The sequence below is a fragment of the Telopea speciosissima genome, chromosome 10 (assembly GCF_018873765.1).
Source record: "Telopea speciosissima isolate NSW1024214 ecotype Mountain lineage chromosome 10, Tspe_v1, whole genome shotgun sequence".
In the NCBI taxonomy this organism is placed as follows: domain Eukaryota; kingdom Viridiplantae; phylum Streptophyta; class Magnoliopsida; order Proteales; family Proteaceae; genus Telopea; species Telopea speciosissima.
The window spans coordinates 35,858,168-35,930,256 of record NC_057925.1 but is presented as its reverse complement, the minus strand read 5'-3'; the positions used below and the strand labels follow the sequence as shown (position 1 = coordinate 35,930,256).

The following is a 72,089-nucleotide window of genomic DNA, read 5'->3' as shown; positions in this document are numbered from 1 at the left end:
CGAGTTGCACTGGGAGCCTGCTGTACTAGACTACACCAAGAGTATGTATGAATACTCCCTTGTTAAACCCCGTCTTGGCATTCGGCCTGAAAGACGGTCGGCACCCGAACTTTTCGATGGGTTTACCCTGAATAACGGCCGAGACCCATGGGTTTGACCGACACCTAAACCCCTATCGGTAAGGGTCATAGTATTGGGTGTACAGTTATCCTAACCGATATACATCTATTGCATGAGTGGAGCACGTATATGCATAAACCAGAGATCGAGTCTATAGTATCAAAAGACGGTCGACTGGCTATCCTCTCGCCCCCCCCTCTAGCCTATACGTGCATATGCCAAGTACGGAGTGTGAATACCGAAGACGATCTGTTGGTCACAATCCGTTTCCCACCTAATGTAGCAGATATCTCTAATGCAACAGTAAGTAGGGCGATCTAGGGTCTAGCACCGGCCGACACCTGGACCCCGTTTCCAAAACCTAGTTCTACATGCCATGATACTCATTCATATGGTAATTCCTAGCCCAACACTGATCGCACCCGGATCCCATTTCCATTTTCAATCGCATACGCACAACATATTTTGTAAATGATAATATCGCAAAATAAAAATACAAATTCACAACCAAGCATAAGAATAATAATATTATACATAAGTGTATGAATGACATACAAAGCATTATGTTATAAACATTTTATAAACCAGGTCGATCACCTAACTCACTCACCTTAGTTCTCAGACAACTGATTCGATTCCAAGTTCTGGATCCCACATTCTAGCACACTCCCGTGTAGGTTTAGGTGACCTAGAATAGGGGTATAATGTGTAATTAGGTTGGTACTTAAGACCATAGAAAATGGGCCCCACAAATATGTTTCATTGAGCTGAAACAAGGCCACCGACAGGAAGGGTTGGGTCCGTCCGCAGGAAGGTACCCAGGGGACTCCTGTCGGCCCTTTTACTGGTCACAGGCAGAAGCCCATTGACAGGAACATGCCCAGGAGACATCTGTTAGTCTTGCTGTCATCACCAATCCAAGATTGGTTTTGAATCCCATGGGTTGTGACTCAAACAGGCATACTCCAGGGTCCTTAAGGGCTTCTTAGTCATGAGGATCACCCCATTTAAAGGGTTAGGGCACTAACCCCTTGGTGGATTCATAAACCTGGTTTTCATAGGTTGGGTCATTGATGTCTTGGAAGGGGGTTCGATGTGGAGAGAAACTAAAGCTAAGTGAACTCACCTAAGGCTCCCAATGTGCCTTAACACATACCCCATGAATGTCTCTCCCAACTAAATAGAAAAACTCTCTAAAATCACTAGTTCTTAATCTAGGGTTCACCCATAAAAGTTGAGATTCCAAATAGGGAAGGAATGGAGATTATAGGGGATCATTTAGTTCCCATTTGTTGTCATCAGTACTTTCCATTAATGGCTTCATTCTTAGGTTGGTGAAGCCATTAATGGTAGGAGGCTTATGACCTAAGTCCAACATTTAGTATATGGATGGAGAGATAGGTGTAAGGTTGAGAGAGAGAGGATGCTCACCAAGAGGTTGTGTTAGTAGCTCGAGCTCCACCTCTCTTCTTCTTCCTCTTCGATCTCCTCTTCTCCTCTTCTTCTTCTCCTTCTCTTCTTCCCTCCATGATTTCTCTTCTCCCTTTTCTTTTCTTAGCTTTTACAAAATGAGAGGGAAAGATGAGGGTGTTAGGTTAATAAGCTACTTTAGGCCTTAGGGTCTATTTGGTTAGGCTCTAAAACCTTAGGTCTTATTAGTTAGGGCATATTTGGATTAGCTTAAGACCCTAAGGTGTGTTTTAGTCTGGGGCTTCTTTGGTTTACATGCCTATACTATTCACATCATTTTACCTTAACCTTGCTATTAACCCATCTAGGTTTATTTGTCATTCACCACTTTAGGTGAAAAAACCTTAATACCCTTGCCTAGTTTAGTATCAAATAGGGATAGGTTTTGATTAGGGTTAAGTGGGATCCATAGTCAACTAATGTAACTTTAATTGTGTTTAAGATTACTATTCATACCTAACACTTATAGTAAGTAATGGATGGTCACCTCACGCATATGGACTCCGTCCCAGGGATTTACATTAATCAAATGTGATAATTATAATGCATAGTTGAGTTGGACAATCATGGTTAGTGGCTTACCACTAGTCATCCCAAAGTGGTGGAGGATATAGGTACAGACCTCGGTCCGCCTGCGGAGGGTATGCTAAGATTTTATCGACAAACTTCCTCCTATCTCTGTCGATAAATCTTTTCTCGACAACTTTCCCCATATCACGGTCGACAATCTTATGTGATGGCTTAAGTATCATAGCTTACAAGTCTCTAGCGTACTCCGCCTCCGATTTTACACACAAAGTTCAAATCTGACTGGGTTTTAAACCGAGTTTTGGGCACTGTTTAACAGCAACGGTCGATCGGTAGCTTTGACTGGATGACCAAAAAGTGAAATATTAAGATGTTTTAATATGGAATGTTAAGGATTTTCCAAGTAAGAAATGAGCATCCACAGAAACTTATTGATTGTGGCACATCCCTATGTAGGAACTTGCATTGATCAAGTATTATTGGAGGTTGTTAATTATCCAAGGAAATAGAGGTGAGTGAGACTTACTTAACTAATGGATAACATACTATGATGTAGTATATGTATGAATTGAATGTAATGGTACTCTACCATTGATATGTGCTTGTAATGAGCTTGATTGTTATATGAATTGTATTATGATTGAATGTTCTAATGCAATGTAGTGAATTAATGGAATGGTGAAACACTATTAACATGACATTTAGATTGGTAATTGTATGAAATGATTATGTCTACATGTGAATGGATTTATTCTATTGTGATGTTATGAAAGGCCACATGAGATGACATAAGACTGAAAAGCATGAGTGAAAATAAAAGGAATGAATGGTGATGAATGAACATGGAAATGATGACATGAAAATGAAAAAAGAACTGCAACCCATTTTGATAGGGGTAAATATGTTGGATGAAGCTATTGAATAATCTTCACTTTAATTATTAGATATTTTGTTGGACCAATCAAATGCCAAGCAGAAACACTTAAGATGCCCTATATGGGATAGGATGCTTTGCCTTCAGGCAGAATGTTTTGTATTTTATATGCTTGAGATGTATGAATATGTCAGGCAAATTTGGAGTCAGACTAAGATTGTTAGATCTTTGGTAAAACCCTCATTTATGTTAATGATAAGAATAATGAGTTTCGACAATCTAGCTTTGATGATGGATGAACAATGTGTGGGTGAACCCCCTGTGGGTTTGCTCGGCTGGTTTAGAATGATGTGCTTCGTTCACGAGGTCCCAGGTTCGAGTTCTCTCGAATGAAGCGTTTCACGGGATAGGGGTAGGCTTTATGTAACCAGGTCTTTCCTAGGGCCTGAACCGTAAACCCGAGCAAGTTCAAGGGTTTCCTCTTTAGCAAAAATAAATGTGTGGATGAGTATTTAAATGTTTAAACACTTAAAATTTATAGAAAATAGATAACTAGAATGGTTATATATGTTGCAATCACTGGGCTTTTAGATTATACCTTGTTGTTTATTCTTTTGAAATAGATGATAGCCGTGCAGATAAGGGCAAAGGAGTTGTCAGGACTGATGAGACCTAGATGTCTTTTATTTGCAATTTTTACTGGACATCTATAAATATTATGTTATGATGTATCTCATATGAATGTGGATGTAACTAAACAATCTAAGGTTTTATTTTAAATGTCATTAGTTCCAAACCATGTTTTGTAGTATTTGTAACCTTGGTAATGATAGAATGGAATGGACATATTAACCCTGTTTCTTTAAAAGTCTTATGATGTATTAATATGATTAATAAACTAGATGAACTGTGTTGTTTGGGTAATAGGACCCATTCATTTTCATATAATGACACAACCCAACTTTTGTACCGATATGGATGATAGTTGTGGTTTTGTCCTATGCAGTCCCAGCCAAGTCTGGTGATTAAGGATCCGGCCAGGTCTAGTGGATTGCGGTCGTTACAGCTTTGGCACGATCATATTTATAACAACCTTGTTTTATCCTCGTATAATTCTTTGCATACATACATAGTAGCTAGCATTCAAATTCAAGCAGCATTATCTTTAAGTAATAAGTATCTAGGATTAGTTAGTGATACTAATTAAACTTGGGAATGGTCTACATAAAATAGAGACAAGCCATTGGCCAGGGGTTTGGGTGCCTAAGACCTTCCCAATACATAAATTGGGACTTACCCTGAACTGTGGGGTGTAGAACCTTGCCTTATCCAATATTTTGTCAAACATAGCTCTCATCCCAAATGGGGGGAGACATCAATGAGTTCTAGACCCTAATTTAGGTGGCAATTCCAAGTCAACATCCCAAACATCAAACTACCATTACACCTCCATCATCATTAGAGAGATGATTAGAGAACCATAGGGGACTAAGAGGCCTTCAATGATGCTTCGCACCAAGGTAGCACAATGCATGGGGGGGTCAAAATTCTCTCGACATCTTCCCCAAATTCTCTTTTATAGCAAAGTAAAGTTTAGAATATTGAATTTAAATAAGATGTACAACATGACCATGGGAGGACTTAAAACCTAACCCTAAATGCATGAAAAAATAAAGAAAATTCTAATGAGGCTAATTAGACCCTAAGACAGTAGGAATAACTTAATTTTATGACCTAACACAAAAAAAATATGTAAGGAAATTTGTGCATGATAAGATATAATAAAATTACTAAAAGGCTCATGTTAGGGCTAAAACAAGCCTAGAAAGACCTAGAAAAATTCTTAAAAATAAGAAAAATATTTTAAGATAAAATCAATGTGAGAACACAATAAAAGACATTAAAAACATGATTTAAAAGTCAAGGCTAAACCCCGTAGAAATGTTAAGAGCACATATTACATTAGTGAGAATCATAAAACAGTGAGAAACATCATATAAGAAAGACATGGATAGATGATGTATATAATACATAAACATGCAACATATAAATCTTGAAAATGAGCGTGAAAACAAGAATATGTGAAAAAAGTATGAACCTCTTATCATATATGCATGGCAACATTTTGAAACATCCAAAGATGTGAACCCATGAATTATCACCACATAACATATATAAATAAGTTAATGTGTATGAGAATCATGAATCAATTAAACAAAACACACAAAAATAACATACTATTCTAACTTGTAAGATTATGTATCAAAGAAGAAGGGAAACCATCCATAAGTAAAACTGCATTACATTTTTTGAAAAAATGCCAAAACTTCTAAGTTGGTTTTGATGATAACAAACATATGAAGTTATGAAAGAAATACAGGGGGTGAAACGACCCCAAAACACCATACCTGGTTGGGACTGCACAAGGTAAAACTATATCCATATATATATAATCTTACTATCCCTACTTGGACCGTAGGGGTAATAAGACCAAATCTTATATGGCTAGTTGAGATGAGGTATCCTACACGGTCCAAGTATGGGTAGTAAGACTTTTACAGAACTTTGCTACCCAAAAAATAGAAAACTTTTGGCAATATGAGCTAGTACTTATGCATGGAATGCAGCAGCTTCTTCTATCACTTTATAGTCATTTTGAGTCGCAAAATGTCCATATTTATCAAGACGCTTAAATGAGGTAAATGCAAATCTTATATGACTAGTAGAGACGGGGTACCTTATACGGTCCAAGTAGGGGTAGAAATATTTTTTCGGAACCTTGTTACCTATAAAGTAAAAAATTTTCGACAATATGAGCTGGTTCATATGCATGGAATGTCGTAGCTTCTTCTATCACTTTACAACCATGTCGGGTCGTAAAATGTCCATATTCATCAGGACGCTTAAATGATGTATGCACAAATCTTATATGGCTAGTCGAGATGAGGTATCCTACATGGTCCAAATAGGGGTAGTAAGACTTTTTCGAAACCTTTTACCCATAAAATAGAAATTTTTTGGCAATATGAGTTAGTTCATATGCATAGAATGTCGCAGCTTCTTCTATCACTGTGCAGGCATGTCGGGTTGTGAAATTTTCATATTCATCAAGAAACTTAGATGATGTAAGTACATATCTTATATGGCTAGTCAAGATGGGGTACCCTATACGGTCCAAGTAGGGGTAGTAAGACTTTTTCGGAACTTTGTTACCCACAAAATAAAAAAAATTTGGTAATATGAGCTGGTACTTATACATGGAATGCCGTAGCTTCTTCTATCACTTTAAAGCCAAGTTGGATCTCAAAATGTCCACATTCATTAGAACGCTTAGATGATGTAAGTAAAAATCTTATATGGCTACTCGAGATGGGGAACCCTACATGGTCCAAGTAGGTGTAGTAAGATTTTTTTAGAACTTTTCTACCCACAAGAAAATAAATTTGGTAATATGAGCTGATTTTTATGCATGGAATACCACAACTTCTTCTATCACTTTACAGTCATGTCGGGTCGCGAGATATTCATATTCATCTTAAAGCTTAGATGATGTAAGTACAAATCTTATATGGCTAGTCGAGATGGGGTACCCTACATGATCCAAGTAGGAGTAGTAAGATTTTTTCGGAACATTGTTACCCACAAAATAGAAAATTTTCGGTAATATGATTTTGTTCTTATGTATGGAATGTTGTAGTTTCTTCTAACATTATATAGTCATGTCAGGTCGCGAAATGTCCATATTCATCAGGAAGCTTAGATGATGTACGTACAAATCTTATATAGCTAGTTGAGCTGGGGTACCGTACACGGTCCAAGAAGGGGTAGAAAGACTTTTTCAGAACTTTATTACCCACAAAATAGAAATATTTTGGCAATATCTGCTGATTCTTATGCATGGAATGCTGCACGCACCTTCTTCTACCACTTTACAACCATGTCGGATCGTAAAATGTCCATATTCATGAGGACGCTTAGATGATGTAAGTACAAATCATATATGGCTAGTCGAGATGGGGTACCCTATACGGTCTAAATAGGGGTAGTAAGGCTTTTTTGGAACCTAATTACCCACAAAATAGAAAATTTTTGGCAATATGAGCACGTTTTTATGCATGGAATGCCATAGCTTCTTTCATAACTTTACAGCCATGTTGGGTCACGAAATGTCCGTATTCATCAAGACGCTTCGATGATTTAAGTACAAATCTTATATGGCTAGTCAAGATGAGTTACCCTACATGGTTCAAGTAGGGGTAGTAAAACTTTTTTGAAATCTTGTACCTAAAAAAATAGAAATTTTACAGCAATATGAGCTAGTTCTTATGCATGGAATGTTACAAATTCTTCTATCAGTTTACAGCCATGTCGGGTTGCGAGATGTTCATATTCATTAGGAAGGTTAGATGATTTAAGTACAAATCTTATATAGTCACTCAAGATGGGGTACTCTACACGGTCCAAGTCTAGGTAGTAAGAATTTTTCGGAATCTTGTTACCCACAAAATATGAAAATTTTGGCAATATGAGCTGGTTCTTATGCATAGAATGCCACAACTTCTTCTATCACTTTACAGCTATGTCGGGTCATGAAATGTCCATATTCATATGGAGGCTTAGATGATGTAAGTACAAATCCCATATGGCTAGTCAAGATGGGGTATCCTACACTGTCTATCTGGAGATAGTAAGACTTTTTCGGAACCTTGTTACGCCAAAATTAGAAATTTTTTAGCAATATGAGCTGGTTCTTATTCATGGTACGCCGTAACTTCTTCTATTAGTTTACAGCCATGTCGGGTTGTGAAATGTTCATATTCATCAGGACTGTTAGATGATTAAAGTATAATCTTATATGGCCAGTTGAGATGGGGTACTCTACATGGTCCAAGTAGAAGAGTAAGACTTTTTTGGAACCTAGTTACCTACAAAATAAATTTTTTTTGGCAATATGTGTTGACTCTTATGCATGGAATGCCGCAATTTCTTCTATCACTTTACATCCATATTGGGTTACTAAAGTGATAGAAGAAGTTGTGGCATTCCATGCATAAGTACCAGTTCATATTGCCAAAAAATTTCTATTTTGTGGGTAACAAGGTTCTGAGAAAGTGTTACTACCCCTACTTAGAGCGTGTAGGGTATCCCATCTCAACTAGCCATATAAGATTTGTACTTAAATCATCTAAGCATCCTGATGAATATAGACATTTTGCAACCTGATATGACTGTAAAGTGATAGAAGAAGCTATGACATTCCATGCAAAAGAATCATCGCATGTTACTGAAAAATTTTTATTTTATGGGTAACAAGGTTCTGAAGAAAAAAAAAAAAGAAGGTTCTGAAGAAGTCTTTCTACCCCTACTTGGACCGTGTAGGGTACCCCATCTCGACTAGCCATACAAGATTTGTACTTATAGAATCTAAGCGTCCTGATGAATATAGACATTTCGCGATTAGACAGGGCTGTAAAGTAATAGATGAAGTTGCGGCATTCCATGCATAAGAACCAGTTCATATAGCCAAAAAAATTCTATTTTATGGGTAACAAGATTCCGAATAAGTGTTACTACCCCTACTTGGAGTGTGTGAGGTACCCCATCTTGACTAGTCATATTAGATTTGTACTTAAATCATCTTAGCGTCCTAATAAATATAGACATTTTGTGACCCGACATGACTGTAAAGTGATAGAAGAAGCTACAACATTTCATGCATAAGAACCAGCTCATATTGCTGAAAATTTTATATTGTGTTGGTAACAAGTATCCGAAAAAGTCTTACTATCCCTATTTGGACCTTGTTGGGTACCTAATCTTGACTAGCCATATAAGATTTATACTTAAATTATCTTAGCGTCCTGATGAATATGAATATTTTACGATCCGACATGACTGTAAAGTGATAGAAGTAGTTGCCGCATTCCATGCATAAGAACCAGCTCATATTACCAAAAAATTTCTATTTTGTGGGTAACAAGGTTCCGAAAAAAGCTTACTACCCTTACTTGGACCGTGTATAGTACCCTATCTCGAATAGCCATATAAGATTGGTACTTACATCATCTAAGCCGCCTAATGAACCATGTCTAGTTGCTAAATGTCCGTATTCATCAGGACGCTTAGACGATGTAAGTACAAATCTTGTATGACTAGTCGAGATGGGGTACCATACATGGTCCAAGTAGGGGTAGAAAGATTTTTTCAAACCTTGTTACGCATAAGATAAATTTTTTGACAATATGCGCTAGTTCTTAAGCATCGATTATCATAGCTTTTTCTATCACATTACAGCCATGTCGGGTAGCAGAACGTCCATATTCATCAGGAAGCTTAGATGATGTAAATGCAAAACTTAAATGGCTAGTCGAGATGGGGTACCATACACGGTCCAAGTAGGGGTAGTAAGACTTTTTCGAAACCTAGTTATCCACAAAATAATAAAATTTCGGTAATATGAGCTGGTTCTTATGCATGGAATGCCGCAGCTCCTTCTATAACTTTGTAGCCATGTTGGGTTGTGAAATGTCCATATTCATCAGGACGCTTAGATTATGTAAGTACAAATCTTATATGGCTAGTTGAGATGAGGTACCCTACACGATACAAATATGGGTAGTAAGACTTTTTCGGAACCTAGTAACCCACAAAATAGAAATTTTTTGATAATATAAGCTGGTTCTTATGCATGAAATGCTGTAGCTTCTTCTATAACTTTACAGCCATATCGGGTTATGAAATGTCCATATTCATCAGGATGCTTCGATGATTTAAGTACAAATCATATATGGCTAGTCGAGATGGGGTATCCTACATAGTCTAAGTAGGGGCAATAAGACTTTTTCAGAACCTTGTTACTCAAAAAATAAAATTTTTTCGACAATATGAGCTGGATCTTAAGTATGAAATGCCGCAACTTCTTCTATCAGTTTACAGCCATGTCGGGTTACGAAATGTCCATATTCATTAGGAAGGTTAGATGATTTAAGTATAAATCTTAAATGGCCAGTCGAGATGGGGTACTTTACACAGTCCAAGTAGGGGTAGTAAGAATTTTCAAAACCTTGTTATCCAAAAAATAGGAATTTTTTGGTAATATGAACTGGTTCTTATGCATGAAATGTCGTAACTTCTTCTATCAGTTTATAGTCATGTCGGATTACAAAATGTCCATATTCATTAGGAAGGTTAGATGATTTAAGTACAAATCTTATATGGCCAGTCGAGATGGGGTACTTTACACGGTCGCAGTAGGGGTAATAAGACTTTTTTAAAACCTTGTTACCCAAAAATAAGAACTTTTTTGGTAATATGAGCTGGTTTTTATGCATGAAATGCCGCAACTTCTTCTATCAGTTTACAGCCATGTCGGATTACGAAATGTTCATGTTCATTAGGAAGGTTAGATGATTTAAGTACAAATCTTATATGGCCAGTCGAGAGACTCTACATGGTCCAAGTGGGTGTAGTAAGACTTTTTCAGAACCTAGTTACCCACAAAATAAAAAATTTTCGATAATATGAGATGGTTCTTATGCATAGAAAACAACAACTTCTTCTATCACTTTACAGCCATGTCGGGTTACGAAATGTCCATATTCATCAGGAAGCTTGTTGAAATGAGAGGTGAAGGGGGGGTTTTTATAGGAAAAAATCTCGTCTGGCGACGCCATGGTGAAATTTGCGACGCCACTTGGTAAAAAAATCACATTTTGGGTCCCCCATGGCGCTGCCACTCGGGACACGGCACCACTGCTCCAAACCGTAGGGTGGATTCCTGACAGGGTACGGTGTTGTCGTGAGGCGTCGCAGCCAAGCGCGGCACTGTCGTGCAGCACTGCAGCTGGGTGCAGCGTTGCCGTGTAGTGCCTTGGCTACGCGTGGCACTGTTAGGCCATGGCTTCTTGCGGGGGAGCCGTGTGGGGTCGAGGTCTTTTGCGTGAGGCCGCACCGAGGATACAAGGGGGCCGTGGGTGCCTTCGAGGTGGAACAGGGGGTGTCTGGGTTACTCTGAAGAAGAAAGGGTTTAGAGGGCATTGCCAGTCTTTCGCGTTCGGTTGTCGTCATTGCTGGGGGGTGAAAAAATTCAGCGTCTATAGTTTTCCCCTCTTTGGCCAAGACCTGTGCCAACAGCCGAAGGGCAAAGACAAAAGACCGCTTGGTTTTGCCACTTTGCTCAAAGGTGAACTGATAAAATCTATTTCAGTAAACCATTTGGCAAAACTTTTTTGAACTTGGAACGATAAAACCTATTTCGGCAAAGCGTCTGGAGAAATCTTTTTTTTTGAATGATAAACCTATCTCAGCAAACCGTCCGATGAAAACCTTTTGCTTTGAATGATAAAACCTATCTCGGTAACCGTCCGATGAAAATCTTTTACTTTGAATGATAAAACCTATCTCGACAAACCGTCCGATAGCAATGGGTGCTTAATCAGTCATTCTAGAGGATCGGGTGTCAATGAGAGGTTGAGGACCAAATGGCAATGGGTGATCCAAGGATCGGATGACAACGGGTGATTAACAAATCAAATGGCAACGGACAATCCAGGGATTGGATGACAACAGGTGGTCAATAGATTGAATGGTAACGGGCGATCCAAGGATCGGATGGCAATGGGTGATCAACAGATAAAATGGCAACGGGTGATCAATAGATCAAATGGCAACGGGTGATCAATAGATCAAATGGCAACGGGCGATCTAAGGATCAAATGACAATGGGTGATCAATAGATCGAATGGTAACGGGCGATCCAAGGATCGGATGACAACAAGTGATCAACAGATCAAATTTCAATGGGCGATCCAAGGATTGGATGGCAACGGGTGATCAACAGATCAAATGGCAACGAGCGATCCAAGGATCGGATGACAATGGGTTATCAACAGATCAAATGGCAATGGGCGATCCAAGAATCGGATAACAACGGGTAATGGTTTTGAGCGACGCTCTACTGAATTCTGATTTTTAGCGATGCTCGGTAGCATCGCTTAATGAGGTTTTGACTTTTAGCAACGCTCGACAGGGATCTTTGGTTTTGAGTAACGCTCAACAAAGTTTTGAGTAACGTTCAATAGAGTTTTGGTTTTGAGCGATGCTTTGTGAAAATCTATTTTTGAGCATCGTTTGATTGGAAAGGCATTGTAACTGAATTTCTCTCGGAAAGGTATAATGAGATGGCAATCGCGACCGAGTTTTGAAAATATATAATGAGATGACACCATGATCGATTTTTAAAAATGTACGATGAGATGGCATCGTGACCAAATTTTGAAATTGTACGATGAGACGACATCGTGACTGAACTTTAAAATTGTACGATGAGATGGCATCGTGATCGAATTTTGAAAACATATGATGAGATGGCACCATGACCAATGTAATTGTACGATGAGATGGCATCGTGACCGAAATTTGAAAACATATGATGAGATGGCACCATTGACCAATCTTGAAGTTGTATGATGAGATGGCATCTTGACCGAAAAATTCTAAAAATGTACGATGAGATGGCATCGTGACCAAATTTTAGAAGACGTACGATGAGATGGCATCGTGACCAAATTTTAGAAAATGTACGATGAGATGGATTGGGACCAAATTTTGAAATTGTGCGATGAGATGGCATCGTGATCATTTTATGCGATGAGATGGCATCATAACCATTTTTTTTGCAGTACTGGCTTGCGGGGCCACCGATTTCATGCAATGGTGCCATGCGGGGTCGTGGGTCTGCGCGGTGGTGCCGTGCGGGGCCACAGTCGAACCGTGGCACTACCGTGCTGCGTCGCCAGGCGCGTGCCCACAGCTCCGCGGTACCACCGACGTGAAATTTCTATAAAAAGGAGGGGGGTCCTCCTCATTTCTCACTTCCCTCTCCTCCTCTCCTTAGGTTTTCCACTTAGAGCTCTGCCCTCTCTCTTCTCTCTCTTCTTTAGTCTTTCCTCATTTTTCTCGTGTTTAGCCATTTTCCATGTCTTCATCAAAATGGGGTAGGCCATTGTCGTCTTCCTCTGAGGTGACTTGCGACCTAAAAGCAGAGTGGTATCCTGACAGCATCCTGGTAGACACGGTCCTCCACAAATGTTGTACTATTTGGGGCCAGGCCCTCAAAAAGGTAAGTGGTAGTTGCCTTCTCTTCATTTTCATGTAGCACATGTCCTATTTAGTACTTGATTTCTGCCCATTATTATGTAGGAGCTTTATTCTCCCAGCTATAAGAAATATTGATGTACTAATGATGTGTTATCATGGTACCGACAACTCCATCTTGCTATGAGGGAGAGAGTGGAGCAGACAGGTCTTGGACGTACTACCCAGGTAGTCTCCCCAAAGCTTGATACACCAGTAGTTCATGCTCTCGCGGACCATTGGTGGCCGTCGACTCATACCTTTCCTTTGCCTGTTGGGGAGGTAACCATTACTCCCTTAGATTTCTTTATGATCACTGGGATCCCTTTCTCTAGGAGACCTATCTCGTTGACTCCCTCAATCCAAATGAAATCTATCGGGGAAATTAGTGACCTCCTAGGTTTCAAGGTGACTTCCAGCGTCATTCTCTTGACCATTCTAAAGAAAGAGTGGGACAACCGAGTAATTGATGATAACTCCCCTGAAGAGTTACTAGATCAAGCTGCTTGGAGTTTTCTCCTTTATCTTGTCTCCATTGTCCTCTTCTGTGAAGGACAGGGTCGTACAAATACTTTCCTTGCCTGTTTCTTTGAAAATTTTGAAGAGACAGAGTCCTTCGAATGGGGTGGGTCTGCTTACGCCCACTTCTTGAAGATGTTAGATCGCATTGCTTTCGGCGCGCCTGGCCGTATTGACTGTGCCTATGTTCTTTGGGTATGCTTCGCTCCCTTGGTTTTCCTTTGGTCTTCAATCATTCTTTGGTTCTTGATATCGCTTTCTTCTCTTATTGACAGGTATGGTGTTATGGAGTCCTGGGGATTCATGCCCCTTGTCTCCCTAATGAAGCAGCTCCCTACATCCCCAGAGCGACTCGTTGGGGGAAGGCAGGGTGTTCCTTTATTGATGAGCTACAAGTGCGCCTCCAGCTCAATGACTTGACAGTCAATTGGGTAACATAAAAGAAACTTCTTTAGGCATTCCTGTGTTTTTTGAATTGGTCTCCCTTTGCATGGGCTTTACTGAGTTGATTTCGTTGGCAGGTCCACTGGCAATACTATGATGAGGAGCAGATTGATGATCCTGATGACTAGGAGGAGTATTAGTATGCCTCTGGGCTTGTTTAGAGGAGGATAGCCTTCGAGGGTTCGACCGGGGTTGAGCTTTATCTCGGGAAGAGGGTAACCCTTCAATGGCATTCTGCTCAGATAGTGCCTCGACCTCCTTCTTCTCATATGCATTCTCCTCTCTTGTCCCCTGATATTGAGGAATTGAGGGTCGGGATTCCAGTATTGGAGATGACCGTGGCTGATCAGAACTATCAAGACTTCCTCTATCGGGAGACAGTCTGTGTTCACTTGACCCAGGAGGGTCCCATAGTGCTTTCTTGAACCTTGTCTCCCTTCGTGGCATTTTTTCTCCTTTTCTTGAAATTGACAATCTTATCTCTTCTTCTTCTTCTTTTTTTTTTTTCTGCAGTATCCAGGTCATCGTCTGATCCCTAGCGAGTATGGATTGCCCCCTTCGCATGGTTGCAGCGTGAATTCTCCCCCCTCCCATGCTACTGGTGCTGGTCTGCCTATCGCGTAAATGGGTGATCTCATTCCAGGATACCAGGGATGGATCATACCTTCTAGATTTGACACCAATCTCTAGACTGTCCTCCCCGCTTGCTGGGCTTCTGATCATGATCTGGGACTCTCGATTCCTTTTGTTGGAGTATGTTACCTCTTCCTTTTCTTTCCTTTTTTATGATTGATTTCCTGGTCTTGGCGCTGACCCTTGTTTCATGTTTGGTATCATCATAATAGATTAGTGTTGAACGATATGCGGATATGTGTCGGATGCAGGCGAGCATGGATGCCGAACTCCTGGAGCGGACATATGACATCTAGAGGTTGGTGAGTACTTTCTCTTCTGTGTCCTTTGTCGTCTCCTTTCCCTTCTTTGGAATCTTACTCTCTTGAAGTAATCTTGTTCCTTTACCATTTTAGAGGGGTCAGCTCAATGAGATGAGGGAATTCTGGGACTTCTTTGGGAATCGTTGTTAGCAATACTCGGAGGAGAACAGGCACCTCCGGAGGCAGTTAGCATCTGCAGGACTCTTTCGATCTCCATCCGTGACACAGGACGATGATGATGATGATGACGATAGTGATGACGATGACGATGACGATGAGGATGATGATGATGACAACGGTTATGACGATGAGTTTATTCCGGAGGTTAAGAGAGAGGCTTCATCCTCCGGTGGCCAGAATTAGCCTTCTCCCCCTCCCCAAGTTGTTACACATACTTTTTCTTTTATCATTTTTAGAATGTTGTATGGATTTTAGATGTTTTTTTTTTCTTTATTTTATCTTATGAACAAAACATGTTAATTATTTTGAGACATTTACTTTTTCCTTTGCAAGGCACAATCCCAAACGTTTTTCATTTAATCCTTGATTGTTACATGCATGGGAATGGTAAAGCAACGGAAAAAAGAGAGATGGAATTGATACATAGTTCAATAAGATTACCCCACAAATACATATTTCATCCACAATTCGTCCAGTAGATTCACGATCTTCGGCGTTAGCTCTTTTGGTGGTCGAACCTTCACTGTCTATGCTTTCGGAGTCAAATGATACTGCATGGGTACAAGATGAGGTAAATAGAAAGTGGTATGGGTCAAACCCATCAACCGCACATAATCACAACCCTGGGTCTTGAAGATTGGGGCCTTTTTATTCCACCAATGGTAATCCCACTGAATCTTCTAGTCCGTTCTTTCTTCCAAATATTTCCTCCAATCCTTGATCGTATGAAACTCTAACGTTTCTCTTCGGATTCGGAAATGCTTTAGTTGTAGCTTGGTGTTGGGTATTGGTTGGACCAATTGTAGCCTTTCCAATAACCATATTTGCAAAATTATTGGTACTCCTGCACAATAATCTGTGCCATACTTTTGGGAAGCACTCATGTCATCCAAACCCTTGAAAGTCTTAGCTGGCACAGTAGGAGCGATGTCACATCCTTCTAGAAGCTGTTGAACAATGTCGGCCCTTATAAGGAGAATACCTTTTCTCTGGGTGTACAGCAAGTATCTCCTAATCCTGCAGAATAAATATGCTTTCCTTCTGTTCTTCTGTTGAACTTCTCTGACGCTTTCCTGCTTGGAAAAGATTCTTGCTATTTTCATAATGTCAACTCTGCCATATTCCATGACCTTCTCAACTTCCTTCTTGGTCCATCTGAAGAAATCTTGTAAAACTTCTTCATAGTTATTGTGTAGAGGGGGACGAAAAAGTCTTCCTGGCAGTGGTGAGAGCATGCAAGCTCAAAACTCTTCAATTGTGGGGGTTGTCTTCACATCTGCAAATCTGAAAACATGCAGTTCTGGATCGCAACATTGGTATACTTGCCAAAATGTGTCATTATGGACCTCCACATACATAATCCTCTTAAGGGGGTAAATGTACATCTTCCAAAGTGGTTGGATCGTCCGAACTCATATCGATGGTCCATTTACGTAAAGTCTCGTTGAGAGTTTCCCTCTTTGGGGGGGGGTACATCATGCCTATACTCAACCGAAGAACTTTTTAATAAACTAGAAAAGATCTCTCTTTCGTTCTTTTTTTATATTTTTTGGACTCAAGGAATAGTCAGCTCCTATCAGTAACATATGAGAAGATGTCGGATGGTAGATTTTTGTTGGGTGGAAAATTTTTTTTGGATGGGTGGTGGAAATTGTTGGGTGGTGGATTTAGGAATATGTCCCTGGTGAAGGATTGTTGTGACCACCCTTGAGCATGCTAAGTTGCCTACATATCCTTTGAAAAGGAATCAAGTCAAACGTAGTTCATGTAGACCTGACGGCTACACGAAATATTTTTGAGTTGGTCCATGTTGACAAGGCCCTTGACATCTTCTCCATCAAGATCCATGAGTCGAACAACTTGCCAAGTTAGGATTTTCTTTACTTGATAAGGTCCCCTCCATTCGGCCTGAACTTGCCCCTTGGGTCGTGGACAGGTGCTCTTTGCTCTCGAAGAACCAAATCTCTTTCTTCAATGTTCCGCAAGTGAACTCCTTTGTTAAAGGCCCTCACCATTCTGAGTTGGTACTTTTTGGGGTGATCCATGGCCTTCATCCTTTTCTCATCTAGCAAGGTGAGCTCATCATGCCTGTCCTGCATCCATTCTCCTTCGGTAATTTGTTGTCCATCAATACTCTGAGGGATGGTACTTGGACTTCTACAAGTAATACTGCCTCCATTCTATAGGCCAATGAAAAAGGAGTTGCCCCAATAGAAGTTCAAATGGACGTCCGATAAGCCCATAACGTATATGGGAGCTTGTCTGCCCAATCTCTATGAGTATCAGTCATTTTTTTGCAATATGACTAAAACATTTTTGTTGGCCGCTTCCACTGCTCCATTAGTTTGTGGTCTGTAAGTCGTAGGTAGGTGGCATAGTCCAAGAGCAATTCAATACTCCTGGGAGAATTTGGGATTTTTTAGGATTTTTTTGGAGATTTCCTGCTCTCACTAGCTTTTTGGAAAATTCCAACTGGATTTCAATCTTTCTCCAATGGTTTCCAGCTTTTCCAAGGCACTATCAAGGGACTAAGCTAGAGAGGGAAGAGATTGGAGCCTGGACTTGAAGGCTTAGAAACACAAGTAGTCTGATGGAAATTTTCCTCTCATACCAGCTTTTTGCAGGATTTTCTCTAGATTTTAATCCATCTCTAGGGATTCCCAACTTTCCAAGGGACTATCTAGGGACTAAGCCGATAAGAGAGGTCAGAGCTCTAAAAGTTTTTTTTTGGTAAAGATAGATCTATTCATTATGTGTATGGCACGTAGAAGATGAATTACAAATATCCATCAACCACGGAGTGGAATCAGGCTAGACTATCTTACACAAAATTGATAGGGCCTTCCGGGCTAGGCAGTCTGCAACTACATTGGACTCTATCAGGATACTCGATCTGTCAACTAAAAGCTGTGAACCGTACTTGTCTAGTTGTTCTTCCTCGAATGGAAGCTTCTAGAAATAAAAGAGAAATTACATTCCAGGAAATAGCCTGCAAGATGGAGAATATCTTCAATAATGCCTTGGACTCCAATGGGCGCTGCTCTGGAGGGGTGTTGGATGTAGTTGATCAGCTCTTGGCAATAAGACTTGACCATGAGGTGATCAACACAACTTGCTAACGCTTCCAGCATACCAGAACACAGGGCAAGGGCCTCTCCTTCAATAATGGACTCAAAGCTTGACCCTTCCGATTGGGCATGAACTATGTGACCTTGAGAGTCTTGAAGTATGAAACCCAACCCACAATTCCTGAGATCTCCACTTCTTGAAGCATCACTGTTCAGCTTTACAAATGGTTGTAGAGGGGGGTTCCAATGGGGAAAGAGGCGGGGGTAGGAGGAGTACATTGCTGAAGCTGGTGAGCTAGAGTGAGGCTTAAGTAAAACTCCTCAAAGGCTTGCTGAGCTGTAGAAATAACTTCTCTAGGGTCCCAATTCCTTTTCCCAAAAACTAGGTCGTTCCTAGCTTTCCACATATTCCAGGCAAGGAAGCAATGGAGACTCACCATTTCTCTTTTTCTTTGTTTATCCAAGAGATGCCAATTGCTCCAACTCTCATTCCAATTAGCCATAGAGAAGGAAGCTTGGGGGGGTATCCAATAAGATAGGAAGCTCCCGAACCACACTGCCTGTGCGAATGGGTAGTGGAAGAGAATATGGTTGATGGATTCAGAGTTAGCTCCACACCGGTGACACTGAGGATGCAAAGGAACTTTCCTCTGAGTGAGACCTTCTCTAGTTACAATTCTTGCTGCACAGGCCCTCAAGATAAAGGACTTAATCTTCGGCAGCGTATGACTCTTCCAAATTGTTGACCATACTGACGAAGGAGTGGTTTCCCATCTGTTCACTCAGGAAGATGAAGGTCGGTTAATCTTCTCATTTTGTTATAGCTTACATTGAAGTTGATAAGAGGATTTAACCAAGAATTTCCCATTGGTGGAGGCACCCCAAATTTGTGTATCTTCACCTGGAAGGAGAGATAGTTCAATTTTTAGAATAGCATCTGTATCTGATTGGTGAAACCATAGTTTGAGGGAGTCTAGGTTCCATTGTCCTGTGTCTAGGTCTATAAGCTCCGCGACAAGTTTGATGGGACAATCAGCAGCAGGTGGGTGTTGGATCTTGAAGTCCGGAAGGGATGGGAGCCATTTACCAGTCCATACATTAACTTTGTTGCCTTTTCCAATCTTCCATGCTAAACCTTTCTCAAGAATCTTCCTGCCCTCAAGGATACTTCTCCAGGCCCAGGAGGAGCTGTTACCAAATTTAGCTTGTAGGAAATCCACATTTGGAAAGTAAATGGACTTTATAAACAAGCCCCATCTAGATTCAGGTTCAGTAAACAATCTCCAAGCCATCTTTGATAACAAAGCCATGTTATGCATAGAGGGATCCCTGAAACCTATTCCGCCATGGTGCTTGGGTTGACATAATCTTTCCCAAGAAAGCCAATGGATCTTCCCAACTCCATTCTTCCCTCCCCAGAAAAACCGAGCCGCTTCCTTTTTGATATTGTCATGAATTGACTTTGGAATTTTGAAGTGAGAAGCACGAAGTTTGATAGGGGAAGAGCAACCGATTTCAGGAGAACCTCTCTTCCCGCATGAGTTAGGTAATTTTGGGTCCAGCTGTGTAATTTCCTGCTCATGTTGTCACTGATGGTGTCGAAGAGATCCGCTTTTGACACCCCAAAATCAGTTGGGAGACCAAGGTACTTTGAGGGCCCGTCCCCATACGGTATTTTGAGGTTTTTTGAGAACCAACGCTTCAATCGATGGGTTGTACTGGGGCTAAAACACAAAGCTGCATTTCTTCAATTTAATGGCATGCCCACTTGCTCTACAATATATATCCATGCACTACTTTAGATTAAAGATCTCTTGCAGTTTCACCTCTGAAAAACAAGAGACAGTCATCTGCGAAATGAAGGTGAGATACGGGCATTGATCAATTCCGGATCTTGATACCCTTGAATGTACCATCTTTCTCTCCCTGGTTGAGAATACCACTGAGGCCTTGCGAGCATAGGATAAATAGGGCTGGGGAGATGGGGTCTCCCTGTCGGATCCCTCTTGAGGGCTTAACCATACATCTTTCAACACCATTTACTAATATTGAGTAAGTCACTGTTGTCACACATGCCATGATAAGGGACACAAAGCAATTGGAGAAGCCCATACGAGAGAGAATTCCTTCAATGAAAGGCCATTCCTCACGATCATAAGCTTGTTTCATGTCTAGCTTGACCGCCACAAAGCGTTTTCTCCCTTTCTTCCTCTTCTTTATATAGTGGAAGGCTTTATGGGCTGTATAAATGTTGTCTGAGATCAGGCGCCCTGGAATGAAAGCCGACTGGGAAGGAGAGATGATCTTTGGAAGAACGAGTTGAAGCCTTGTCGCCAGAATTTTTGTGATAACCTTCGTGGCCACTGCACACAAGCTGATAGGGTGAAAGTCCCCTACCACTTCAGGTTGCCCTTTTTTTGGAATAAGGCATACAAGAGTATCATTGCAAGTTGGAGGGAGGGAACCTGTGGAGAAGAAAGCAGACACAAAGGTATAGAGGTCCAAGTGGATTAGTTCCCAGAAATTTTAAAAAAAGATAGGAGGGAAACCATCTACACCTGGGGATTTCAGTGGTCCCATCTCAAACAAAGCTGTTTTGATCTCCTCCCTAGTAGGTGAGGAGCACAACATATCATTTTCCTGTAGGAAAATATTAGGATGTATACATTGAAGAATAGTGTCCAACGCTTCTTCATCCACACCCTCTGAAGTCTGACCGGAATAATTTTTGGTAATAACCAAAAATTTCCTCATAGATCCCCTATTCAGAATCAATTTATGATCCAGAATCTTCTTTCAGCTTGAGGATCCGATTGTGTTGCCTCCTCTGAATCGTTCTCGCATGGAAGAAACTAGAGTTCTTATCTCCTCCTTGTAGCCAAGAAATGCGGGACTGTTGCTGCCAAAATTCCTCTTCACGAGCTAAGCATTCCTCGAGCTCTTTAGAAATAATGTTCTCTCTTACCTGGGAAGCCATTCTGATAGGAAGATTCTGAAGTTGCAGCAGCTCATTATTCAGGTGATTAATGTTCAGCTGGAGATGTCCAAGGCATTCCCGATTCCAAACTCTGAAGAACATCTTGACAGTGGGAGAGTTTTCGAGAGAGGATGGATGGAGGGGGAACCTGTTGGGGGAACTCTAAAAGTTTGAAGAGCCTAAAGAGGAGAGAGCACTCCTCAGAGAGGTAGAGATGTTTAGGTGTGCTTTTCAAATGAAACTGAGATACTATTTATACGAAGGGAGAGGGGCCTTCTCGTAAATACTTGGATCCTCTAATGGAGGATCTGCCACTCCACTGATCCTCCAATGGAGTATCTATGGATCCAATATTTTCTAGATATGAGATGCTACCACTTGACAGCATCTCAAGGGCCTAAAAAAATGGGCCCGGCTGGGCCCTGTGTCTTGATCGCATTTTCTACTAACTTCCATGATTGATTTCGGGAGATCCGATAGTCCGATTTTGGCAATCTTTATATCGGAGGAAATAAATTTGGATGTAATTTCCAATGATGTTAAGATTGACCATAAATTCTTTACCCAAAAAAAGAAAGATTGACCATAAATTCTTCCACAAACACTATCAAATCTGTGTTTAAATTCAGCTGGTCCGTAGTGCGATCTTCTTTTTAGCAAACTTCTGTAAGTGATTCCAAGAGATCTGACCATCAGAATTTGATGATCTACGTATCATCAGAAAAAATTTTGAATGTTATAATCAATGGCATAAATATAAACCATAGATTTATCTGAGAACACAATCACATCTGTGTCGTAAATGTAGACAGAGCTTGTAAAATTAAGGTGTAATGAAATAATGGCCAAACGACGTATAATGTACTCCAAATTTTAGGACATGCTTTAATATCATTAAAATATAGTATATAAAAAGTCTCATCTTATTCTGGTAGTGTTTGGGAATCCCAATCATTATAGGTGCAAAATGGTCATTTTCCATAGTACAAAACCTCTGAGGACTAATTTGGGCTCCAATTATTAGTGGCAAGATGGGGAATGTTTTGGGATGACAAAATTCAGTGTCTACAGTATGGGGGTTGGTTTCACATATGGTGCAAATGAGTTTCAACACCCTTGGCTAATCAGAATTGGGCAAGTAGGCATGCTTATCACGTTTGCAGGACACCTTGGGGACCAAGGAATGAACCTAAATGGGTTCATGGTCTCCAAGAATTGATTAGATCATGCATAAGCAAACAAATCCGAAGATACAAAGTCCATGTTTAGCGGGGAAATTCCCAGAAGTTGACGTCGACAAGGCATCTGTCGACATCGAGACTCTATTTTTGTTAACTCAGGCCAGGAATTTTGTCAAACAGAACCTTTTGTTTGCCGACTCTTCCAAATCCCTACCCAAAACCAGCCTATACCTGGGTTTCAAACCGAACCAAACCAAATTGAAACCAATATCACAAAGTGAACCAAACCGAGTCCAACCCGAACCAAAACCAAAACGTCCTTATTGGTTCATTTCGGTTTCCTTGAAACACACACCGAAACCAAAAAAATCGAACCACCCGATTGACACCCTTACCCTTATCCAACGTTATCATGCATATGCAATCTCCTAAAGCTTAAAATTGGTTTCATTTTAGAAACCTAAACAGTCTAGGATTTGGGATTTAAGAAGCCCAAATCAGTTCTAGCCAACTCAACCTGCTGGCCAAATCTTATCTTAATTGGCCTGTATAGAAAACTAGAACCAGTTTGGTTCAAACTGAACCAAACTGAACCACTAGAGCAATCATGCTTAATCAATAAAACATGAGCCATTCCACTGAACCAAAATTGACTTGGTTCAATTTACCAATATCAGCACATCATCTAACACCACAACAAATACATGCAATTCATAATATAATTTAATAATGTGTACCGTAGCATGTATACCTCCATTAGGGTTTCTAGAATTTTGGGTTATTACATAGCTACTCTTCAGTCTTAATTCCTTTAATGCTTGGAGAGTGTTTGATCCTTGACTTCTATGTCACTTGAGCTTGTTAGATGATCTCCACATGACTTGAGTCTTCAATTCAATTAAGTTGGAGATGTTCCATCGATGCTCATATCTCAGTGATCCATTTGGTTTTTGCTTGGCTTTTGGATGCTTGATGCCTTGATGTTAGAATAAATCGATCCAAATAGGGACAAAATCCCAAAAGCCAGGATCTCCATGGGACGTTCAAGAACACAATCAAATAAATAATAGAAAACAGGGATAGAACCACCAACCTTGTTTCGCATCCATAGTGATGATGATTGCAGCAAAAAATAAAGAACAAAGATCTAGGTGCTTTCCCTCTATTCCCAAAGTAACTGATCTGATGAGAATACCGTATGCGCAGGGATGATGAACACTGAATATCTCCCTCTCTTTCCAGAATGCACTCCTCAATAGTGATTGAGAATAATTAGTTGTTATTGGTAGAGGGGGGACCTAGCTCTCCTTATATAGTAATCCCTATAGGGTTTGACTCATCACAGTCCCAATAGGAATCTATCTGCCCACACTAAAGCCAGTCCACATAGGATTCCTAATATAACTCAATGACCCCCTTAATTAGATCAATACCATAATTAGCCTGAGTTTCAGTTTATTTAATATTAGTCCATAATAGGGAATATGGAATTATATTCCATATAATTCTAACATTCTCCCACTTTGACTTATATTAAATCACTCATTTTTAAAGAGATTAAAAATAGTTTTGACCAAAACAAATCACAGGCTAACAACCCTTTAAAAAAAACTTTATGTGCATGTTTTTTAAAATAAATTGGTCTAGAGGTCATATTAGAAAGTCAATCCTGTCCCATAGAGTTTTAGACACCGAATCATGGCGGTAACTGCATCTATGATCAAGCGACACAGAGCCTTCCATGGTCACGAGAGCCCTCAACTTTACTAACATGGATGCAATATGGTAGTGTGGCAACGAGATAATACTCACATAGTGATTCCTTATGTATTATCCATTTGTCAGTCCAAAATTTCTCTTCTTTAAGTGGCACAGGCTCACTAGAGAAATAATCTTTATGATTCCAATGAATCTGTATGTCTCATCTTGAATAACTCGAGTTTTACTTTATGTGTTACAAGACATACCTTTAGGGTAATAATTTAATGCCCCAGCCTTGCTTAAGATTAACATATTCCTTAAGTCTTTAAAATCGAATATAAATATATCATGTCAATAAATGAAACACCCATGTGTCCAAAAAAAAATTGCATGCAATGACAACTGATATATATAAGCCAAAGTTTACCACACGATAAAAATTACAGATGAAAAGAAACTTCATTTTACAACGGAGCCAAAAACAATCACACTAACTAACCACATCCCATGATGCACCTAAGTCCATGCTTATGACATGTCTTTCAAAACACAAGGGCGAAGACCTTAGGTTAGGGGATCTATAACCATATCATCCGTACCAATATGCTCCACTGCAATGTCTCATTTCTTTACTGTCTCCTTTACGGTAAAAAACTTGACCTCCATGTGCTTAGACCCTCTAAGTCATTTATTGTTGTTTATAAACAACACAGCAAAGCTGTTATCACTATATATCTGGATAGGTCTATCCACAAAATTTAAAAAAATGGTCAACTACTTTATGAGATTCCTGAGTCAAATAACCTGAGTAGCAACCCATGGCGTGCTATAAATTTTACTTGTTTAGTCAAAATGGTTACCAATGTCTGTTTTGTACTGTTCTATGATACTGCCCTTCCTACCATCAGAAAAACATAACCAGATGTGGACCTCCTATCATCCTCACAACCAGCAAGGTCGGAGTCTATATGACCCATTAGCTTGAGTTCAGGATGTGTCTTTATATTGCATATAATCTTTTATCCCCTTCAAGTACTTCAATACTTTCTTGGTAGCAACCCAGTGACTAAGACTAGGATCTTACTGATATCTATCAAGAAGACCCGTCACAAAGGCAATATCCAGTCTGATACAGACCTGAGCATCCATGATACTACCTAGTGCGTTAGCATAAGGCACCTCATTATTTCATCCTTCTCAGCTTTATTTTTTGGGCACTGTGTCGAGCTTAGTTTGTCACCCCTGAGAACAGGAACATTCTCAGGTTTGCAATCTAGCATACTGAACCTCTCCTGAATATGATCAACATAAGCCATCTGAGAAAAAACTTAAGTACATGGCGCGAACGATCCCTATGGATCTTAATGCCAAGGATAAAAGAAACTTCACCAAGGTCTTTCATGTCAAATTCCCTAGATAATAGTTGCTTTCAGTTATGCAACATCCCTAGGTCACTGCTAGCAAGCAGGATGTCATCTACATAAAATATGAGAAAACAGAATTTGCTCCCACTGACCTTGTGATATACACATTGATCCGTTTTATTTTTCACAAAACTGAATGAAGTCACGACACTGTCGAATTTTAAATACTACTACCTGAAAGCTTGCTTAAGACCTTAAATAAACTTCTTGAGTCTACACAAGATGGTTTGAACCATCCACCGTAAAACCCTTAAGTTTAAATCAATAAGCTCCCAAACAACATTATGTTTCATCGATTGTACCTCATCTCTCATCATATCTAACCACAAATCTAATTAAGAATTAGAAACAACGCCCGAATAAGTAACTGGATCAATCACACAACCAATGTCGTAGTCATGTTCTCCAAGATAGACCTCATAGATAGAAGGTATTTCTGAATTTCTCTCCCTGATGGATTTCCGTAATGGTGCTACCACTGCCTCACCCTGAATCTGAGGAATCTCAGCTGGAACTGCATCAATGATAGAATCCTCAACAGTATCTTGATTAAGAGGAATCTCATCAGGTGCTACATGAATGTCAAGGACCATATCAATATCAGGCTCCTGAACTCCAGCGGGTGTAACCAATGGTGTAGTATGCCCCACATCCGTCTGAATAGGTAGAAAAACAGGTACTAATGTACCAACCATGTCACTATCTTGAACAGCCTAAGAACAATCATTCTTTTCGATCACATCAAATTCTAGAAACTTCGCTTTCTATGGGTCCATAATCCTAATGCCTCCATAGGGATTATAAAATTTATATCCCTTTGAATGATCTAGGTAGCTAATAAAATAATAACGAATAGTCCTAGGATCCAACTTGTTCAAAGTCGGATAAAATAGTTTTACTTCTGCAGAGCACCCCCAAACTTTAAGATGGTTTAAACTGGGTTCAGTAGCTACAGGGTTAAGGATATAAGGAATAGTTTTCAAAACCTCTCCCATCTTAGGTGAATTTGTCTTACTAACCATACTCCTCACTAGGGGTGTCAATACCCAACCCGAACTGATGAAACCGACCTGAACCAGCCCGAACGAGCCCAGACCACACCGGACCAAACTCTTAATGGTTCGGTTCGATTTGTGGATCCAGAGAGGCAAACAGTTTGGTTTGGTTTGGGCTAGCCCGACGGTGCACCGGTAGCCTGAACCGTTAGTCCCGAACCCAAACCGAACCGACCTAACCCGATAAATGAGTAAATTAATAAATGCCTAATGCCCCCATTGCCCCCTAAATGTGTTGTGATAGTTTCTCACTTTATCTCATATCCTTTGTTAGTGATTACCCAACTAATTGTATCCATAGGCCATAGGACATAGGATACAAAAATGCATTGTATTTGAAATATTTTATGTACTTATAAAAAAAAGAGAAGAAAAATTAGCACTAACCGGACCTTACTAGTTATATAAAATCGGTACCAAATCGAATCCAAACCGATATCAACCCGTTATCATAAACCAAAACCGACACAAAACTAAACCGCACCGAAACCGAACATTTCTTAATGGTTTGGTTTCGATTTCTATAAAAGTCACACCGAAACCGAAAAGCCCGAACCGAAACCGGCCCGAACCAGCCCGTTGACACCCCTACTCCTCACCAGTGCAATTATGCCTTTCGGTGACACCATTTTGCTCAGGACTTCCTGGCATAGTCAACTGACAAACTATCCCAGAGTCCTCTAGGTATTTGGCAAACGGGCCCTTAAGCTGTCCAACATCGCCATGTCTGCCATAATACTCACCCCCACGATCAAATTTAACAATTTTAATAACTTTCCCCAACTGTTTCTCAACTCCAGTCCTAAAAATCTTGACGTGTCAAGAGATTCAGATTTTTCTTTAATTAATAACAGATAGCCATATTGGAAATAGTCATCTATAAAAGTGATGAAATAAAATTTCTACACAATGAGGCTGAATAGAGACCACTAATGTCAGTATGAATGACCTCTAACAGGTCCGAACTATGAATTGCAGATATCTTTTTTATCTTGGTCATCTTTCCCTTACAACAGTCTACATAAGTTTCTAGATCACTTTCGAGAGTAGGTAAGATGTCAAACTTTATCAGCCTTTCCACTCTTGCCTTAGAAATATGACCTAGTCTCTTGTGCCTCAATGTGAAGGACCGTTCTTTAGGTAAGGGTCTTTTGGAAACAATGTTTTTAACTTTATAGGAGGCCTAGTTATCATTGAAAGATAAACACAGTCTGTACAATCCATTGGACATAATGTAGGAACCAACTTTACTTGAAACAAAAAAATGATAACTACCAATGTCCAACACTGAAAATGAAATTAAATTTCGCCTGAAAAACGATACATAAAAAGTATTCTTTACAGTCAAATTAAAACTAGAAACTAGTAATAAAATGATATCTCCCACGAACTTTACGTCAACATATCCATCATTTCCTATGACAAGCCTTGATTCATCCTGATTTGGCCTCTTTCGATTTATGAATCCCTATATGGTAAAAGCAACACAGTTAGTTGCCCCATCGTCTAGCCTCCAAGAACTGGATAAGGCTTCTAATGGATTGGATTCACAAACAAAAGCCAAAGAATCAATACCTGATAGCTTGGGTTTTGATAACCAAATCTTGTATTTGTTGCAGTCCTTCTTTATGTGACCCTTCTTCTTGCAAAAGAAGCAGCGATCACTCTCTTTCTTGAAAGAATTTCTCTTAGGTCCCAAATTGTTAATCTGATTGTACTCTTTATCGGCAGACTTATGAGTAAGGTTTTTAGACTTTTCACTCTTATGGGATTTGGAAGTAACAAGGATAGTGTGGGGTTTATCTTTCTATAGTTTTTCTTTCTCAGATACAACCCTAGAAATAAGGTCATTAATACTCCAAACACCATCCTGGGAAAAGTAGTTGGTTTTGATGATGTCAAACTCAGAAGGTAAGGTATTAAGGACTTGATGAACAATCAAGGTATCAGGAAGAGCAACATTCAAGGCTTTGATTTTGGTTTGATAGTCAACCATCCAAACAATATAATCCCTAACACCCCCAGAACCATGATATTCCATATTAAATAGCCCTTGCAGAAGTCTCCCAATCTCAGCATTCGATGAAACTTGGTATCTCTTGAAAATTGTATCCAGCAACTCCCTGGTAGTACATTTATCAAGCAGACCACTCTTTAGGTGTTCCGGTATTGACTTCTTTATAGACAGTACATCTAAGCGATTACTCTTTTCCCATGCAGAATGCACAGATTTTTCATCATCAGTACTATCATCTGTTAGGTCCATTGGTTTATCTATAACAAGGGACGTATGCACATTCGCCATCTCCATGGCAAACATAATGTCCTCTTTCCACTTCTTAAAATTTGACCCAGTAAGAATCTCAATAGTGACCATGTTATTGTTGACTGAAAAAGTAACTGAAAATTTAAACAATGAACAGTACAATAATCAGCATGATGTAAGTATAGCTTGAAGCCTTATAAGCTAATGAGAATTTTACACACATCGTTGTGAAAACACCTTTGGGCTGAATTCCCAATATAAAATTGTAAAAATTCCTACATACCAGTGGCCATGGGAATACAACTCAACTTTCAAAATCCACCACCTTTGGGTGTGCAGAACTCTAGGGTCAGCCTATTCACATGCATACTGTATATGTATCCCTTCAAGTACCAATACATGACCACCACCTTTGGGTGTATGACCATACATCAGAGTTGAAGGACATCCCATAACTGTATGAGACCGGTGTTTCACAAATCCAACAAGGAAGGTCGCTTTGGTGGCTGCATCCTGTCGAACCCATGGAACCCTCTCTTTGGATTTTTCAAAATTACTTACATCCTTAAACAATTTGTGATATTTTATAATTTATGACAAGGGGCCTAATGTCTCAAAATTAACACAAATAAGCCAACAGTATTGTTCATCAAAGTAGGTATTCCAGCAAGTCAGAAAATTAGTTCGGTTCCCAATGGAACGAACCGACAAATTTCAGAAAAGAGCATGCATAAATAGAATACCAAAAATATTTAAAATATGCATATCTGATCAAAATAGAGGGTACCACTGTGTAGAGCACAGTAAAACAGAGCTAACGCAAAAACAGGACCCCAAACGGAGTCTCGTAACCCCCAGAAAGGCCGGTCAAAGTTTTAGGCGAAAAATGGTTGACTGTACTGGTTTGACCAGTCCGTATGGTCAAACCGGTTCAGGTCAACCAAACCAATTCTGAAGCAAACCTGGTTCAAGACCGGTCCAATCGGGTTTGGGTCAACCCAACAGGGTCAGTAATTCGGGTCACTGGGTCCGGCCATCGGGTCAGAAATAGGGTTGACCCGACCCGGTAGGCGCACGTTAGCAGGTCTGTATAACTGTCAGGGGCGCACAATAGCAAACCCTGAAAAATCCTTTTTTTTTTTTTTTTTTTTTTACCCAACCGGAGAGTGAGATCCACTCGCCATTGCCGCCGACAAGTGAGGGCGCGTCTGGCGGCAGCCAGCGACGATCCACATACCGAAATTTTTGATTTTTTATGCTCTATCCACCTATGTGATCATATTCGACTTTCGTCAGAGAAAAAATTCGACAGAATGCCGGTGTTCGTACGGGTTTTCTAAAAAATTGAAAAAACCCTAAAAACCTTGATTCGAATCGAAAATTTTTTGATTCCCTCAGCATGTTCTATGATTTTGAATCCATATAGGTTTAAGAACGGATCTATGGAGGCTCTGATACCACAAGTTAGAATAAATCGATCTGAATAGGGACAAAATCCCAAAAGCCAGGATCTCCATGGGGCGTTCAAGAACACAATCAAATAAATAATAGAAAACAAGGATAGTACCACCAACCTTGTTTCACATCCATACTGATGATGATTGCAGCGAAAAATAAAGAACAAAGATCTAGGTGTTTCCCGTCTTTTCCCAAAGTAACTGGCTTGATGAGAATACCGTATGCGCCGGGACGATAAACACTGAATATCTCCCTCTCTTTTCGGAATGCACTCCTCAATAGTGATTGAGAATAATTAGTTGTTATTGGTAGAGGGGGGGGACATTGCTCTCCTTATATAGTAATCCCTATAAGGTCTGACTCATCACAGTCCCAATAGAAATCTATCTGCCCACACTAAAGCCAGTCCACATAGGATTCCTAATATAACTCAATGACCCCCTTAATTAGACCAATACCATAATTAGCCTGAGTTTCATTTTATTTAATATTAGTCCATAATAGGGAATATGGAATTATATTGCATATATAATTCTAACACTTGATACTTTGGAAGTATTAACTAGAATGATGTTTTCTCATCTACTTGATTAGGCCAATTGTTTATGTTTAAGATAATGTTTTTTCATCAATCAATACACATGTTAGTAGTCAACAAAACATAATTCGTAATATTCCATGCTAATCCAAAGGGTAATATATCCTTAGATGTGGAGATTCCTTCTTCACCATGGGTGTAGAGAAACTCAGTCCTTTTTAGGAGAAAGATCAATAGATATAGACAGAGGTAGATATTAGGAGAAACTTTTTCTTCACCCACTAGGTGAAGAGTGTAGGTGAAAGAGTGAAGAGTGAAGAAATTCTTAGAGAATCATTGTCATAATTACTCTTGTAATATAAAGTACCAAATGCCCTTCGTTCCACTGTCCAAGAGTCTCGTCCAATCGAAATAAAGGTGATGGATGAAGAGATTCTTGGTTCATTAAGGGTGAACAAAAACTAGGTCTTAGATATTATAATAAAAAAAAAAAGTTCTATACTCTGCTGACCAAAAAGAGAGTCCATGGGGTGGGAAGTGGAAATAATAAATTGTAAATGATATAATTACTCTCCTTATAGACAAAGTGTCTGAAATACCCCCAACCTAATAATTGTATTCCATCCAATTTTTTATAAATATGATGGGTGCTAGACAAGGAAACCCTTGTCTATTTATTTAATTATTTAAGGGAAAATCTTATTGTAATCAAAGTTGGTGAAAAAGAAGTACCCTAACTTTTTTGCCCTTGTAGTATAAAACACTTGTTTCAATGAGGGTAACTTCTATAATTTCACATGATTTTTTTTTTTTTTAAATTCTTTTTTATCTCTAACTTAAATAACTTTTAGAAACAAAACAAAAGGCATCCAGAAGAAAGTTACAACTTCTCAGTTCATCACTTTGGTAATAACAAGATGCACCCTTTACTTGAAACACTTTTGGAGTTGGCTTTTCATACTGGGCTGGATTATACTAGTTAGGGTTTCCTATCCTAAGGTCTAGTAGGGCCAAGCTTGAGTTGGGATAAGTAACCTTGGGCTGGGGTTGGGTTTTGAAAAACACAACCTAGCTTGCCCAAGTTGCACTACATAATGATCTGTCAATATACCAGACTGGATTGGTTCATTTCCTATTCCAATTAAATGGGATAAGGGTGATTGGATTTGATTCCCTGACCCATTGAGAACCTTACTTGTGAGCCATCCATCTATTGGATTGGCCCCCTTCTTAATGGATTTACATTGGAAGGGTGATCCAACTCGATCCCTCAGTCCTGGGTCCCCCACCCACCCACCCACCCATTGGCTAACACTTAGCCCCATGTGCTTCAACAGTTTATGAGAGCAAGTCATTTACTCCCACACATGGGTGGGCACCCAAATCAAGAAATGATAGTCTTCCTTCATTCTCAACTCTCAAGTCAAATTTCAGCGGATCCAGAACTCTTGGGGCTCAAACCCATAGTATATGTATATGTTACAGATCCATGTCTTCATTTACTAGAAAAACTATCAAAATCAGGAAAGTGACCACAGGTAATGTGGGATAATTAAATGTTAAACCATCTGCAAGGAATCAAAAAATTACAAGATCAATGAGATCAGGGGCATCTACAAAAAAAATTTCAAACAATATTGTAAAATGTACACAAAAACGACCTCACAACAGAATACAATATTATCCCACTAATTCTCCCCACAAGTCATTCAACACCCACTCAAGACTGAAGACCACATAAAACCCATCTGAGAACCTCAATTTCCTTCCCATGGGTATTACAAAAAACAAATCCTAAGACATTATTCTCAAGATCAATTAATAAGGAAGGTTAGACCAACTCAATCAAAGGGGGAAAGATGCAGACCCTAAAAAAAGGAACTAATCAATGGTGTTAGTATCAAGAACTACCACTAGGACTTATGTTCAGTGATTGCTGCATGCAGATTCCCAAGAGGCTTGCAACTGGGACCTTCTATAACACTATAGAGGAGAGTTCTTCTAATACTGTTTTCATATCGGGTCTTTCAGAGGCTGAAAGAATACACCTTAGAGCCACCTGTAGCATGTGATCCAAACCTCTTGCCAGGCCATGGACACTACTGGTGCTAGCAATCAGCTTGTCAAAACACTCAGCTGAGCGGTTTTCAGCTGCCAATAATCTCACCCAGTCTGTCAGATCAACCACCCCTTGATGCCCTGATATTATCTCTCCAGCGCTTTTTCCGGTCAGGAGCTCCAACAAAATTACCCCAAAAGCATAGACATCACTCTTCAATGATGGGCAGGGCTTACTTGAGCTAGCAAATTCAGGTGGCCGGTATCCAAGAGCACCTGAATTTAGAACCTGCTCAGCTGTGCCAGCCGGAGTCATTATGCGGTGGAGACTATAATCAGTAAGGAGTATGTTCAGGCTAGGAGGTTCCAATAAAATGTTGGCTGATTTTAGGTTGCCATGAGGAATGGCTCTCTCGCTATGGAGATAGTTGAGGCAGCGGGCCACATCTGTAGCAATCTTGAGACGTTGGTCAAGGCACAGGGGTAGGAATTTTCTTGGCTCATTATCTGCACAACACAGAAAGCTCAGAATTAAAATTTTCATTAACATTTTGGGATGAGAAATATGAGTTTCACCATTGAATGAGAGTTCCCCAACGTGCTGCACATGTAGCACACAAGCAAAAAGGGTACAGAGTTCCATCACATGCATTCCAATTTGGTGTTTTAGTTCTAATACAATTGGTCAGGTCAAACGACCACAATCATCTCTCACATTGCATTCTTTGCAGATTTTCTGAAAGTACATGGGGAATGGAACACGTATGACTATAGTTCATCCATCACACTGCATTCTTTGTGAATGTTCAAGAAATACATGGGGCAGGCCCATAGAGAGGTCTACAGCTCATGCACTCATCAGGTTCAATCTAGTAATAGGCCTATAGGATGTGTCTCCTCCAGAAAAGATATGGTCGAGGCAGAGGAATCTCAGGCTTTTATCTCCCAGACAAAATTGGTTAAGAAATCTAGGACACCAGATGCATTTTTCCAACCCTCATTCACTGACTAAAAATAAGCAACTGAAGATGGTCTGAGTGGAGAGACTGGGGAATGGGGGACAGTTACCCAAAAAACTTAACTGTAGGATTTGCAATTAAAACTTGCAAATTTCCAGGATGCAAATATGCAATAAATAAATTCCAAGAACAGCTGTTTCAGGACACACGTATCTGCATCTTAGCTTTGAAGATCATAATCCAAAAGCTTAAGATGGAGTTGAACATTGAGATATCCAAGCAACATCATAGTTTCTTTATTTCTGATTGATCATGGACCATATATTGAAATAAAAATAAAATAACATGAGAAAAATGAGCACGTCATATTCAAGGAAGAAAGTTAAGCACAGCAGCTTGAAGGAATACACAAAGCATATGGTCAGCATAGCGAAAAAAAGTTAGGAAATCTAATATAGATATAGTGAGATGATTGTAAACATGAAAGAGGTGTTGAATGGATCTGTCATTCAGGGGTGGTATCAGTTCAGCACTCCACTTGAATTGGATGATCTTAAATTTGACCCCTGACCTTTAACTGGCTCGCCTACTATATTTAATATTTTACTCTAAGCATAAAAAAGAATATGACATCAGATAGCTTAAATCATCAATTTGATCCAATGACTAAAACTATCCATTTGAATCTAATTTTGGTCAAAGAGATCCTTGAAAATAGTCCATCAAAAGGATAAGCCCTATCCACCATGCATTTACATCACTTGACAATATGAGCCCCACAGATAATAGTTTTGGAGCCCAGAGCAGGCCATACGGTAATGGTTAACTAATTACCCAAAGCTGGGAACCAATAGCCTACAAATATTTGGAACAGCAAGTCTCTCAATAACCCTCTAAAAGAGCAATATCAGCAACCTAGTCAAAGGATGATCAGATCTGGCTGCAACTCTGTTCACAAGGCCTATTAGGTGTGAGGAATGGGTTGCCAAAATTAGAAGTTTATCTGACGGTTAGATTGTAAGATAGCAAAGAGTTATGAAAATAGAAAGTGGCTAAAATTTAGAAATTTAATGTTAAAAACAGAAAACAGCAACTAAAGTGAAGATAAAGTGTAAACAAAATGAAAAGTGGTGAATGAAACAAAATAAGATGAAGGAATAGAAATAGAAACTACAAGGACAAGATGATAGAAGATGAAGGATATGAACTATGCTTCCCACCTAGAACTAAACTAGCATTACTGGTCCAACTTGGCATCCCAACAAGGGCTCCATCGCAACTCACAGCGAAGGAGTTCTGAATCTCACAGAAATGAGCAAAAATAAGCTTAACATGTTTAAATCCTTGGTAGTGGGTATGATGCCCTACTCTTTATTTATAACTTGATGGAAATAAGCAAAATAAGAAACCACCATGCATGGAACGAGGAGTCCCTTACAACCTCAATATTTTTTAAAAATAGAAACTATTCTAGAGCGTCCCAGTGCACAAGGCTGCTGCTACTGAAAAGGTCTGGGAGGGGCAAATGTACGCAGCCTTACCCCCGCTTCGCGGAGAGGCTGTTTCCATGAGAAACTATTCTAGAACATTACAAAATAGAAACTAGGGGCTGAAATGTAGAACATCTGTCAAGCCTTCTAGAAACACTAGTAAATAAAGAATACAACTTATTAATAGAAACTAACACTAATCCCGTAAAGGGCTTAGATTTCTTATATTTTGCCATATAGATTTGCCCCATCACAATATAAACCCAAAAATACTAAACCCATGACCCATATACCCATTGGACACTCAAAATTAAATATATTAGCCAATTAATGGTCAGTTTGATGACTCGGTTTGCTGCTGGATTCCTTGCTCTTTTGAACCGCACCAACCCTCTCCATCTTGAAAAAAAAAAATACTCATTCACAAGTTCTGTAATGATGCCGATTCAGATCCACACAATCATCCTTCAACCCGGAGGTAAAATTCAGCAACCCTTGATATCGTCCCATCAACATTGTGGCTCAGTTATCACCTAGAAAGCTCTAATACTACATAATGGCTATTTAATTACCCAAAGCTGGGGCCCAATGGCCAACACAGATCGAGAACAGCAGGTCTCTCAATAACCCTCCAAAAGAGAAATATCAGCAACCTGGTCAAAGGATGATCAAATCTGGCTGCAACTCTGATCACAAGGCGTATTAGGTGTGAGGAAGCTCCAGAATGTTTCAGTTTATGCTCCTACCTATTATCTGGATATACCAAGAGAGATGTACGGTCTAATGAGGCTATTACGAAAGTGGGTTGCCATAATTAGAAGTGAATCCAATGGTTAGATTGGAAGATATCAAGGAGTTGTGAAAATAGAAAGTGGCTAAATTTAGAAGCGTGCGGTTAGAAACAGTAGAAACAACAGCCAAAGCGAAGAAATAACAAGTATAAATAAAATAAAAAGTTGGGAATGAAATCAGTAATTAAGGAAACAAAATAAGAAGGAATAGAAATAGAAACTAGAAGGAAAAGAAGATAGAAGATATGCAATAGAAGAAGATGGGTTCCCACCAAGAACTTGACTAGCACCAAGAACTTGACTAGCAGCTCACTAGTCAAGTTGGCATCCCACACCAAGGGTTTCACCACATCTCACAGCAAGAGTTCTGAATCTCACAAAAATCAGCAAGCATATAAGCTTAACAAATTATTCAAGTTGTTAGAAGAGGGTATGATCCCCTACTCTTTATTTATAACTCATGGAAATAATGAAAACAGGTGAGGAGGAATCCCTTACACCTTTGTTAAAGGGAGTATGAATCAGTTCTTCCTTAATAAACAATCACATTGTCAAAGTTCAAAAATCTATCCAAACTTGATGGTGACCAAGTACTTGTTTCAAAAATTTGAAAAATTGGCACCCCTTATTAATAAATAGAAACAATAGATAAGTAATTACTAGATATCTATAATAGTTAAATTTCCATCTAGAATAATAAGCATGACTATGAATTCATGTTCATAAATAACATAAATGCAACATGCACGCCTTATATGTTATTATTTTGGAATGTCATCAACTCAACCCAACAGACAGACCATTTTGATTTGACCCCAAACCCTTTTCAGGACTATCTCTGAGTCGGGTTTTAAAACATTGCCTTTAGTTTGTCCAAGAAATAAATCGATTTCTTAGCTGGATGGACTTTAATGGAATATCAGAGAAAGAGGAAAATATTACCATATAGATAGATGTCCAAACACGATGCACAGACATAATTTGATATAATCAGCTTCTCATGGTCCTTCGTGCCCCAGTAGTAACCCCGCAAAGAAACTATATTTGGATGTCTTATACACCCCAGCTTCTTTGCTTCCCTTGCAAATTCTTTTTTGCCTTTTGCTATACCTTCCCTAAGCCACTTCACAACCAATACATGACCACTGTCAAGTGTAGCTTTGTAGGACGTGCCATGGCAACTTCTACCAATAATTTCTGCTGGTGCACGCGAAAGCTCTTCTGCGCTGAACAAAAGTGAGCTGTCGAAAAGATGTAGATCTCCAGCCAATCTATCTGGATTACAAACCTTGAACACAGTGGGATTCTCAGACAGATGCGGATCCTTAGAAGGGGATGGAGATGAGAAGAGAGATATAGGAGAAGATACCGCTTGCTCTTTCATTACTGCCTCAGTAGCACCTAGACCTGATGCTCCTACAATTGATGTGCTCCCATGCTCGTGCATAGAACCCTTTTGTGAAGAAAGTAAATGATCTGGAGGAAATTTTAAAGCTGGAGCTGGATCTACATTATCATGAAGCCCATGGATATGAACAGGAGATCCCCCCTCTCGAACATCTTTTCTTCCAAAATTTTTATTAGGACTGCTCCGCCTCCTCCCTCCACATTCTTGTGTACAGAACCTATAGTAAATTATGAAGGCCAAGAGAGCTATCACCGCAGCCCCACTAACCAAACATACGATTAGAACATCTTTGATAGCAGGTCTCATATGGGAAGCACGCTTCCCCTGTAAAGGAATCTCAGGAACATTCGTTGGTGAGGAAGATGAGTTTGGAAATAAAAGTAAGAAATTTCCCGGATGGAATGAAGAATCAGGGAACCTCATCAAGTTGTCAGGTACAATACCAGATAGATTGTTGTAAGAAACATTGAATCCTTTAAGCACATCCGGCAGATCAACAGGGATACTTCCCTCAAAGTTGTTCCGAGATAAATCAAGATACAGCAAACTACGGAGTCTACTGATTTTTGCTGGCAAAATGCCACTTAATGAGTTAGCTGACAGATCAAGGGACACCAGACTCAAATTTTGGGTGGGATATATGGAAGCAATATCTTGAAGTGGGATGGGACCTGTGAAGCTGTTCCCCGAAAGATTTAAATCAGTCAATTTGAACAAACCTGGTAGAAGAAACCCATTAAGCTGGTTGAGACTAAGGTCAATCACATTTAGTTCTGGGTATGTCCCCAATACAGGTGGAAGAGACCCCTCTAATGAGTTGTTGGATACCTTGAAAGTGTTCAGCCTCAAGAACTGAGAAGTTCTGTTTGGAAGGGTTCCTGTCAACGCGTTCGAACTTAGATGAATAACTTCCACATAATTCCCCCAAGTCTGAATTCTGGACAAGTTCCCCGAAAACATATTATTGCTCAAATCTACAATGGCACAGTGCCCTACGTTTACCGGCAAGGAGCCAGATAGTTTATTTGAGGAGAGGTTGAGATTCTTCAGAGTTACAGAGGTGATACTTCCTAGTGGACCTGCCAATGAGAAAAGAATTTCAAAATGGATATAAAGCAACAAAAGAAAGCATTGGATTAAGCAATTCCATAAAGATCAAAACAAATATCATTTTCTAAAAATTGTTGCAAACCATTTGTAATGTTATACAGTAGCAAGGAAACAGAATCCGCATACAAATCGACCATTTATAGGTCATTAGCAATGACAAATTAAATATGTTTTTAATATCTAATTATGTAAGTATGGTATACCTAGGATAAAGACGTGGAAGTTTTCGTTACATTTAAATGAAAATCAAATATGATTTACACCAATTTAGATCATTCAAGCTAGTCAACAGCTACAGGTTCCTTCAAAGAAGATAATCTTCGTACTCATCAAAAAATGATGAGTATTATTTGATAAGTATCTTAACAAGGTTGTGTGATCTAAGCATTTGCCACTGTAATTCATTAAAGAGATGAGGGAAAAGTTTAGTTGAAGTTTTCTCAGCTTGTGAGGTCTCAATATGCTGCGCTCTGTTGTTAAAAGGGAATTTGGGTGAGAAGGGTACTATCCTTAATCCATGAAATCAATCTAGATTTTCAATTAACAAGACTTTTATTTATTTAAAAAAACAAATATCTAATCCTGAATAAGGTTCTCAACATATGAGAAGTGACTCCTTGTTTAAAACAGGTTGCAATTTACCACCATTTGCCAAGTTGGTATCCACTTCCCTTAAATTAGGGCAAGTTCTCACAAGCTTTATGGTGGATGTGAGGCCAAGTAAACAAAATCTACACATTACTGATAAGCAAAGGAAATTTGATTGCAAAATGTCTGAAAATAATTGTCGTTATTTCCTCATGCATCTGAGAACTGTTTATCAGCATTCATGAAATGAAAAATGCAAGCTATTAGAATCAACTTACCTTTGAGCTGGTTAAGGCTGAGATCAAGCTCAGTCAGGAGCATTGAGCTTTCCTGCAGTAAAGCTTCTGGCAGAGACCCAGAGAACTGGTTGCTACGAAGCTGCAGAATCCGAAGAGAAACTACAAAATTGAAGGAAGGGATCTGACCACTAAGCTGATTACAACTAGCATCAAACACCTCCAATTGGTCAAAATAAGGCATCCCATCACGAGCAAAGAGCTCCCCAACCAAGGCATTGTGACTAAGGTTTAAATACTGAACTGTGGAAACAAATGTGGAGTTCCCGAGATCGAAATTAAGAGATCCAGAGAACTTATTGCCACTGAGATCAACAAACACCACAATCTGCAGCTGCATGATAAGATCACTGATATCGCCAGTAAAGCTATTAGAATGCAAATCTAGATCCTTCAACTGCTCCAGCTCTCCAAAACTAGGTGGAATTGTGCCAACTAAATTGTTGGAGGAGAGATTAAGAAGAACTAAATTCTTCAAATTCTTCAAGTCCGATGGAACAGAACCATGAAATGAATTGCGTGAAACATCCAAAATTTCCAGCGAACCGATTGAGCCAATGCCCAAGATAATCCCAGTCAACTGGTTGTTCGAAATTGTCAAGTTCTGTAGCATTTTGAGACCACTAAGTGCAGAAAACTGGAAATTTCCGATCAATCCCAGATCATTCAGTGTAATGGATGTCACTTGACCCTCACTACAACTGATACCATACCAGTTTTGAGGGCAACCATTGGATGCCACAGAGTTTCCATCCCAAGAACTAAGAACCCGCCCCAGAGGATCCTTCTCAATTCCTTTCTTCAACTCCAAAAGAGCATCTGAGTCTAATTTCCCAAGAACAAGTTCAAACAACAAGAAGAAAATCAAACTAATGGACTGCATTCCCCTGTCCAAACCAAAACCCAAAAAAGGAGAATTTTTTTTTTTTGTTTTTAAACTCCAAGTTGCAGCAACCCTCCAAAATGAGACGGAAAAGCATGAATGTACCCAAACATTTTCAATAAACCAAGACCCAAGAAAACCCAAAAACCAGCATTAACGGAGACAATATGAGCCAAGAAACCAGAAATCCAGGTGATAATAATAACCAAATATTACAGTAATATCAACCAGAAATGTTGGAGGAAAATTTATTGAATGTTGAAACAAACCCAAATCGAGGTAACCTCAACCACTAACCAGAAATAAGAATCAAAGTCAAGAAAGGGGGGAAAACACAATTTACAAAGAACCTACATCTTCAAGGATGAAATGAACATGAACTCAAGAAGCAAGAAGAAGAAAGGGGGGAAATTACTAGAAGAAACAACCTTTGAAAGCAACTTCAGCAGAAGGGCTAGCTGAAACTCCCTCTTTCCCCAATCAAATCCACTGGCACAGTATTGAATCAAAACGCCAATAATGAGGCAATAATGGGTCTGTCCAGGCTTTGCAAAAATTCACTTTTAATGCAGATCAGAAAGGTCTACTGAGATTGTGAGAAAAAACCCAAAAGAAAGTTATAAAACAAAAAGGGAAAAGCAAATCTTACATTGTTTAGTGTTGACTAAAGTGAATCTCCAAAGACTCCCATGATTTAATAAAACAAATGGAAAGTAAGATTGAACAAAGTGAAAGAAAAAAGAGAAACAAATTCTCAAGAAAGTGCTAAAGTTGCAGAGATACACTCTCTCCCACCCTCTCTTCGCCTCCCCATTGTTCCCAGTCCCCACACTCACTCTTCCAGTCTTTGTAGTACGGAATTTGTTCGTTCTTCAGATATCTGGAGAATCAAGCTGTTGGGTTGTGTTAGAGTACTTCCAGAGCACAGTAAATATACACCATCTTATTGAGGTTAAAACCGTTGGGGGCGAATCAGTATAAGTTTTGGGATTCCCAATATTTTAATCCAACGGTTTTAAAACGAAGGTGGACGAACTAACTATACTAATGGAGTTACCCAAACCACTAGAACTAAGGATCGGGCACCAAACCAATTTTCACAACAATTGAAAAACAAGCTCACTGTGGAGCACACCATTGTCAATGTTAGGTACACTTGCTCCTTTCTATGTAAAGGCCGAGGAATAAATGAATAAGTAGAAGGGGTCTTGAGAACTGGTATCATGGTTCAAGGAATTGGTATCTGTCTTATGGGTAGAGATCGACATTGATTCCTGATCGATGCCATATCGACCCATGAGAACTGGCCAAAGGTAAAAGTGTAAATAAAACCGATTTGTTTTGAAATTTAAGGGTAAAACTATCCAATCTGGACCAATACAGACTGATCCGGATTGGTATCGATCGATATTGACCAATCCGATACTGATTACTAAAACCTTGACTGGTATGGAGAAGGCTGGGTCACAGTTAGTCAACCAAGGGAGAGAGAGAGAGAGAGAGAAAAACCATTTCGGATCGACATGTTAAAACCTGAAAATGATCCGTTCCAATATTAAATGGGAGCTGATTTTTTTGATAAGAAACTACGTACTTTACTTAGATTATGTTAAAATCTTAAATACAATCATTTGTCCTTCATACAGTGAACTTTAATAGCTAAATTATGAGCCAAAAAAACATCAGATCTATCTTTTTTGGAAATACAAAAAGTGGATGCCTGCTTCAAAAAGACCTTAATATCCCACAAAACTAAGAATAATTCCCATGGCCATTCCTTTGTTGTGTTAGTGAGCCAGTTGATGATATTACTGCAATCAGTCCAGATGTTTATAGTTGTGCTTGGAGATGGCTTTGTTTGCTGCAATCCAAGTAACACCCCTTGAGCCTCGGCCTCTTGTGAAGTTCCTGTACAACCATGGTTAGAATAAGCCCCAATAAAATAACCATCCTAAAATAGTAATGCTGCCCATCCTGCTTCTTTGGTTGTTTCCAAGAAGCTACCATCACATATAATTGTGATAGAGTTAGGAGGAATAAGTTGGGGTAGATCCATTTTACTTAGACAGGAGGGTGGAGGCCTAGGACTAGGTTCCTCATGTGGTTCCTCAAGTGGTTGAGGGATGAGGTGGAGCTCATTGGTCCATGTACAAATCTTATGCATAATTTTCAAAGGATTGGGTTTACTATTGGTGGACCAGAAGTGGTTCCTTTCGGACTAGATGAAATAAGCAGTGATAGCAAAAACGGACATGAATTGCATTGGTTGGAAAATAGGCCATGGTTGCTGGTCCAAAAGTGATGAGAATAGCCAGTATAGGGAATCAACACGGAGAGATTCAGTATGAAAACCCAGTGGACCTGACAACCAAATAAGTTTTGCAATGTCATAAGACAAAAAGAGATGCCATAGGGTTTCAATGCTCTTCCCACACAGGACACAAGAATCAGTGATTGAAAAGATCTTTTTTAAACTTTTTCTATTACCAATGCCATTAAGTAGAACTTTCCAGCAGAAGAGTTTGAATTTAGGGTGGATCTTCAAAGACCACAAGGTTTTCCAAAGCTTAGGGGTACACTAGGGAGTAGACTGTTGGATTATTTGATTTTGGAGAATGTGTGCAACAATTTTAGTGGTGATGGCTCCTATTTTGGAGTATGGGCAAAAGAAGAAGTCCTCATGGGTATGCAAGGAGAGAGGTATTTTAGTAATTGCTGTCACTAAATCTTGAGAAAAAAGGGATTGAATGAGAGGTAAATTCCAGCTTCTTCTTGGGATGATATCAGTTACAACCTGCAGTGGTGCATTAGGAGTTTGCATTTGGGTTGTATGGGGGGTATATGATTCGGGATCCAGTTACTATCCCAGATGGGCACATAATTCTCCTTCCCAATCTTCCATTTTGTGGCCTTCCTCAACTCAGGTAGGATCCTTCCAATAATGTTCCATGTCCAGGAACCGGGTTTTGGTTTGAAAGCAGGGTTTAGAATTGAGGATTGGGGAAAATATTTGGCTTTAAGGATTTTACACCATGAGCATTAGGTTGTGTAAGAAGTCTCCAACCAAGGCGAAGCAACAAGGCCTCGTTGTGTAGAGATGACTGCCTTATACTTAATTCCCCCCGTGTTTTTATGTTTGCAAACATTTTTCCAAGAGATAAGTGGAAGCTCTTTTTTGGTGTTTCCATCGCTTCTCCAACACCTGGAATTTATTGAATCAAACTTATGATGAACAGATTTAAGAAGGAAAATGCATGACATAAGGTATGTGGGTAAAGAACAGAGGACAGATTTGATACGTACCGTGAGCCCTATTTAGGATAAAAGTGATGCTTTTCAAAGGGAAAGTTTTCTTTGAATCTTGGAAAGGAGATTTTGATAATGGTTGCTCTTGCTCCGAGAGATTAGAAGAGGTGTTCCTAGATAAATAGATTGATTACTCATTTCTTGCAAACGGAATTGGTGACAAATTTGGGTTTTAGTGGCAGGGGGTGTATTCTTGCTGAAGAGAATTTCACTTTTACTCCAGTTGATTGAAAGCCCAGAAATATCTTTGAAAAATTGCAAGATGGCTTTGATGGTGTCAATATCTTCCAGGGAAGCACGACAGAAAATCATTGTGTCATCCGCAAAGAGATGTGTGATTTCAGGAGCACGTTTAGAAATTTTTATTCCTTTGAAATGATTAAGCTCTCTGTAAGTAGCTAATAGATGTGACAGCTGATTTTGGTATTGACTATTGTAAATCGAACATGGGTTAGGCCCGGTCCAAGCCCCCCACAAGGGGCAGGTTGGACTCAACCCGACCCGACCTGCTCCGCGTGGAGGGAACTAGCCACTTAAGTGGCTGGGTCTCTTCCCTCCTCTTTGATTGATTCCCAATGAGAGTCTAAATAGGGGCAGAGGTCTTAGGGTTTTGGCGTTAAATAGAAAACTTGTAATTCTAAGACCAAATAATTTGAGAAACCAAATTCTTCCTCTCTCCAGTGTTCTGTGTTTTCTTTGGGATTCCATCTCTTCTCAGGGGTTTGTGGTGTGAAGTTTTCTGGGGAGAAACCTATCGTGATCGTGAAGATTCGTTCGTGTACTCGTAACCATAAGCTCGGTTCTTAATCTTTCTTGCGCTATCTTTTCGTACATATTCAGGTATGATCCAAATCCAAACTATTTGGATCTTGGATTATGTGATCTAACAATGGCATCAGAGCTATTGGTTTATGGTTCACTTTTGGTGTAAGAAATTAAATTTTTTGAGTTTCTTGAGATTTGCAATCAACGGCGGTGCATGCTACCATGGCAGCATGTGTGGATCACACCTGACTGCAGCGCATGCCGGGCCTTGCGCATGCCAACAGACCTTGTTGCATTTGTGCGACCCTCGCAGCCTGCTATTGGCTTGTGCGCATACATTAGATTCTGCTGTTTTTCTTTGTTTTGCTTTGCCGCGGCCTGACCACGGCGCCAGCCCCGATCTCTATGCGTACTGCCTTCTCGTTTTTTGTTCTATTAAAAATAATGAAAACAGGTTCTGTTCATATGAACAAACTCATAGTGTATGATGTAATTTTTGTTTTTTTTGGGTAGATCATAGTGTATGATGTAATCATTGCTTGATAAAAGTTGCAATGATTGCATTGTTGAATTTTTTTTTTTTATGTTTTTTGAAGAAAAGAAGGCAAATTCGATTGGATGTTTGGGGCTATTGGTCATCAAAGACCAATGTGACAAATATGGGCAGGTTGAGTTTTTTTCTTTTTTCTTTTATCAATCGTTGATTTTAGGGTTTTTTGGGAAAGAGATGAGTGAAGCGGAATCCCTTCACCCATCCCCTTTCTTTTTCCCTAATTGGACTATAATTGTGTTTGTATCAGCCTAATTGGTTTTAATTGCCTTTTTTGTTTTTTTGGCTATGTGTTTACAAATTTAAATTGACGATTTTACCCTCCCGTGGTGGTATTGATTTTGATTGACTTACACCATATGGGTAAGAGGTCAAACCCCAAATCCCATCCCATGTTTTGTGATATATGTGCGATACAGTTGGTACCTGGACATGATACAAAGTGCGGTGCTCCCTAGTAGTGATGTAATAGGATTCTTGAATGTAAGAACTGGTTGTAATTTTAATTTTAATTTTTCAGAAGCCATGTAAAGGGAGGCTACTGCACTGTATATCATGACTTTGTATCGACTCGGCATATCACTTCAAGTACCAATTTGGGTCTCTTGTGTGAGTCCCTTACGCACCCGATGTATGGCGCATTAAATAGTGGTGTGGAGATGTCCTTTCCTCCTATTTTTTGTTCGAAATCAATTAAAATTATATGTTCTCAAACCCATACATTGTGAGATTTGATTATGAGTCTAGCAAAATTTTTGGTCTCACCGTGTGGAAAAGAGAATCATTAATTTTAATTCGGGTTTCTTGAACAAATTTTTTTGTGAATGTATACTAAATGTCCTCCCTTGCACATTGTAATGATGGCTACCAAGAATGTTGTTGCTGACCTTAACAAAGGCAACAAGTTGGACGGAACCAACTATGACATGTGGCATCGTAAGATGAAATTCTTATTTAATGAACAAAATTACCTTGAACACCTGACCACTGAAATGGCTAAATCCGATGAAGGTACTACCGCCCGTCACCATCAAGAAAAGGAAGCCTGTAAGGCTTGGTTCAAAAGAGACTGTAGTGCTTGCTTTATTATATTAAGCTCGATTGTGAAACCCCAGATTTCAGAAACCCTGAGTCTCAACCTTATGGATAAAACAGTAATTTCATTCTAGGGGTATTATGGTAATTATGCTATATGATTAATTAGAGTTTATTATTTGTCATTAAATGTGTTTTCATGCAAAAAGTAATGTTTTATAAAATATTGGGTTTTTATATACATACATGTAGTCATAGCTTATTGGTGTGTAGTTAATTTGTTTGTGGGAGGTACAAGGTTCAATTCTTGTCTGCAACACATTAAGTATAATTTTTGTTTATTTTAGAATTATTATCAAAATTGAGGTAAATTCAATTTAGAAGGAGAGAAGTTCGGCCAGCTTGGTGGAAAGAGCCCCTTATGGGCCCCACCACGAGATTTCGTGACTTGATGCAAAAAAAAAAGAATAAACAATAAACAATAATGATAATAAAATAATAAAAAAAAAAAAAAGAAAAAAACAAGAAGAGGAGAGAATAGACTATAGGGCGGATTACTTGGAAGAAAACAAGTGCTGCAGGGATAAACAAGAAAGAGGAAAGGAGTAGCCATTTAAAAGGAGATATAAATATAAAGGTGGAGTCAAAGCTGCATCCAACGGTTGGCTTCATTTGCAGATAACCAATGACTCTCTTTCTATCCTCTCAAGGCTGCATCCAACGGTTGGCTTCATTTGCAAATAACCAATGACTCTCTTTCTCTCTCCTCTCTCCACTCTATCCTCAAAACCAGCCTTGTCTCTCTCCTCTCTCCTCTCTTCACGTTCACAATGAAACAGCAAAGTGCGCAGACGTCTCCTCCTTCACGTCTCGTCTCTCTCCTCTCTCCATACTATTTTGAAAGAAAAAACGAAGAGAACCACATAAACTCCGGTGGTCACCTCTGCAAACTCTGGCGGTTTGCGATGAAGGCGTTGCAACCTTCACTCTCGGCCCTCCATAAACCGGTCTTCACTCTTTCAGATCTCCACTCCGACGAAGGCATTGCAACCTCGTGAGCCAGGCGTCTGCAACCGTTCACTCTCGGCCCTCCATAAACCTCCTGAGAAAGGATCAACCCCTGGCATCACCACTACGCACTTTGGTCAGTTCTCTCTCTCTCTCTCTCTCTCTCTCTCTCTCTATCTCTTCATTCAAAATCCCAAGACTTGTTTGTCTAGTTTTAGCTTCTGAGTTTTTATTTTCTACGTAATGTCCATGTTATACAGACATCATCATATCATCGAATTCCAAAAGACAAGAAAAAAAATCTGTTTAACTTAGTGTAATATGTGTAAGAAGAAGATATTACATACAAGATATATGAGATGATGATACAGAGTGAGAGGACTTACAGAATCTGGTCCTAGCATGACCAAAGAGAGATTATTGGAAGTCCTGAACCAAAGAGAGAATGATACACACCCATGTGACTGGTTCATTATTGGAAGGAAGTCCTAGCATGACCAAGACAACAAAGAAGCATCGAAGTTGATAATGTTGTTGTTACTTGGAGTGATAATTTCTATACAGCAAACCTAAACATCTAGCATAAATAAATGATGGGCCAGTACTGCATCAGCACTAAGAACAATTGGAAACTTAGTTTATAGCAAAACAGAAATGAATGGCTAACCTTAGGTACATGAAGATAATTTGATTTCACCTTGAAGGTATTCCTGCAGTATCTGGGGATGATACTCTAAAATCTTTACTTTTACAAGAAACTCCATTGTAAGCAATATTTTGAGGATCTAGGGATGACAGTCCCTGATACAGCCCTTTGTCAATTTTCAAAATGGGTTGTGTTGATGGTTCACGATCCACATTTGCTAAACCATGAAAATAAGGATCTGTTAAAGCCTGCAAAAACAAGCAACATCAAGATTTTTTTTTATTTTTTTTTGAGAGAGGATTCAGGAAAAGTCTGCAACTGAGAACAAGGAAAATTATATATATTTTTTTGATAAATAATACTGTTGTTTCTTGTTTCTTGTTTCATTACATCTCTGGTTTTTATATTCTTACTCTTAGTTGTATCGTCTATTTCTTAGGGTTCATGTGTGTTTATGAATCTCTAATTTTGAGAATTATCATTGTTGTTTTTCTATACTTTGCTACTCTTTAGGTGGGTTATGGATAATCCAATAGATACACCGGATAAGCCTTTCATCGGCATGCAGTTTGATTATGACAATGAAGCATATGAGTTCTATAACAATTACGGAGGAAGATTGGGTTTTAGTGTCAGAAAAGACTATGTAAATAAGAGCAAGAAGGATAAAAATGTGATAACTTTGAGGAGATTTGTTTGTTGTAAACAAGGTATTCGGCCAAAAGACAAGCGTGTTGATGATGCAAGTAACTCTCGAGCAGAGACGAGAACTAATTGTGCTACTCGTATGAGAATAATTCTTTTGAAAACTGGAAAATACGAATGCCAAGATTTTGTTGAGGAGCATAATCATGAGCTTCATGTAGCATCTACCACCCATATGTTGCGGTCATAATGGATCATTTCAGATGTACATGCCTCTAAAATTGAGTTGGCTGATAATTCTGGAATTAGACCTAAGCCCTTTTTTGAGTTCATGGGCAACCAAGCAGGTGGGAGACAGAGCCTTGGTTATACCCGAGTTGATCATTACAATTATCTCCGTACTAAACGTCAGTGTGACTTAAAGTATGGTGAACCGGGGAGTTTGTTACGGTATTTTGTGAAACAAACCAGACTCAATCCCTCTTTTACTTACAGCTTACAGTTGGATACAGAAGAGCAGATAACTAATATTTTTTGGGCCGATCTGAGAATGATAATAGATTATGCGCTTTTTGGTGATGTTGTGACGTTTGATACAACATTTTGTACAAACAAGGAGAATAGGCCTTTTGGTATTTTTTGTAGATTTAACCATCACAGAGGAGTTGTTATATTTGGGGCAGCTCTTTTATATGATGAGACGGCTGAATCATTCAAATGGTTGTTTGAGACTTTCTTGGAAAGTCATGAAAAAAAGAAGCCTATAACAATTTTTACAGATCAAGATGCCGCAATGGCAAATGCAATTCAAAAGTGTTTCCTGAAACATGTCATTGTTTGTGTACTTGGCATTTGATGCAGAATGGGATTAAGCATCTACATAACTTAATGAAGGATGGGTCAAGCTTCCTATCAGATCTGAAAAAAATGCATATATCAATATGATGAGGAAGAATAATTTGAGAATGCGTGGGAACAACTAAGGTTCGACTATTAGGTTGAAACTGATTCATGGTTGGATCGTATTTATGGGGTTAAACATAAATGGGCCAGATGTTATATGAAGAATACATTTACAGGAGGTATGCGGAGTACACAGCTAAGTGAAAGCATAAATGCAAACTTGAAGGATTATACAAAGTGTACTTTAGATATTGAGCAATTTCAGCCAAATTCAAGCACCTTTGGGTTTACCTCTCTAATCTCTTATCTTTACTTTTTCTTTGTGTTTTTTTACGTGGTTGTGGTTTGTGGCTGTGATTTATTCCTTCCAATCCACGTTAGTTTAATAGGATAGATGCTTATGTGTTAGGACGCCAATCAATTCATGCCAATTTAGTTCCCTAGATGCGTAATTTTGGTAGATGCTTGTGAGTTAGGACGCGTTAATTTTCGTTAGTTTAATTAGTTTAATTTAACACTTTAATTTGGCTCACTTTGTATTATTTTAAAGTGAGGAAAATATGGTGGCGTATATCTCCTTGAGTTTGACCCGTAGCTACGATTGATCCGTACGCTTGCGGTTATTATTTTGTGCAAACAAATTTTTGGCACCGTTGCTGGGGAAGGCCGTAACTTCTTCGTTTCGACTTAGAATCAAGTGCCGTTTGAACTGTTGCAAAGCTGACTCGATGGGCTATGCATCCATACTATTAACACCTCAAAATTATGCTAAGGGGCCCACTGTAATCACATTCAAATTTGATTAATTGACGTGATTCTTTCAGTGCTCAATCCAAACTTGATTTTCTCGATTCCTGGGCGCTTCCGGCTACTGCCAAACACCACTAAATAGCTTAAAAATGGATCCTTAGCATCATTTGCTCCATTTTCACAAGAATTCACCTAAAACCTAAAAACACAAACAAAAACCTTGAGTAGTTTTATTCCAAGTATAAAAATGCATGCTTTATGGCCCTAAGATTTCACATATAAATGTGCTTACGGTTCGGGTTGTTAGGGTTTAGGGTTTAAGCACAAGGTTGCTTAAAGCATTACACCCTGAGTATCTAGTTTGGAATACCCAGGCTGATGCCTCCAGCTAGTATTTATAGAAAACTAGGATTTAGGTCAGATGGGCTAATTACTAGATTGCCCCTCACAGCTTGAGTATTAATACAAGTAGGATTATATTAGAACATTTGAAAGGATATTACATAAATACCCTTACAGCACTATGATCTATAAACCATTGTTTCCCTTCTTGATGGAGTCTTACAGAAAAATCAATGGGTCTACGAAGTATTTATGCTGCGGAGAGATTGGAGGGCATGTTTTCTGCCTCCAATCTTCTTTGATGTAATTAATCTGATCAAGGTTTTAAGTATTATGATATTATGCCGAAATGATAATGATCTTGTAACAAACCTCGACCAGGATCAGTCTTTATTGGCCAATCCCTATCTAATCGATAAGGTGGGGTTATTGCCATGTATCAAACAACTATTACAAAAACTAGAATTATTATGCAATTGGAGCAAGGGTTTATGCCAAGGTCTACTCAGAGCTAAATGTGCTCAATCCAGGGTCGAAGAAAGAGGTGACTCCATGGTTCCATAACTTCAATTCCGATCTCACACCAACCATAGTCTCATCCAAAGATCTTTTACTAAAGAGAGCTATGTTTCATCAATTCTTGCACCATCAGACATTGAGCAGTCCTTGGGATCTATTTCCTAACTACGCGGTTCCAACTTAACCCACAGATACGCTAGAAGACCTGGTGATGAACTGTATTGGGACTTTATTTGGATCCAAACTTATAGATTGCTTGGCAACTCCATAAACTACTTAGTTTGCGCAGATTTGATTAACTTAACACTTCGTTTGTAGATTTAATTAACTTGAAACTTAGTTCGCAGATTAGATTTTCTTATTTAAGTAGGCTATTATCTCCTCTTTGTTGCTTTAAAGAGAAGATTATCCCAATCTCTTGCCTTAGTAATGGGTAATCTGAAGCTAAAGCTTCTTTAATTAATTGTTAAAGAGTATTCTCAAATGCTTGTTGGATATTAGAACCTTAAAATAATTGAGATTAGCAACTAAAACAGGGCACTTTGTAGGTTCCATCAGGAGTAGGTAAGGACTTTCTTTATTACAAACGCTACTAAAAAAAGCTAATGCAGAGCATGAAATTTACATAAATGAAAGCAACAAGCAAGAACCCTAAGAAAAGAACACAGATCAAGTGATCAATACACATTATTTACCCATTTCGTTGCAGAGAAAAAGAGTTGTTACTCCTCCATATTTACAATCCTAAACAGCAACCAGAGCCCTCTCTGTGGTTTGCAATCACAACCTTGTGAGAAAGTCACTTTCCAATGGATAAAGAAGCAGGTTGTGAGGAGCAATTGAGAAGAGAAGACTCTCTACTTCATGGCTACACTAACTGTTGGGCCTTCCACTTGAGTTATACATGATGATACACAAAGCAGGGGATGAAAACATGGCGCCAGAAAAAAAATCATCCTAAATCTACAAGTTAAATGTTACAGTACCATGTATTTGGCTCCCCATATCTCCTCCTTGGTGGCAGGAACGACAGTGATTTTGTTCTTAGGGTGCTCGTAGCTTCTCAGCCCACCGGTTGCGGTGGAGAAGAAATGCCCTGTAATTGAAATGATAAGAATAAAATAGAGATTAAGGAGAGGTAAGGGCTATAATGCCGGGGGTTGATCCTTTCTCGGGAGGTTTATGGAAGGCCGAGAGTGCATGGTTGCAGATGCCTGGCTCACGAGGTTGCAACGCCTTTGTCAGAGTTGAGAACTGAAAGAGTGAAGATCGGTTTATGGAGGGCGAGAGTGAAGGTTGCAACGCCTTCGTCGCAAACCGCCGGAGTTTGCAGAGGTGACCACTGGAGTTTATCTGGTTCTCTTTGTTTTTTCTTTGGAAATAGTATAGAGAGAGGAGAGAGACGAGAGAGAGGAGATGTCTGCGCACTTTGCTGTTTCATTGGGAGCGTGGAGAGAGGAGAGAGGAGAGAGACAAGGCTGGTTTTGAGGATAGAGTGGAGAGAGGAGAAAGACGAGAGAGAGGAGATGTCTGCGCACTTTGCTGTTTCATTGGGAGCGTGGAGAGAGGAGAGAGGAGAGAGACAAGGCTGGTTTTGAGGATAGAGTGGAGAGAGGAGAGAGAAGAGAGTGGAGAGAGGAGAGAGAGAGAGTCACTGGTTATCTGCAAATGAAGCCAACCGTTGGATGCAGCTTTGACACGTGTCGAGCATCCCTAAGGAGAACCTCACGAACTGTATGGTGAGGGAACCTTAGAGGAAAACAATCCTACCCCAAACGTAGATCGTGGAAGTAAGGAAAGAAAGGAAAAGAAGAAGAAGAGAAAGAGAAGAAAGATAGAAGAAGTGAAAGCTTAAAGAGTTCAAGTAATTTTGGGGCTGCACAAACAAAGAGTAAGTTCTTCTAAACCTAATTTAATTTTTTGCCTAGGGTAAGAGATAATATACCTAGATTAATTTTATAAGATCGTATTCTAAGACCTTGCATTGCATCTTTAGCAAGGATGATAATCTTTAGGAGATTGTGATTCTTGGTATTTTCTGCACAGATTTTTTTGTGCACCGTTTTTGTAAAAATTAGAGTTTTTAAACGGCTTAGGATTATAATTTTAAATTTATATGGTTACAAAATAGACTAATAAACCTTCCTATGCATGTATTTTAAGACCCTAATCCATTCTGTAAGTGCATGTATTTTGGGTATTGCTTTGAGGTTAATGTAATTCTGTCCAGCACACTTGTCTGTCCTTGTGACTAATTTTCGGGTTACCTATGGGCCAAATCTGAAGATGACCCCTTCTGATGAAACGTGGCCCTATAAGTCTAGTTTTACCCTTAAAAAGACCCGATTGAATTGATTTCTGGAAGATGGACTAATTATATTTTTACTAATCTATACTCAATCCTGAGTGCAGGTTCTGTTATAGTTTTGAACCCGAGTTGTGCTCAATTTTTTAGCAAACTTAGAGACCTTAAATTAGGTTTATGTATTCTGAAGATTTGTGCATTTATGAGTCTAGTTTAACATATAAAAACTTAGAGCCATTCTAAATTCTAACAATTTATTAAGTCACTTTGGTGCATAAAGGTCATTCTGTTTAGTAGAAAAAGTTTCTATCAGTACCCTAGTTTGGGCTTGGATTTGAAGGGCCTTGGAAGCTTATTATGGAGATGGGTCCTTCTTATGAATTATGGTATTTTAAGTCTAGTTTAATAGTATATAAGTTTTATATTTATTGAATGTATGTGTTAAAAGTTATAGCATTAGGAAGTGACTGTGCAGAATGGGACAGAATCTGAGTAGATTAATATAATGTGATAGGTGAGCATATCTAGGGATTGTACATTGTACGAGAGAGAAACTAAAGACTTGGTAAAAGTTTTATTCTCTTCAAGTACCAAGGTGAGTATAATCATGGATTTTATATGGATTAATATGCCTCTTATACTATGTTATATGAGTGAACCATTATCTCTTATATTTCAGATGTTTTGTGATTGTTTATGATGTTTACAAACATTGGATTTTTGTTTTATGCTTTAATATGAGTGAAATGCCATGACAACATGTGATAGAATCTCATTCAGAATATAAGAAAGAATTAGACACAAGGTCCCAGAAACAGACATTTAGAATTCAGACCTGGAACCCAGACTGCACCCCTTTCCAGCAGAGGGTTAGATGTTGGATGAGGACACCAGAACAGAATTGAGGATAAGACCTACCACAGGGGAGCACACTGTCCTCTAGAACCAGAATCGGATCTAGACCTCCCACAGGGGAGCGTACTTGATCCCAGACCCAGTCCGATCAGCCGGGGTAAAAGAGAAATGACTCCCGGTAGTGTTTTGCCGGTAATGCAAGAAATGGCAGCCGTCAGATCAACGATCATGTTCTAGATGTGCACATGCAATAGAATCAAACTGAATTGCATTAATGTACCAGGTTTTTACCATAGTTCATGCATTTTTTGTATGTATAAGTTGTGCCTATTAATACATGTATTATCTATGTTTTGTCTCGTTGGGCTGTCGAGCTCACCCCTTTATTTTTCAGACATAGATGACGGAACATGTCAGTGCACAGACTGCATAGGTGATTAGGAGCAGCAGGATGGCGATTATGATGCTTGATAGACTTGAAGATTTGAATAATGGATATTAGGATACTTTATTGATTGAATTTGGATTTAATAGTTGGATGTAGCACAATTTGACTTGGATACTGTTTATTTTCTTTTATGTTAGTTCTTATGCTTGTATGCTAATAAAAAAAAATTTCAGCCAACTTTTAGACACATGCTAAGTTAAGAAATCGATCATAAGATCACCACCCGTGAGGATTGTCTTCATACCCTTATCTCGGGCTTGGGTCGTCACATCGATGCACGATGATCTCATCGGCCAGTACGAAAAGTGCAAAACTACCAAGTCCATGTGGGATCTGGTTAAGTTAGAATGTGGCGATAAATCAACTACAAAGTTGCAGGCCATGACCTTGAAGTTTGAGATGTACCATAAAGACCCCAAGCACAACATGGTTGAACACCTTAGGGTTGTGAAAGACATGATACGAAAGTTAGATGATGCTGGGGTACACCTTACCAATGAGCAGCAAGTTCAAGCCATCATTAGGACGTTACCTGATTCTTGGGCCTAAATGAAAGTGGTTCTCACACATAACGATAGTGTCAAAACTTTCAATGACATTGCCGCTCATATGGAGCTAGAGGCGGAGTGCCTAAAGGCGACCCAATCACATGCCCTTGTCGCCTAAGCGGGGCAGCGCAAGACTTCTAGGTCTAAATGCAAGAGACAAAGGAACATAGGGAATCAGGGATAGGCTTAGAATGCTGTACCAAGTGGAGGCAAATCCATCAAGGGCAAACATGGCAAGCGAGGTGGAGAAAGAGATATTACCAAGGTCAAGTGCTATAACTTCCAGAAGATGGCACTTTGCTCATGACTGCACTGAAGCGAAGAAGGTACCATTTATATCCCTCTCTCGCTGTACTTTTGTTTGTACACATGTTTTTGTTACCCAAACCCGATCTGACTAGATCGTGGATACAGGAGCAACAAGACACATAGCATATGATCAAGGGGTAGATTACAGAAAGATTCCAAGTGGCGCCCAGAACATCTATAGGAAATGGCATGAGTGAAGCAGTTTGAGGAGTTGGTACCTATCAGCTCACCTTACGCGCTGGGCGCATCTTGCTTCTTCATGATGTGTTATATGCACTAGAAATCCAACATAATCTACTTTTCGTTACTACACTTTTGACTTTAGGTTATTTATTTGTTTTTTATGGTAACACTTTTGAGATAGTTTTGGATGGTTGTTCTTTTGGATAATGCAAATAATAATATGATTTTGTTAAATTAGACTCAATAACTCGTGTGGTTACTTCTTCATCTTTTGTAATTAATACTGATGTTTATACATAATCAATTACATGACATGTTAGATTAGGACACATAAGTCGAGATAGGATGGGACGGTTAGCTAGAGAAGGCATTCTTGGCCCACTCGCTAAAATCAACCTACCGATATGTGAGCCCTATTTAGTTGGTAAGGCCCACCGAAAGTCTTTTGGAAAGGCAATCCGGGTAACCCAGACCCTAAAGCTTATCCATTCGAACATCTGCGGACCAATGACTGTGAAGGCACGTCACGTTCTTATTTTCTTATCTTCATAGATGATTATTTACGATATGGTTATGTCTTTTTGATCGCTCACCACTATGAAGCATTAGATTGCTTCAAATGCTTTGTAGCAGTGGTTAAGAATCAATAAGGCAAGAGCTTAAAAACTCCACACACTGATCGATGATGTGAATATTTGTCAGATTAGTTCAAAGAACTATGTGAGGAAAAAGGCATCACCAGACAATTAACTATTCCTTACACTCCGCAGTAAAATGGTGTAGCAGAATGAAGGAATAGGATACTTCTAGATATGCTTAGATCGATGATGGCACATGCCAACCTCCCAATATCTTTCTGGGGGGATTCTCTTTTGACCGTTGCCTACATCTTTAACCACGTGTCATCATAGCCAGTTCCTTCCACTCCTTATGAATTGTGGAAAGGCGCAAAGCACTACCACTTTAGGCTATATGCGACTATGGGGATGTGTGGGATATGTTCATAGTATCTCCCATAAGTTTGGGAAACTTGGCCCTAGTGCTAAAAAGAGTATCTTTATAAGATATTTCGATAGCTCAAAAGGTTATGTAATGTACGGTGGACATCAAGATGGAGGAATGATCGAGACTGAATCCCGCGATGTTAATTTTCTTGAGACTGATTTCCCTAGTATTAGAGACGTTGGCACAGACCTTAATCTCTTTGAGATAGAAACTGATGAAAACGTTTCACCTACTCTTGGCGAAGGTGGGGAATTAATAACTCATCATGAGATTACCAGAGAGGGTGAGAGTGATCATCAGCCCAGTAGGAGTGTGCCGCTTAGTGAAAGCGCACAACTCGAAGGACAAGATCCCTTTACGCATAGGAGTGCACATGGACATATTCCCCGTCATCATTTTGAGATTGAAGGGAGCACCCTCGTTTGCGTTCCAAGGGATGAGGATGAGCCAGCCTCAATAAGTGAGTCACTCTCCTCTCCAGCTAAGGAATTGTGGCAAGCTACTATGGAAGATGAGTTGAGTTCTATAAGTAAGAATCAAGTCTGGTAGTTAGGCCATCGTGAACAAATGGATCCTAAAGGTCAAACGCAAGGTAGATAGTTCAATTGACAAGTACGTCTTGTGGCGAAGGGATATACCCAAAGAGAGGTGTAGACTACGATGAGACGTTCTCCTTTATGGTGAGAATGGCCTCTATACGCCTCATTCTAGCCATTGTTGTAAAGTTGGATTTGAAACTCTACCAAATGGACATTAAAACTACTTTTCTCGATGGAGAACTGGACAAGGTCATCTTTATGGCTCAACCCATAGGTTTTGAGAAGGAGGGACAAGAGTACAAAGTATACCATCCTAAAGGTTCCATCTATGGCCTTAAGCAGTTGTCCAGGCAGTGGTACATTAGATTTCATCATGCTATTAACTCTATAGGTTTTGAAATGATTGAAGAAGACCACTACATGTATGTTAAACGGTCTAAGGAAGGTTTCCTTATCCTATCCTTATATGTTGATGGCATCTTGCTGGCTGGGAATTGCATTAAGTTGATTGTTGCCACTAAAGAGTGGTTGCCCTCTATTTTTTAGATGAAGGACATAGGTGATGCCAACTTTATGTTGGGAGTGAAGATTGTGAGGGACCGCACTAGGAGACTTTTTAGTTTGTCTCAAGAGACTTACATAAAGAAATTTCTAGAGCGATTCCATATGAACAACTTGAAACCCATGGACACTCTAATGGACAAAGCATGCACTTTGAGTCTAGACCAATACCCTAAGACTAATGAAGAGAGAAACCAAATGTCCAAAATACCTTATGCGGTAGCAGTAGGTAGTTTGATGTATGCGATGACGTGCACTCGTCCAGATATATGCTTTGTTGTTGGCATGGTTAGCCGTTACCAAAGCAACCCAGGACTAGTCCATTGGTAGGCAGTAAAGAGAATCCTTCGATACCTACATGGAACTACAAACCTTTCCCTCATCTTCAGTGGTTCAGACTTGAGACTAAGAGGCTATAGTGATGTTGATTGGGCTAGTGATAGAGACGAGCGCAAATCCATTTCAAGGTATGCATTTATCCTAGGAGGCAGAGCTATTACTTGGAGTAGCAAGAAACAGACCTACATCGCACTATCCACGATGGAGTCAGAGTACGTCATATATTTGACAGCCGTTCTAGAGGCCATTTAGCTCAAAAGGTTCTTGCAAAGACTTAGTGTTTCTGCTCACTTAGACGAAGTTGTGCTTATACATTGCGATAGCACGGCAACGCTTGCATTTGTGAAGGACCCCAAGTTTCATGGTAGAGCTAAGCATATTGATATTTGGCATCACTACATTCGAGACATGGTGGCGCAAGGTGAAGTCATTCTGTAGCATATCTCCACTGGCAATATGTTAGTTGATCCTTTGACAAAGCCCAATGCCAGAGATGTTTTCTTCATGTTAGGAACTTGGGACTCAGGCGGGTTTGATGTGTATTTTTTGGAACACTTTTATGGATAGACATTTATATGTATTACTCTTACATTTATTAATGTGAATGTATTTGTTTGAGCAATGTTGTGTATATACATTCATTACTATAAAGATGTCACTAGGCATTGAATCGACCCACTCACACGGGTGATTCGCCTCGGCGCTTGAGAATAGCAAGCAAGATGAGCATATGGGCTTGACGGCGCCTTAGTCAGAGATAAGATGAGATCTTATCTGGTCCAACTTAGAAGAGACCATACTTCTATGTAGCGTGTGGAAAGTTGGATGTGAGGTTTCAGGCAGAAACTATTAGGGTGACTGTGCTAGAAACTCAGGATAGGTGCTTGGCGGAGCGACTAGACTAAGATTTGTATGGTGTTTATATTTTTCAAGAGTGACATGCCCACCTCAGTGGGAGTTATGCCATAGCATTACATATCATATTGTATGTGCTTATACCGACCGATTGTGAGAGTAACTAAATGGATCCTTGCTTCGTCACTGTGTGAGCCACGTGGATTATATTAATCCCACAGTATCCTTATTACCTGAGACAATGCCATGAAGAGGACATCCAATGACGCTGACGCTACTTTGATGTCCTCCTTAGGATCATGGATGATGCGGTCCAGCAGGAAATGCTTGGGAAAGTTGTTGGAGATAATTGGATCGACATGAGGGGCTCAGGGAAAACCATCTGACATTACACCTTTATTTTTGTAACTCATTGCCCGAGCGACTTGTCGTATTTGTGATCGACGCAATCATGAGTACATTACATACAGAGGATTATGCTGCTCATCATGAGGGATCGAGAGTGCTAGATTTGGTGTAATTAGATTGTTTGGGGTATTTCGTAATTGTTTGTGAGTGATGTACTACGTTGGTTAGATGGAAGCTTGATACAGTACTCCTACCCTGTATTATCTCGATAGGTCGAACGTCCTATTTCCTGTAAGAAGAGTTACACAATTGAGAGACTTTGATACATAGTTAAACTAATGTGCTCCATGTGGGCCAGTGGGAGATGTAAATCGAACATAGGCCAGGCCCGGTCCAAGCCACCCACAAGAGGCAGGTTAAACCTGCTATGCGTGGAGAGAACCATCCACTTAAGTGGCTGGGTCCCTTCCCCCCTCTTTGATCGATTCCTAGTGGGAGTCTAAATAGGGGCAGGGGTCTTAAGGTTTTGGCTTTAAATAGAAAGCCTGTAACCCTAAGACCAAATAAATGAGAAACCAAATTCTTCCTCTTTCTAGTGTTTTGTATTCTCTTTGGGATTCCATCTCTTCCCAGGGATTTGTGGTGTGGAGTTCTCTAAGGAGAAACCGATCATGATCGTGGGGATTCGTTCGTGTGCTCGTAACTATAAGCTCGGTTCTTGATCTTTCTTCCACTGCCTTTCCATACATATTCAGGTATGATCCAAACCCAAACTATTTGGATCTTGGATTATGTGATCTAACAACTATTAATGAGACGGGACGGTTGGGAAGTTCTGGGAAGGGGTTTTCCAACAGTTTCAGAGCCCAAAGACTAATAAGGAATTTGTTAGAACTAGAATCGCCAAGACCTATTTAAAGATGAATATTTTTAGAGTGACTGGTAGCAATGCGAGCGATATTTTCATTAAATGCACCATTAAACGCAATGGATTAATGTAAGCCGTTGATTTTTTATGAATAAAATCTTAATCGTTGGTGGTATTTGTAGTGTTTATCCTAAGGTTACCGGTATCACCTCCTATCTCCGGTTATGAAATGGACTTAGTCGTGTAGCTAAACATCACTTTCTTCTCCCCCCCCCCCAAAAAAAATTGACTTTTGTTCTCCTTTTGCCAGAAGGTAGGGATGTACATGGATCAGATTCGGCTCAGATACGGATCGGATGTGATCGGATCCAGATATTCCCTGGCCGAATACGAATACCTCTAAACGGATTCGAATGTGGATCGAATTCAGATTTTCGACCATCCGGTTACACCTCTGCCTTGTGTAACCTGGACCTTCCTCTCCCTAGCGGACACAATTCACACTCAATCCCTATCTCTTAAATCATGATTCTTTTTTCCTCATATTCTAGAACCTGTTGAATCTTCAAAATCCCCCAAGATCATTATTTGCTTAATTTTTTATTCTTAAGTATTCAGATTTATTTGCGGACGGATTTTTATCGGAGTATTAGGATTTTGTTTCGGATATCTCTAAATGAATACGGATGTCCCTAAACGGATATGGATGTGGATCGAATTCGGATTTTTGGTTATCCATTTACATCCCTATCAAAAGGCTTATTCGTGTAGTGGTGTAGTGAGCAGACTCAAAGCCCTGTACAGAGGTGGTGGTTTCAGAGTTCTTCTCCTTTTGTTGGAAGTTTTCTTCGTGTAGCGAGAAGACCCAAAACCCTGGTTCTTCAGAGGTGCTGGTTGTACATTTATTTGGGGGTGGGAATACCTAATAGACCCAATATCCCCCCATTTGATCGATTCTAATAGGCATTGGTGGAGATCGAGAGCTCTCAATAGCGGGTATCCCCAATTTGCTATTATTGTTCTCTCTATCTCGTAATATTTTTAAGTGCAATAACCCTTCTTTGTTTCTCTCAATAGCGGGTATCCCTCAATCATTGGTTGTAGTTTTTTTTTCTTCATGTAGCGAGAAGACCCAATATTCCCCATTTCGTCGATTCTCACCAGCGTCGGCGGAGATTGAGAGCTGTCAAGAGTAGGTATCGTCTATTTTTTGTTTTTGTTCTCTTTATCTCTAAATTTTTTAAGGGTTTTTAAGTGAAATAACCCTTCTCTGTTTCTCTCAATAGTAAGTATCCCCCAATCGCTGGTTGCAGATTTGTTTCTTCGTGTAGCTAGAAGACCCAATATTCTCCATTTCATCAATTCTCACTGGTGTCGGCGGAGATCAAGAGCTCTCAAGAGCAGGTATCCTCCATTTGTTCTTCTCGTTCTCTCTATCTCTTAATATTTTTAAGGAAAATGAAATTGGCTTTACACTCTTGAGGTGGATAGATCCAACTTATAGAAATGGTTGTAACACTTTAATTTTGGTAAATTCAGATTATACTTCATTGAATTTCTTTAAATTTGTTTTTTTGGTATGCATCAACTGTTATTAGTGTTGCCATATTCTTGAACATTATTTTCTTATTTTTTTTCTCCTCCTTTTATTTAATTAGATACTTAGCAATTTTGGATTTCTTCATTTGAAGCTATTGTTGGCTCTAACTTCAGTTACTGGCCTCCCGTGTTGACATTATTGTGAAAATTCTTAACTATGAATTGATAAATGAAAAGTGATACTTTAAGAAGGAAGACAAAAGGGTCTACACAGCTGCTTTGTGTTATCCTATGTCTGTAAATTCTGATGACTCATTTGAAATGGTATGTTTTCCTTAAATGATTGATTTATGTTAGGCCGATACATCTTCTTGTAACTTCATATTAGAATCTCAATATGGTTAGGTTGATTAAATTTTAATCTGTGCCCAATGAATCATAGGCCCCTGTTGAGTTGGTTTTTAGAAAAATCCACAGAATCTGTATCAATTCAGTGATCGGGTCACATAATTTTGATTCAGTAGATTGTTATGAAATTTAGATTGCAGCCAATTTTTTTTTTTTTATTAAATTTATTTCTTGAACTCTTGTAACACTTGTCTAAGGGTCTGAGATACTATTTTTTCTTTTTTGACTTCCAATGAGGGATACTCGTGGATATTGATCTTTTTCTTCTTCACGACCTAAACATTGTGATATCTCTTTTAATATTTAAAAAATGGTGGCCGTTCTAATTTGTTTTATTTCATGATGGTGCAGACTGTTCTATTATGTTTTTTTAGGGGGTATTAGTAGTTAAAAGTGTGTGTGATTGTTTATTCATATGTGGAGAGTTTATGTAAAAAGATAGCGAGAATCTTGGAGTTGTGTTAGAATAAATGTATGATTTCCAGCCAGTTTTGAAGGTTGACCAATCATTGATAATTTACAGCCTATCTTCTTTTGGTATGCATATTTATCTACCCATGTAGATAGGCAAGATATGAATCCAATGTTAATGGTCCTACATATGCTCACATATTACAGGATCATCCATTTGTTGTGTTGTAATGGACTTGAATGAATTAGAGAATACATACATTGAATTTATTGATTGAAAAAATTCTGTGTCGCATCAAAATGAAACTAGGTCCAACGATGTATTAAATGATGAGTTTGATAGTGACAGTACATTGAATGAAGAAGAAAATTGTTAAACCCGTGCTCAAAAATACGGGTTAATTTGAATTTTTGTTGAAAATCCGGAACCTGAGGTCAAAGCTACTACTACACTATGGTGCATTGAACCCGTGGTTGAACTTAATGAGGTAGCCCTGTTGGTGAGAACCTACATACCCTTAAGAAGGCAAACACCAACTCCTTGCGACTGTACAGTTCACCACCAAATGTACAGCCTGAGGAAGGTACCACCCCTTGATTCTAGGGCCCTTGGACTTAATCCTAGTTCTAGGTTAAACTAATGATGACCCTCATCACCTTGAATGTTTTAGATAAAGCATTTTTAGATCCATACATCAATTTGCATGATTGATTTGATGATGAGAACCCAATTCCATACATACATATTAAATCCCAACATAAATACCAAATTCTGCCACTTTGCAGATTGACCTTCACTTAGTTAAAATGATATAACTCCACCACCCAAACTCCATTTGTTTTGGTTTCAATTTTGTTAGAAACTAGACTCATAGGGCTGCATTTTGTTAGAAGATACCATTACCTAGATATATCTCTAAGTTAGTTAAAAGTTTATTTCAAGTTGCTATCAAAATTGAATCCTGCTGTCTTGACAGATTGACCTTTGTATAATGAAAATAACATAACTTCATAATCCATTATTCATTTTCTTTGATTCTAGTTTTTCTAGAAACTAGATTCATAGAGCTTCATTTTCTTAGAAGGAACCATAATCCAATTATGTCTCTAAATAAACTTAAATCTCATTCCAATCCAAGCAATTCTGCAAATGAATTCTCTGGGCGATGCACCCAAACGCCCAGTGCAAATCCCAGAGTTGCTGAAGCATGTGTTTTTCATTCCAGGATTTTGGAAACCAGTTCCTTGGTGTGTAACCACCTCATACATGTGCATTGGGATTTTAGGAACCATTCCCTACCTTTGGAATCATGTGGACCCCACCTAGGTAGCTAGAATGAAGGAGAATTAGCTTAAAAATGTATTTTAAGCTTGGGACAGCAGGGCCAAACAGGTCTTAGTGAAGCCTTGCCTATAAATAGGAGGGCCCAGCCCTAATTTCGTTTTCCCTACTATTCCTAGCATTAGAGAGGAAAAAGAGAAAGAAAGAAAGAGAGGGAGAAGGAAGGAGAAGAAGAAGGAGAAGGAAGCGAAGGAAGAGGAAAGAAGAAGGGATTGTGAGCTTGGAGCTTCGGATCGAATTCTCCATTGCTTAGGTATCTGGGTTTGAACTTAGAACAGTCCTCTCAGCCTATTTCGCTTATGTATTTTGTGATTTTACCTCTGAAACTTGATCTTTGTGGCCTTGTCTCTGTGTGTTTGCCTAGGATTTAGCATGTAGAAGCTTTGAATAGCCATGGATCATCTATGCATGTTCTGTAATTCATGTTTTGTTCATTATCTAGGCTAAATATAAATTTGTTAGACCATTATTTTAGCTTTTAACCATGTTAGATAGATGTTCATACTCAATATGTATGTATACTATGTAAATGGTGAGCTAGAGACTTGGATCCTTACATGCATGCTAAATTTAGGATGTTATAGCTTAAGGTAGTTGCTGTAATAGGTATTATGATCTGTTCCCATATGAATTACAACAATCCAAGTAGTTGCATGCTTAATTTCAGCCATACTTGATTGATTTCTGTGATGTCTGAACCTAAACCCACACCTAAATGGTTAACCAAACTTTGAATCCTTTAATTCCATCCTATGCAGCTTTATTCAAGTGTTATAACCCCCTGAGATCATCCATGATCGATTTGGGGCCAACCAGTAGCCAAAACCAGATTTAGAGCCTGAAAACCCGTGTTCTACAGGCACTGAGCGATTGACCCAAACGCCCAGTGTAAGGCCCAGTGATGCTGTTTTGGCCAGATTTGAAATCAGCCTTTTGGGACCATCACTCTTAAGCCTAGAATAGTGAGTACAACCCATAAATGACCTAAATACCCTACCCCAATTGCCTTTGCTGTCATCCACACTTGGGGTGCACAAGTGGGCCCCACAGAGCTAGGTACACACACCCAGACTAAGCCAAACATGAGCTGAAATCTTTGGCCCTATTTTGCATGCTTGGTGGGGCTGTGATTAAGTTAATCTTTCCCTAAAATTTATTGAACATGAGTTCTGTATCTCTGGGTGTTGCACTGGGAGTTTGACCCAAAGGCCCACTGCAAGTCCTAGAGAATTATAACTTAATGTTTAAGTACTCAAATCTGAATCCAATTAAACCTAGACCAACCCTAAGACATTAACCTATTCTAAACCATGTTTGACATATTTTAATGGCCCGGTTAACATAGGTTATAACCTCGAACACATGACATAGTGTCAGATACCAACGGGGACCGAGCCAACAGAAGAGCGAGCAGGAGCATTACAAGGTGAGTGGAATTACACCATGAGTGTAAGTGTAACATGACTGATGGGTCATGACAACAACAACAACAATATTTACTATCTTTAATTACTTTAAATTGCTTTATATTTTTATTTAAATTCTTAACCTTATCTGATGGACATTGGAAATGGATGATAATATTTATATGTGAAAATGCTAATTTAGATGTCGTAGCCGGCTTGGATATGAGGCCAGTGGTAGCCCGTAGAATAGGATACGGTTGACACCACCCGACTCATACTATGTCATATAGAATGCATATGGCTAGGGAATCATCGCCCGTGCTACGAACCCTTGCCAACAGGGGTTTAGGTGTTGGATACTACAAAAGTGTGAGGCCAATGTCCTGAAGGGCATTACTCGGTTAGTTAGCTCATCGGGTAATTAGGATTGGTGAAATCTGTTGGCCCATCAGTTAACAGGGCTGGTGGTAGCACAGTGGTAACCCAGAGGGCCGGTCAGACTGACCTTGGGGAGGGATGTTGGAGCCGACTGGTCTTCTCCGACAACTCAATGGGTGTATTGCGGGAAGGGGTTAAAAGCCCGCACCAGGGATACATGTATTGGGGATTGTAGTAGCACAAAACCTACCTTAGTTTTGATGCTAGGTGGCTTAATAAAAATAAAGAATCTCATTTCATATAGGATTCATTTGGTTGTGCTTGCATATGCATACATGATTATATTTCATTCACATGCTCGGAGGAGCTCACACTCTTGTATATTTTTTTTTAGATAATACTGCAGATGGACATCTCGATAGCTGGGAGACTCATTTCACTGAGGAGGATGATGGTGATCACAAACTTTTGGGTTTGGACCCCGAGGGAGGCTATCCCTCTTGTGCGGATGACCAGGGTGGCCCTTAAGGACGACCCTTAAGGGATGGGCAGCATACTAATCTAACCTTTTGGGGACTCTCTTTGGGTAGAAAGGATATACTAAACCCCCCCCCTTTATCTTGTATAGCTTGCTTGGGCTCTTGATGTTGTAGCCCTCTTTTGTATTTTGTAAAACTATTGGTTAGAAAAGTATTAACTGCATAATCAATTGGTGAAATAGAGCAATAAACAATGTACTATTTATTTTGAATATTTAATGATAAGCTTTAGCTTCCACAACACTCTGTATCTCTTTTATCAATTGTTGTGGGTGTGTGTGTTTGTGAGTTATATTAACTACTTCTTGATCCTTGGGGATTGGTGGATGTCGTAAGATATCCGGGTCACTTGCCTAAATCCTCCCAGGGGGTGGTTTGGGGCGTGACAAAAATGATGGTCAAGATGGTAATAGTAGCATAGAAGATGAAGACAATAATAATTCTGAAAGTGAGGATAGTGATGATAATAACACATATTCTGAGATTAATGAGAAAGAAGCTGTGAATTTGAGCTTAGATGAGGATGATAGCATGCCATGATTGTGTAGTAATGTTAATGATTTAGAACCTACTGCTGGCATGGTATTTCTGACTGAGGATGAGGCATATCAACATTATAACAAGGGAAAATATCATCCCCCTCCCCTCTAAGTATCCATAATAACAACCCAATCCCCAAGTTTTGAATAATGATAATGCCCTCCCCTATTTTCCCATGATTCTATCAACCGTACCCTAACTGTTAAAAAACGTCATTAAGTGATGATGTGGCATGTACAAAATTTCTAAAACCCCAAAATACCCTTAATCCAACCCAACCCTAACGAGGGATGGGGAGGAGTGAGAGAAGAGAGAGAATGTTAGGTTAGGTTAGGTTAGGATTGGGTTAGGTTGGGTTAAGGATATTTTGGGGTTTTAGAAATTTTGTACATGCCACATCATCACTTAATGTCGTTTTTTAACGGTTAGGGTCCGGTTGACAGAATCTTGGGAAAGTAGGGGAGGGTATTATCATTATTCAAAACTTGGGGATTGGGTTGATATTACGGATACATAGAGGGGAGGGGGATGATATTTTCCCTTATAACAACTATGCCAAGGAAAGGAGTTTTTTAGTCAGGAAATACTGGGTGGAACGATCAGTAGTATCAAGATACTATGTATGTTTAAATCAAAGTGAAAAGAAATGACAAATGAAGAAAAGTGGATTACCAGCCTCGTGTGTCAAAGAAAACTAACTTTGTGGCGTTAATGAAGATCAAGTGTAATAATGGGATATGGGTGGTGGATGGTTTTGAAAAGGAGAACAATCATCCATTGGTGGATAATAATGAGTCATTTAGACTTCGATCATATCAAAACAGGGATAGAAGTACAGTTGAGCTTATAGAATGACTATCAAACCCTGCCCCTGACTGACTGGAGTTTTGATTGAAGGGCAGGAACCCCTGTCCTGGCAACCAGGATCATTGTGGAGCATCACTCCACTCAATGAGATCAATGAGAATACTTTGAACATGTTTCCCTATATACCTGTTAGAAGATGGATAGCAGATCCATGCAATTGTGCAGCTCACAGTTTGATGTATGACTTGGATCCCAGGTAATCTCTCTCCTCCCCAAACAGTGGGACCCACCTATGTGAAAAGTGTGTAAAACCTCGTATTTGGCATGTGGGGACAATACCCTGACCAAGGGTCAAACCCTGTGCAAGCCCCTGAATTTCAGCTTGCTGGAATTCTCTGGGCAATGGCACTGGGATATGCAGCAAGGCCTAGTGACACCGCCCAGTGGCTGATTTTGATTATTTTTTTAATTATTATAATTGTGGGGACCACCCAATATGAACACGGGCACCCTCCACTGATAGAGGGGAGTCTGAGGGACCACCTCATGCTCTCAGTTCACTGTGGACCCCCCCAGAGAGCCTAGAATTAGTCAGAATCAGTTCAAAAACTGATTTTTAAAAGGAGCCTTAGTGGCCAAACAGACCTTAGTTGGTCTTGGGCCTATAAATAGGCAGGCCTGAGCTCATTTAGAGCTCTTACTTCCTGCTGAAATCGAGAGGAGAGAAAGAGAGGAAAAAGGAGAGAAAAAGGAAGAAGAAGGAGAAGGGAGAAGGAAAGGAAGGAGGAGGGAGCTGCTGCCACCCATCCCTGCTGCATCCGAGCTCACCCTCAGCCACTTCAGGTATAAAAATACCTATCCTCACCTGCTGTTCCCATTCCCTCTCTGTGTATGCTGTGTTTTTGCTTCCTAGGTAGCCCACACTAGCTAGGGTTTGCCCAGATCTGGTCCAGATCTGCCATGCAGACCTTATGCATGGAAGATCTGAGATCTTTATGCATTTTTAATAATCTGTTTTGCTGTTCCTTGGGACGAAATCTATGTGTGCCCACCTGCACAGCCAGATGCCCTGTTAGATGGTTGAATTGGAACCCTGGGTGCAAGCTAGGGCTGCAGAGATCAAACCTTAGATGGTTGCAGCCCTGGATCCTCATTTAGTATGCTGTTCCAGCCCTGCATGTGGCTGAAACCAACTCCCAAGCTTAGCCAAAACCCTGAATACTATTCATTTGAGCTACTTGGGCAGCCACTGTCAGCCTAAAGATGGATTTGATGAAGAATCCAATTGGACCATGGTGTAGGCCATCTTAAGGGCTACCAGACCCCCTTGACATCCAAAGGATCCATTTAGAGCCCAGCCTTGTAGGCTCCACCTTGGAAACTCAGCTTGCATCGATTCTACAGGCACTGGGCGATGCAGCAACGCCCAGAGCCAATGCCCAGTGAGTGGAAAATCACTGTTTTGGTGGACTGAGCTGGGGGGATCTCACCCAATGGCCCCTGGACACTACGGGATGTGGGAAAAGACTAAAACACCCTTCCCCACATCTGTCTTTTATTTGAGAGTGCTTTGGAACCCTAGTGGGCCCCGCAGGTAAAGGTAACCCTGCTGTGCTTAGTCCTGCAACACAGATAGGCTGTGGATAGCATTGTAAACATATTCTGACCTAGGGTCAGGTACAACCCTTGAAATGACCATTTTACCCTTTGAGCCACTAACATTGGTTGATGCTCCGGGACATGACCTAAGGCCCCAGTGCAAGGCCAATGATTCCAAGAGTGAACCAATTGAACCCCGGGTCAGCCCAGTAAGATTAGGGTAACCCTAGGACTTCTAATGACAGACTGATAACTTAACATGACAACTTTTGATTTACATCTAGGACTTGATCCTGTGCTCGAGGACAACAACCAGACAACTGCTGGAACTGAATTTGTGACTGAGTACCTAGAGCCAAGTACTGGTGAGTGAATAATACTATCATATGTGTAAATGTAATCATGATCTGATGCCAGCTAATAAGAATTGAATATAATTGATGTGTTATTTACTTCTATTCAATTACTCAAATCACTGCATAATGACTGTCTTTTGATCAGCACTGTGAATTCTTTTATGATGATTGTGAATGTTAGACTAGATGCCATAGTCGGCTTAGAAATGGGGCCTATGGTAGCCCGTATTATGGGGTACGGTTGACATTGCTTGACTCATACGATGCCATATAGACATGGGGCTAGAGTTTCATCACCCGTGCTACGCACCCTTGCCAACAGGGGTTAAGGTGTTGGATGCATGTGGGGGCAACCATTAGAAAAAAAAAAAAAAAAAAAAAAGAAAAAAAAAAAGAGAAAAAGAAATTAATAGGACACCGGAATAGTGCATGAATGTATAGAACACTGGAATGGTGCAGATGGGTTATAATCCAAAAAAGAAAAGAAAGAAAGAAATGGATTGTCCCACGGGTTAATCACAGAGGGCTGGTCGGGCTGACCTTGGTGAACGAATGCGGAGCCATCGGTCCTCTCTGACAACTCAATGGGTGTATCGCGGGAAGGAGTTAGAAGCTCGCACCAATGATACATGTATTGGGGATTGTAGTAGCACAGACCCGACTTAGTTGTAATGATAGGTGGCTAATAATTAAATCTGGACTTGCATATCATGTAGGATCATATGAATTGTGGATTGTGGTTGCATGTGCATGCATGATTGATGTTGTTTGCTCACGAGCTCAGTGGGGCTCACACTCTGTTGTGCAATGTTTTTCTTAGATGATTTTGTAGGTGGATACCGTTGTGGCATGGCAGGCTATCTCGAGGAGGAGAGTTTTGGTTGTTATGACGCTGTTGGTGTGGACCCCGACGGAGGTCATGCGGATCCTGCACACATATTCGGTGGTTGTTGATGAAGACCATTGAAGTGTGTTCATGTTAGCTTTTGACCCGGAGACTCCTTTTGGGTTATCTGGAGTTATCCCAGTTTTGACTTGCTGGTTGTAGTTTTTCTACTTTTCTTTTTTTTTTGGGGCTGAGTATGCTCGCCCTGTATATATTTTTGTATGTAGTACTGTACTTATTAGCTTTGTTTCTTTGCTTTCTTTGTGTGTGGGTTGATGGGAAATGTAAACCTTTTATATGTAAATATTATCACAGTTTCCCCATATCGCTATGCTTCCTTTTATTATTGAACTATAGTTTATCTGCGACACTCTGATCTTACCTATGGTAAAGCGTTGGTTGTGGCTCCATGATCATAAGCACTGCTTCTAGATCCGTGGGATTTGGCGGATTGCTGTTATGCAATTCGGGTCACCTACCCAATCCTCCTAGGGGGTGGTTTGGGGTGTGACAGAGCTTGATATCAGAGCGTGAGGCTCTTCTTATGATTATGGATTGCAGACTAGGACTAATAAGCATTAAACAATAAAACATGCAAGAATTAAAATCCACAGGGGAGGTAGATGTAATGAAGTAAAGATGCAAAATTTCTATTAACTCAGCTATAATTACAAAAGTTTGATTGCATAACTACAATTCAACAAGTACATAAACTGAAAACAAAGAAAGAAAAATACATAAGCACGGAAAAAAAATGATGATGATCTAGACCACGTAGTAGACTGTCAGGAATTGATAAGGAACTACTCTGTAGGAGGAATATCACTGAGCGGAGCCTGTGTCTGGTGTGAATCAACTTTATAGAACCTGTCCCAGAAGTCGAGGCGCTGCTCTACAGAATCCACTCTACGCTCCAGGGAAGTGAAACCCTGATCCACTCTGGTCGTCAAGGTCGTGAGATGGGTACCAAGGCTCTGGAAATTTGCCATCATTTGAGACCACTCTGAAGGACCTGGAACCTGTGAGCTAGTGGCACCGGCCATCTTATAAGCAGGTATGTCAGTGAACAAGGTGCCTAAGCCCTCCAAGTCACCCTGATCCATGCCTAGCTCCTCTGTATACATGCCCTGAGTGTCTACTCCAATGTCGCCCTGCTCCTCTCAGGTCTGACCCTCACCCTGTGCATCACCACCCTGCTCTCCGCCCTGCTGCACATCCTCAGCCATCACCTGCTCCTCGCTCACTACTGGATCTTCCCCAGGCACCTTCATCTTTAAGATAGAAGTCTTATCTATAGGCCGGGATTTGGTCCTATCAATAAACTCACCCTCCAATGGAACCCAAAAATGCTGAAAAATCAAGGTGAGAAACTTTCCATAAGGAAGGTTCCCATCAGCTGGATTCCTCGCATGATAAAGCATGACCTGAAGAAGCAAGTATGGAAGGTTGATGACTGGACCTCCCTAACCAGCTCCTATTAAGCAGTAGGTATTGTTTGGCCTCATCATAGAGATACTACCCTTGTTGCCGCCCTTAGGGTAGATGTTATAGGTGACACACCTGCTAATTACCCTGGCACTAGGTTTGTAGGCAGTCTCAGACTTAGGAGTGTTTCCTGAACTTGTCAAAGCCCCAAATACAGTCCTCCTGGTCTCTAGGGCGAACATCTCTGAGATGTCCATGCAAGGCTAATAGTAAACCCACTCTCCTGTGTCTTCCAAGATCTCTGCTAGGAGGGAAGTAGTCAATTTGATGTCCACTCCTTTCACCCTACTCTCCATTCCGAACCCT

At 39.8% G+C, this 72,089-nt stretch overlaps 4 protein-coding genes and 1 long non-coding RNA gene across 5 annotated transcripts; 4 read left to right on the top strand and 1 right to left on the bottom strand.

Moving 5' to 3' along the window:
- The first annotated feature begins 13,270 nt into the window (after positions 1-13,270).
- Positions 13,271-14,217, top strand: LOC122643515 (protein MAIN-LIKE 1-like). Its single transcript, XM_043837129.1, has 3 exons — positions 13,271-13,840; positions 13,921-14,076; positions 14,167-14,217. The coding sequence occupies exons 1-3, from the start codon at positions 13,271-13,273 to the stop codon at positions 14,215-14,217; spliced, it is 777 nt and encodes a 258-aa protein (XP_043693064.1).
- Positions 14,218-27,858: 13,641 nt separating this feature from the next.
- LOC122642754 lies at positions 27,859-40,779 on the top strand. Its single transcript, XR_006330095.1, has 2 exons — positions 27,859-27,889; positions 40,687-40,779. It is a non-coding gene; the product is annotated as an uncharacterized LOC122642754 (long non-coding RNA).
- LOC122642753 (probable inactive receptor kinase At5g10020) lies at positions 32,543-40,662 on the bottom strand. Its single transcript, XM_043836332.1, has 3 exons — positions 39,555-40,662; positions 37,113-38,657; positions 32,543-33,437 (listed from the first exon to the last, which is right to left on the bottom strand). Exons 1-3 carry the CDS (start codon positions 40,453-40,455, stop codon positions 32,848-32,850), a joined length of 3,036 nt encoding a protein of 1,011 aa, XP_043692267.1. The 5' UTR covers positions 40,456-40,662; the 3' UTR covers positions 32,543-32,847.
- Positions 40,780-46,068: 5,289 nt separating the features above from the next.
- On the top strand, positions 46,069-48,660 carry LOC122643514 (protein FAR1-RELATED SEQUENCE 5-like). The gene is made up of 3 exons (XM_043837128.1): positions 46,069-46,087; positions 47,824-47,884; positions 48,279-48,660. The coding sequence occupies exons 1-3, from the start codon at positions 46,069-46,071 to the stop codon at positions 48,658-48,660; spliced, it is 462 nt and encodes a 153-aa protein (XP_043693063.1).
- Positions 48,661-48,741: 81 nt separating this feature from the next.
- Positions 48,742-49,266, top strand: LOC122643513 (protein FAR1-RELATED SEQUENCE 5-like). The gene has a single exon (XM_043837127.1). It carries the CDS (start codon positions 48,742-48,744, stop codon positions 49,264-49,266), a length of 525 nt encoding a protein of 174 aa, XP_043693062.1.
- The last annotated feature ends 22,823 nt before the right edge of the window (positions 49,267-72,089 follow it).

Bases quoted from the DNA above. Each gene is read 5' to 3' on its own strand.
- LOC122642753 (XM_043836332.1), bottom strand. From the start codon at position 40,455: ATGCAGTCCATTAGTTTGATTTTCTTCTTGTTGTTTGAACTTGTTCTT. The intron at 38,658-39,554 runs GTAAGTTGATTC...TCTCATTGGCAG, and splicing joins CAGCCTTAACCAGCTCAAAG to GTCCACTAGGAAGTATCACC. The intron at 33,438-37,112 runs GTAATATTTTCC...TGTGTTGTGCAG, and splicing joins TTTGGACATCTATCTATATG to ATAATGAGCCAAGAAAATTC.
- LOC122643513 (XM_043837127.1), top strand. From the start codon at position 48,742: ATGGGCAACCAAGCAGGTGGGAGACAGAGCCTTGGTTATACCCGAGTT.
- LOC122643514 (XM_043837128.1), top strand. The intron at 47,885-48,278 runs GTAAGCAATATT...GCTACTCTTTAG, and splicing joins CTTTTACAAGAAACTCCATT to GTGGGTTATGGATAATCCAA.
- LOC122643515 (XM_043837129.1), top strand. From the start codon at position 13,271: ATGAGGGAGAGAGTGGAGCAGACAGGTCTTGGACGTACTACCCAGGTA. The intron at 13,841-13,920 runs GTATGCTTCGCT...TCTTATTGACAG, and splicing joins ACTGTGCCTATGTTCTTTGG to GTATGGTGTTATGGAGTCCT. The intron at 14,077-14,166 runs GTAACATAAAAG...TTTCGTTGGCAG, and splicing joins ATGACTTGACAGTCAATTGG to GTCCACTGGCAATACTATGA.